General features: G+C 47.3%; 1 protein-coding gene across 1 annotated transcript; it reads left to right on the forward strand.

The window, feature by feature from the left end:
- Positions 1–31,258: 31,258 nt before the first annotated feature.
- On the forward strand, positions 31,259–47,385 carry LOC141161215 (uncharacterized). The gene is made up of 4 exons (XM_073646000.1): positions 31,259–31,577; positions 36,637–36,760; positions 40,633–40,706; positions 46,640–47,385. The coding sequence occupies exons 1-4, from the start codon at positions 31,268–31,270 to the stop codon at positions 46,981–46,983; spliced, it is 852 nt and encodes a 283-aa protein (XP_073502101.1). The 5' UTR covers positions 31,259–31,267; the 3' UTR covers positions 46,984–47,385.
- The last annotated feature ends 24,704 nt before the right edge of the window (positions 47,386–72,089 follow it).

Here is a 72,089-nt window from a genome sequence, read left to right on the forward strand (position 1 = left end):
ACTACACCACACGGGACACATCCTCTATATACTACACCACACAGAACACATCCTCTATATACTACACCACACAGAACACATCCTCTATATACTACACCACACGGGACACATATTCTATATACTACACCACACAGAACACATGCTCTATATACTACACCACACGGGACACAGCCTCTATACACTACACCACACGGGACACATCTTCTATATACTACACCACACAGAACACATCCTCTATATACTACACCACACTGGACACATCCTCTATATACTACACCACACAGGACACATCCTCTATATACTACACCACACGGGACACATCCTCTATATACTACTCCACACAGAACACATCCTTTAATAATAGTTTATTTTTATAGCGCCAACATATTCCGCAGCACTTTACAAATTTTAGGGGGGACTTATACAGACAATACAGAATAAGCATATCTCACGGAGTGAGGGCCCTGCTCGCGAGCTTACAGTCTATGAGGAAGTGGGGGAGACACAAAAGGTAAAAAGTACATATATTGTATAATGCAGCCTTGATATACTGAATAGGATAAATAATAATACATGGACTGGTCGCCAGCCAGTATGTGTACAGTCCTGACAGAGGCTTTTATGTGCATGGTTGGTTTGAACCCGAAGTTGAAGAAGATTTTAATATGGGGGAAAGCTGGGATGGACAGAGTGTGTTTAGGTGATACGCCAGTCTAAAGAAATGTGTTTTTAGGGTTCGCTTGAAACTGTGGGTATTGGGAATTAATCGAACTGTCCTGGGTAGTGCATTCCAGAGAATTGGCGCAGCACGCGAGAAATCTTGGAGACGGGAGTGGGAAGTTCGGATTATGGAGGATTTTAGTTTCAAGTCATTTGCAGAACGGAGGGCACGTGTAGGGTGGTAGACTGAGACAAGGGAGGAGATGTAGGGGGGTGCTGAAGCATGGAGCGCTTTGTGGGTAAGCGTGATAAGTTTAAAACGAACTCTATATTGGATGGGCAACCAATGCAATGACTGGCACAGGGAAGAGGCATCGGTGTAGCGGTTGGCGAGGAATATGATCCTGGCTGCTGCGTTCAGGACGGATTGGAGAGGGGAGAGTTTAGTAAGAGGGAGACCGATTAGTAGAGCGTTGCAATAGTCAAGACGAGAATGAATAAGAGCGACAGTAAGAGTTTTTGCCGAGTCAAAGGTGAGAAAAGTCCTGATTCTTGAGATGTTTTTGAGGTGTAGATGACATGAACGAGCGAGTGATTTGATGTGAGGAGCGAAAGAAAGATCTGAATCAAAAATGACCCCAAGACAGCGGGCTTGTAGCTGGGGAGTAATGGTTGAGCCACAAACGGAGATGGCAATATCGGGCACAGGTAGATTAATGGAGGGAGGAAAGACGAGTAGTTCAGTTTTTGACAGATTCAGTTTTAGGTAGAGGGAGGACATAATGTTAGACACAGCAGAAAGACAATCACTGGTCTTTTGTAGTAATGCAGGGGTGATGTCCGGAGCACAGGTGTATAATTGGGTGTCATCAGCATAGAGATGGTACACCACACGGGACACATCTTCTATATACTACACCACACAGAACACATCCTCTATATACTACACCACACGGGACACATCCTCTATATACTACACCACACAGAACACATCCTCTATATACTACACCACACGGGACACATATTCTATATACTACACCACACAGAACACATGCTCTATATACTACACCACACGGGACACAGCCTCTATACACTACACCACACGGGACACATCTTCTATATACTACACCACACAGAACACATCCTCTATATACTACACCACACAGGACACATCCTCTATATACTACACCACACAGGACACATCCTCTATATACTACTCCACACAGAACACATCCTTTATATACTACACCACACAGAACACATCCTCTATATACTACACCACACGGGACACATCCTCTATATACTACACCACACAGGACACATCCTCTATATACTACACCACACAGAACACATCCTCTATATACTACACCACACGGGACACATCCTCTATATACTACACCACACGGGACACATCCTCTATATACTACACCACACGGGACACATCCTCTATATACTACACCACACGGGACACATCCTCTATATACTACACCACACGGGACACATCCTCTATATACTACACCACACGGGACACATCTTCTATATACTACACCACACAGAACACATCCTCTATATACTACACCACACGGGACACATCCTCTATATACTACACCACACGGGACACATCCTCTATATACTACACCACACGGGACACATCCTCTATATACTACACCACACGGGACACATCCTCTATATACTACACCACACGGTACACATCCTCTATATACTACACCACACGGGACACATCCTCTATATACTACACCACACGGGACACATCCTCTATATATTACACCACACAGAACACATCCTCTATATACTACACCACACGGGACACATCCTCTATATACTACACCACACGGAACACATCCTCTATATACTACACCACACGGGACACATCCTCTATATACTACACCACACGGGACACATCCTCTATACACTACACCACACGGGACACATCCTCTATATACTACACCACACGGTACACATCCTCTATATACTACACCCCACGGTACACATCCTCTATATACTACACCACACGGGACACATCCCCTGTATACTACACCACACGGGACACATCCTCTATATACTACACCACACGGGACACATCCCCTGTATACTACACCACACAGGACACATCCTCTATATACTACACCACACGGGACACCTCCTCTATATACTACACCACACGGGACACATCCTCTATATACTACACCACACGGGACACATCCTCTATATACTACACCACACGGGACACATCCTCTATATACTACACCACACGGTACACATCCTCTATATACTACACCCCACGGAACACATCCTCTATATACTACACCACACGGAACACATCCTCTATATACTACACCACACGGGACACATCCTCTATATACTACACCACACGGGACACATCCTCTATACACTACACCACACGGGACACATCCTCTATATACTACACCACACGGTACACATCCTCTATATACTACACCACACGGGACACATCCCCTGTATACTACACCACACGGGACACATCCTCTATATACTACACCACACGGGACACATCCCCTGTATACTACACCACACAGGACACATCCTCTATATACTACACCACACGGGACACCTCCTCTATATACTACACCACACGGGACACATCCTCTATATACTACACCACACGGGACACATCCTCTATATACTGCACCACATGGGACACATCCCCTGTATACTACACCACACGAGACACATCCTCTATATACTGCACCACACAGGACACATCCTCTATATACTGCACCACATGGGACACATCCCCTGTATACTACACCACACGGGACACATCCTCTATATACTACACCACACGGGACACATCTTCTATATCCTACACCACACGAGACACATCCTCTATATACTACACCACACGGGACACATCCTCTATATACTACACCACACGGGACACATCTTCTATATACTACACCACACAGAACACATCCCCTGTATACTACACCACACAGGACACATCCTCTATATACTACACCACACGGGACACATCCCCTGTATACTACACCACACAGGACACATCCTCTATATACTACACCACACGGGACACCTCCTCTATATACTACACCACACGGGACACATCCTCTATATACTACACCACACGGGACACATCCTCTATATACTACACCACACGAGACACATCCTCTATATACTACACCACACAGGACACATCCTCTATATACTACACCACACGGGACACATCCTCTATATACTACACCGCACGGTACACATCCTCTATATACTACACCACACGGGACACATCCCCTGTATACTACACCGCACGGGACACATCCTCTATATACTACACCACACGGGACACATCTTCTATATACTACACCACACAGAACACATCTTCTATATACTACACAACACGGGACACATCCTCTATATACTACACAACACGGGACACATCCTCTATGTACTACACTGCACGGGACACATCCTCTATATACTACACCACATGGGACACATCCTCTATATACTACACCACACGGGACACATCCTCTATATACTACACCACACGGGACACATCCTCTATACACTGCACCACACGGGACACATCCTCTATATACTACACCACACGGGACACATCCTCTATATACTACACCACACGGGACACATCCTCTATATACTACACCACACGGGACACATCCTCTATATACTGCACCACACAGAACACATCCTCTATATACTACACAACACGGGACACATCCTCTATATACTACACTGCACGGGACACATCCTCTATATACTACACCACACGGGACACATCCTCTATATACTGCACCACACAGAACACATCCTCTATATACTACACAACACGGGACACATCCTCTATATACTACACTGCACGGGACACATCCTCTATATACTACACCACACGGGACACATCCTCTATATACTACACCACACGGGACACATCCTCTATACACTGCACCACACGGGACACATCCTCTATATACTACACCACACGGGACACATCCTCTATATACTACACCACACGGGACACATCCTCTATATACTACACCACACAGAACACATCCTCTATATACTACACCACACAGAACACATCCTCTATATACTACACCACACGGGACACATCCTCTATAAACTACACCACACGGGACACATCCTCTATATACTACACCACACGGTACACATCCTCTATATACTACACCGCACGGGACACATCCTCTATATACTACACCACACGGGACACATCCTCTATATACTACACCACACGGTACACATCCTCTATATACTACACCACACGGGATACATCCTCTATATACTACACCACACGGGACACATCCTCTATATACTACACCACACGGGATACATCCTCTATATACTACACCACACAGGACACATCCTCTATATACTACACCACACGGGATACATCCTCTATATACTACACCACACAGGACACATCCTCTATATACTACACCACACGGTACACATCCTCTATAAACTACACCGCACGGGACACATCCTCTATATACTACACCACACGGGACACATCCTCTATATACTACACCACACGGTACACATCCTCTATATACTACACCACACAGAACACATCCTCTATATACTACACCACACGGAACACATCCTCTATATACTACACCACACGGTACACATCCTCTATATACTACACCACACAGAACACATCCTCTATATACTACACCACACAGAACACATCCTCTATATATTACACCACACAGAACACATCCTCTATATACTACACCACACGGGACACATCTTCTATATACTACACCACACGGAACACATCCTCTATATACTACACCACACGGAACACATCCTCTATATACTACACCACACGGGACACATCCTCTATATACTACACCACACAGAACACATCCTCTATATACTACACCACACAGAACACATCCTCTATATACTACACCACACGGGACACATCTTCTATATACTACACCACACAGAACACATGCTCTATATACTACACCACACGGGACACAGCCTCTATATACTACACCACACGGGACACATCCTCTATATACTACACCACACAGAACACATCCTCTATATACTACACCACACAGAACACATCCTCTATATACTACACCACACGGGACACATCCTCTATATACTACACCACACAGAACACATCCTCTATATACTACACCACACAGAACACATCCTCTATATACTACACCACACGGGACACATCTTCTATATACTACACCACACAGAACACATGCTCTATATACTACACCACACGGGACACAGCCTCTATACACTACACCACACGGGACACATCTTCTATATACTACACCACACAGAACACATCCTCTATATACTACACCACACAGGACACATCCTCTATATACTACACCACACAGGACACATCCTCTATATACTACTCCACACAGAACACATCCTTTATATACTACACCACACAGAACACATCCTCTATATACTACACCACACAGGACACATCCTCTATATACTACACCACACGGGACACATCCTCTATATACTACACCACACGGGACACATCTTCTATATACTACACCACACAGAACACATCCTCTATATACTACACCACACGGGACACATCCTCTATATACTACACCACACGGGACACATCCTCTATATACTACACCACACGGGACACCTCCTCTATATACTACACCACACGGGACACATCCTCTATATACTACACCACACAGAACACATCCTCTATATACTACACCACACAGAACACATCCTCTATATACTACACCACACAGAACACATCCTCTATATACTACATCACACGGGACACATCCTCTATATACTACACCACACGGGACACATCCTCTATATACTACACCACACGGGACACATCCTCTATACACTACACCACACAGAACACATCCTCTATATACTACACCACACAGAACACATCCTCTATACACTACACCACACAGAACACATCCTCTATATACTACACCACACGGGACACATCCTCTATATACTACACCACACGGGACACCTCCTCTATATACTACACCACACGGGACACATCCTCTATATATTACACCACACAGAACACATCCTCTATATACTACACCACACAGAACACATCCTCTATATACTACACCACACAGAACACATCCTCTATATACTACATCACACGGGACACATCCTCTATATACTACATCACACGGGACACATCCTCTATATACTACACCACACGGGACACATCCTCTATACACTACACCACACTGAACACATCCTCTATACACTACACCACACAGAACACATCCTCTATACACTACACCACACAGAACACATCCTCTATACACTACACCACACGGGACACATCCTCTATATACTACACCACACGGGACACATCCTCTATATACTACACCACACGGGACACATCCTCTATACACTACACCACACTGAACACATCCTCTATATACTACACCACACAGAACACATCCTCTATACACTACACCACACAGAACACATCCTCTATACACTACACCACACTGGACACATCCTCTATACACTACACCACACAGGACACATCCTCTATATACTACACCACACGGGACACATCCTCTATATACTGCCCCACACGGGACACATCCTCTATATACTACGCCACACGGGACACATCCTCTATATACTACACCACACGGGACACATCCTCTATATACTACACCACACGGGACACATCCTCTATATACTACACCACACGGGACACATCCTCTATATACTACACCACACGGGACACATCCTCTACATACTACACCACACGGGACACATCCTCTATATACTACACCACACGGGACACATCCTCTATATACTACACCACACGGGACAGATCATCTATATACTACACCACACGGGACACATCCTCTATATACTACACCACACGGGACACATCCTCTATAAACTACACCACACGGGACACATCCTCTACATACTACACCACACGGGACACATCCTCTATATACTACACCACACGGGACACATCCTCTATATACTACACCACACGGGACAGATCATCTATATACTACACCACACGGGACACATCCTCTATATACTACACCACACGGGACACATCCTCTATAAACTACACCACACGGGACACATCCTCTATATACTACACCGCACGGGACACATCCCCTGTATACTACACCACACGGGACACATCCTCTATATACTACACCGCACGGGACACATCCTCTATATACTACACCACACGGGACACATCCTCTATATACTACACCACACGGGACACATCCTCTATATACTACACCACACGGGACACATCCTCTATATACTACACCGTACGGGACACATCCTCTACATACTACACCACACGGGACACATCCTCTACATACTGCACCACACGGGACACATCCTCTATATACTACACCACACAGGACACATCCTCTATATACTACACCACACATCGTCTATATACTACACCACACGGGACACATCCTCTATATACTACACCACACGGGACACATCCTCTATATACTACACCACACGGGACACATCCTATATATACTACACCACACGGGACACATCCTATATATACTACACCACACGGGACACATCCTCTATATACTACACCACACGAGACACATCCTCTATATACTACACCACACGAGACACATCCTCTATATACTACACCACACGGGACACATCCTCTATATACTACACCACACGGGACACATACTCTATATACTACACTACACGGGACACATCCTCTATATACTACACCACACAGGACACATCCTCTATATACTACACCACATGGGACCCATCCTCTATATACTACACCACACGGGACACATCCTCTATATACTACACCACACAGGACCCATCCTCTATATACTACACCACACGGGACACATCCTCTATATACTACACCACACAGGACACATCCTCTATATACTACACCACACAGGACCCATCCTCTATATACTACACCACACGGGACACATCCTCTATATACTACACCACACGGGACACATCCTCTATATACTACACCACACGGGACACATCCTCTATATACTACACCACACGGGACACATCCTCTATATACTACACCACACGGGACACATCCTCTATATACTACACCACACGCGACACATCCTCTATATACTTCACCAAACGGGACACATCCTCTATATACTACACCACACATCCTCTATATACTACACCACACGGGACACATCCTCTATATACTACACCACACATCCTCTATATACTACACCACACAGGACCCATCCTCTATATACTACACCACACGGGACACATCCTCTATATACTACACCACACATCCTCTATATACTACACCACACAGGACCCATCCTCTATATACTACACCACACAGGACCCATCCTCTATATACTACACCACACGGGACACATCCTCTATATACTACACCACACAGGACCCATCCTCTATATACTACACCACACGGGACACATCCTCTATATACTACACCACACAGGACACATCCTCTATATACTACACCACACAGGACCCATCCTCTATATACTACACCACACGGGACACATCCTCTATATACTACACCACACGGGACACATCCTCTATATACTACACCACACGGGACACATCCTCTATATATTACACCACACTGGACACATCCTCTATATACTGCACCACACAGGACACATCCTCTATATACTACACCACACGGGACACATCCTCTATATACTACACCACACGGGACACATCCTCTATATACTACACCACACGGGACACATCCTCTATATACTACACCACACGGGACACATCCTCTATATACTGCACCACACGGGACACATCCTCTATATACTGCACCACACGGGACACATCCTCTATATACTGCACCACACGGGACACATCCTCTATATACTGCACCACACGCGACACATCCTCTATATACTACACCACACGGGACACATACTCTATATACTGCACCACACGGGACACATCCTCTATATACTAAACCACACGGGACACATCCTCTATATACTACACCACACGGGACACATCCTCTATATACTACACCACACGGGACACATCCTCTACATACTACACCACACGGGACACATCCTCTATATACTACACCACACGGGACACATCCTCTATATACTACACCACACGGGACACATCCTCTATATACTTCACCCACGGGACACATCCTCTATATACTACACCACACATCCTCTATATACTACACCACACGGGACACATCCTCTATATACTGCACCACACGGGACACATCCTCTATATACTACACCACACGGGACACATCCTCTATATACTACACCACACGGGACACATCCTCTATATACTGCACCACACGGGACACATCCTCTATATACTACACCACACGGGACACATCCTCTATATACTACACCACACGGGACACATCCTCTATATACTACACCACACGGGACACATCCTCTATATACTACACCACACGGGACACATCCTCTATATACTACACCACACGGGACACATCCTCTATATACTACACCGTACGGGACACATCCTCTACATACTACACCACACGGGACACATCCTCTACATACTACACCACACGGGACACATCCTCTATATACTACACCACACAGGACACATCCTCTATATACTACACCACACATCGTCTATATACTACACCACACGGGACACATCCTCTATATACTACACCACACGGGACACATCCTCTATATACTACACCACACGGGACACATCCTCTATATACTACACCACACGGGACACATCCTCTATATACTACACCACACGGGACACATCCTCTATATACTACACCACACGGGACACATCCTCTATATACTACACCACACAGGACACATCCTCTATATACTACACCACACATCGTCTATATATTACACCACACGGGACACATCCTCTATATACTACACCACACGGGACACATCCTCTATATACTACACCACACGGGACACATCCTCTATATACTACACCACACGGGACACATCCTATATATACTACACCACACGGGACACATCCTCTATATACTACACCACACGGGACACATCCTATATATACTACACCACACGGGACACAAGCTCTATATACTACACCACACGGGACACATCCTCTATATACTACACCACACGGGACACATCCTATATATACTACACCACACGGGACACATCCTCTATATACTACACCACACGGGACACATCCTATATATACTACACCACACGGGACACATCCTCTATATACTACACCACACGGGACACATCCTCTATATACTACACCACACGGGACACATCCTCTATATACTACACCACACGGGACACAAGCTCTATATACTACACCACACGGGACATATCCTCTATATACTACACCACACGGGACACATCCTCTATATACTACACCACACGGGACACATCCTCTACATACTACACCACACGGGACACATCCTCTATATACTACACCACACGGGACACATCCTCTATATACTACACCACACGGGACACATCCTCTATATACTACACCACACGGGACACATCCTCTATATACTACACCATACGGGACACATCCTCTATATACTACACCACACGGGACACATCCTCTATATACTACACCACACGGGACACATCCTCTATATACTACACCACACGGGACACATCCTCTATATACTACACCACACGCGACACATCCTCTATATACTTCACCACACGGGACACATCCTCTATATACTACACCACACATCCTCTATCTACTACACCACACGGGACACATCCTCTATATACTACACCACACATCCTCTATATACTACACCACACGGGACACATCCTCTATATACTACACCACACGGGACACATCCTTTATATACTACACCACACGGGACACATCCTCTATATACTACACCACACGGGACACATCCTCTATATACTACACCACACGGGAAACATCCTCTATATACTACACCACACGGGACACATCCTCTATATACTACACCACACGGGACACATCCTCTATATACTGCACCACACGGGACACATCCTCTATATACTGCACCACACGGGACACATCCTCTATATACTGCACCACACGCGACACATCCTCTATATACTACACCACACGGGACACATCCTCTATATACTACACCACACGGGACACATCCTCTATATACTGCACCACACGGACACATCCTCTATATACTACACCACACGGGACACATCCTCTATATACTACACCACACGAGACACATCCTCTATATACTACACCACACGGGACACATCCTCTATATACTACACCACACGGGACACATCCTCTATATACTACACCACACGGGACACATCCTCTATATACTACACCACACGAGACACATCCTCTATATACTACACCGTACGGGACACATCCTCTACATACTACACCACACGGGACACATCCTCTACATACTACACCACACGGGACACATCCTCTATATACTACACCACACGGGACACATCCTCTATATACTACACCACACGGGACACATCCTCTATATACTACACCACACGGGACACATCCTCTATATACTACACCACACGGGACACATCCTCTATATACTACACCACACGGGACACATCCTCTATATACTTCACCACACGGGACACATCCTCTATATACTACACCACACGGGACACATCCTCTATATGCTACACCACACGGGGCACATCTTCTATATACTACACCACACAGGACACATCCTCTATATACTACACCACACGGGACACATCCTCTATATACTACACCACACGGGACACATCCTCTATATACTACACCACACGGGACACATCCTCTATATACTACACCACACGGGACACATCCTCTATATACTACACCACACGGGACACATCCTCTATATACTACACCACACGGGACACATCCTCTATATACTACACCACACGGGACACATCCTCTATATACTACACCACACGGGACACATCCTCTATATACTACACCACACGGGACACATCCTCTATATACTACACCACACGGGACACATCCTCTATATACTACACCACACGAGACACATCCTCTATATACTACACCACACGGGACACATCCTCTATATACTACACCACACGGGACACATCCTCTATATACTACACCACACGGGACACATCCTCTATATACTACACCACACGAGACACATCCTCTATATACTACACCGTACGGGACACATCCTCTACATACTACACCACACGGGACACATCCTCTACATACTACACCACACGGGACACATCCTCTATATACTACACCACACGGGACACATCCTCTATATACTACACCACACGGGACACATCCTCTATATACTACACCACACGGGACACATCCTCTATATACTACACCACACGGGACACATCCTCTATATACTACACCACACGGGACACATCCTCTATATACTTCACCACACGGGACACATCCTCTATATACTACACCACACGGGACACATCCTCTATATGCTACACCACACGGGGCACATCTTCTATATACTACACCACACAGGACACATCCTCTATATACTACACCACACGGGACACATCCTCTATATACTACACCACACGGGACACATCCTCTATATACTACACCACACGGGACACATCCTCTATATACTACACCACACGGGACACATCCTCTATATACTACACCACACGGGACACATCCTCTATATACTACACCACACGGGACACATCCTCTATATAGTACACCACACGGGACACATCCTCTATATACTACACCACACGGGACACATCCTCTATATACTACACCACACGGGACACATCCTCTATATACTACACCACACGGGACACATCCCCTGTATACTACACCACACGGGACACATCCTCTATATACTACACCACACAGGACACATCCTTTATATACTACACCACACCGGACACATCCTCTATATACTACACCACACGGGACACATCCTCTACATACTACACCACACGGGACACATCCTCTATATACTACACCACACGGGACACATCCTCTATATACTACACCACACGGGACACATCCTCTATATACTACACCACACGGGACACATCCTCTATATACTACACCACAAGGGACCCATCCTCTATATACTACACCACACGGGACACATCCTCTATATACTGCACCACACGGGACACATCCTCTATATACTACACCACACGGGACACATCCTCTATATACTGCACCACACGAGACACATCCTCTATATACTACACCACACATCCTCTACATACTACACCACACGGGACACATCCTCTATACACTACACCACACATCCTCTACATACTACACCACACGGGACACATCCTCTATATACTACACCACACGGGACCCATCCTCTATATACTACACCACACGGGACACATCCTCTATACATTACACCACACAGGACACATCCTCTATATACTACACCACACATACTCTACATACTACACCACACGGGACACATCCTCTATATACTACACCACACGAGACCCATCCTCTATATACTACACCACACGGGACACATCCTCTATACACTACACCACACAGGACACATCCTCTATACATTACACCACACAGGACACATCCTCTATATACTACACCACACATCCTCTACATACTACACCACACGGGACCCATCCTCTATATACTACACCACACGGGACACATCCTCTATACACTACACCACACGGGACACATCCTCTATATACTACACCACACGGGACACATCCTCTATATACTACACCACACGGGACACATCCTCTATATACTACATCACACGGGACACATCCTCTATATACTACACCGCATGGGACACATCCCCTGTATACTACACCGCACGGGACACATCCTCTACATACTACACCACACGGGACGCATCCTCTATATACTACACCACACAGGACACATCCTCTATATACTACACCACACGGGACACATCCTCTATATACTACATCACACGGGACACATCCTCTGTATACTACACCGCATGGGACACATCCTCTGTATACTACACCGCATGGGACACATCCCCTGTATACTACACCGCACGGGACACATCCTCTATATACTACAGCGCACGGGACACATCCTCTATATACTACACCACACGGGACACATCCTCTATATACTACACCACACGGGACACATCCTTTATATACTACACCACACGGGACACATCCTCTATATACTACACCACACGGGACACATCCTCTATATACTACACCACACGGGACACATCCTCTATATACTACACCACACGGGACACATCCTCTATATACTACACCACACGGGACACATCCTCTATATACTGCACCACACGGGACACATCCTCTATATACTACACCACACGGGACACATCCTCTATATACTACACCACACGGGACACATCCTCTATATACTACACCACATGGGACACATCCTCTATATACTACACTACACGGGACACATCCTCTATATACTACACCACACGGGACACATCCTCTATATACTACACCACACGGGACACATCCTCTATATACTACACCACACGGGACACATCCTCTATATACTACACCACACGGGACACATCCTCTATATACTACACCACATGGGACACATCCTCTATATACTACACTACACGGGACACATCCTCTATATACTACACCACACGGGACACATCCTTTATATACTACACCACACGGGACACATCCTCTATATACTACACCACACGGGACACATCCTCTATATACTACACCACACGGGACACATCCTCTATATACTACACCACACGGGACACATCCTCTATATACTACACCACACGGGACACATCCTCTATATACTGCACCACACGGGACACATCCTCTATATACTACACCACACGGGACACATCCTCTATATACTGCACCACACGAGACACATCCTCTATATACTACACCACACATCCTCTACATACTACACCACACGGGACACATCCTCTATACACTACACCACACATCCTCTACATACTACACCACACGGGACACATCCTCTATATACTACACCACACGGGACCCATCCTCTATATACTACACCACACGGGACACATCCTCTATACATTACACCACACAGGACACATCCTCTATATACTACACCACACATACTCTACATACTACACCACACGGGACACATCCTCTATATACTACACCACACGAGACCCATCCTCTATATACTACACCACACGGGACACATCCTCTATACACTACACCACACAGGACACATCCTCTATACATTACACCACACAGGACACATCCTCTATATACTACACCACACATCCTCTACATACTACACCACACGGGACCCATCCTCTATATACTTCACCACACGGGACACATCCTCTATACACTACACCACACGGGACACATCCTCTATATACTACACCACACGGGACACATCCTCTATATACTACACCACACGGGACACATCCTCTATATACTACATCACACGGGACACATCCTCTATATACTACACCGCATGGGACACATCCCCTGTATACTACACCGCACGGGACACATCCTCTACATACTACACCACACGGGACGCATCCTCTATATACTACACCACACAGGACACATCCTCTATATACTACACCACACGGGACACATCCTCTATATACAACATCACACGGGACACATCCTCTGTATACTACACCGCATGGGACACATCCTCTGTATACTACACCGCATGGGACACATCCCCTGTATACCACACCGCACGGGACACATCCTCTATATACTACAGCGCACGGGACACATCCTCTATATACTACACCACACGGGACACATCCTCTATATACTACACCACACGGGACACATCCTTTATATACTACACCACACGGGACACATCCTCTATATACTACACCACACGGGACACATCCTCTATATACTACACCACACGGGACACATCCTCTATATACTACACCACACGGGACACCTCCTCTATATACTACACCACACGGGACACATCCTCTATATACTGCACCACACGGGACACATCCTCTATATACTACACCACACGGGACACATCCTCTATATACTACACCACACGGGACACATCCTCTATATACTACACCACATGGGACACATCCTCTATATACTACACTACACGGGACACATCCTCTATATACTACACCACACGGGACACATCCTCTATATACTACACCACACGGGACACATCCTCTATATACTACACCACACGGGACACATCCTCTATATACTACACCACACGGGACACATCCTCTATATACTACACCACATGGGACACATCCTCTATATACTACACTACACGGGACACATCCTCTATATACTACACCACACGGGACACATCCTTTATATACTACACCACACGGGACACATCCTCTATATACTACACCACACGGGACACATCCTCTATATACTACACCACACGGGACACATCCTCTATATACTACACCACACGGGACACATCCTCTATATACTACACCACACGGGACACATCCTCTATATACTGCACCACACGGGACACATCCTCTATATACTACACCACACGGGACACATCCTCTATGTACTACACCACACGGGACACATCCTCTATATACTACACCACACGGGACACATCCTCTAAATACTACACCACACGGGACACATCCTCTATATACTACACCACACGGGACACATCCTCTATATACTACACCACACGGGACACATCCTCTATATACTACACCACACGGGACATATCCTCTATATACTACACCACACGGGACACATCCTCTATATATTACACCACACGGGACTCATCCTCTATATATTACACCACATGGGACACATCCTCTATATACTACACCACACGGGACACATCCTCTATATACTACACCACACGGGACACATCCTCTATATATTACACCACACTGGACACATCCTCTATATACTACACCGCACGGGACACATCCTCTATATACTACACCGCACGGGACACATCTCCTATATACTGCACCACACGGGACACATCATCTATATACTACACCACACGGGACACATCCTCTATATACTACACCACACGGGACACATCCTCTATATACTACACCACACGGGACACATCGTCTATATACTACATCACACGGGACACATCCTCTATATACTACACCACACGGGACATATCCTCTATATACTACACCACACAGGACACATCCCCTGTATACTACACCACACAGGACACATCCTCTATATACTACACCACACGGGACACATCCTCTATATATTACACCACACTGGACACATCCTCTATATATTACACCACACTGGACACATCCTCTATATATTACACCACACGGGACACATCCTCTATATATTACACCACACGGGACACATCCTCTATATATTACACCACACTGGACACATCCTCTATATACTACACCACACAGGACACATCCTCTATATACTACACCACACAGGACACATCCTCTATACACTACACCACACAGGACACATCCTCTATATATTACACCACACTGGACACATCCTCTATATACTACACCACACTGGACACATCCTCTATATACTACACCACACAGGACACATCCTCTATATACTACACCACACTGGACACATCCTCTATATACTACACCACACTGGACACATCCTCTATATACTACACCACACTGGACACATCCTCTATATACTACACCACACGGGACACATCCTCTATATACTACACCACACAGGACACATCCTCTATATCCTACACCACACAGGACACATCCTCTATATACTACACCACACTGGACACATCCTCTATATACTACACCACACAGGACACATCCTCTATATATTACACCACACTGGACACATCCTCTATATACTACACCACACAGGACACATCCTCTATATACTACACCACACGGGACACATCCTCTATATATTACAGCACATTGGACACATCCTCTATATACTACACCACACGGGACACATCCTCTATATACTACACCACACGGGACACATCCTCTATATACTACACCACACGGGACACATCCTCTATATACTACACCACACGGGACACATCCTCTTTATACTACAACACACGGGACACATCCTCTATATACTACACCACACGGGACACATCCTCTATATATTACACCACACTGGACACATCCTCTATATACTACACCACACAGGACACATCCTCTATATATTACAGCACACTGGACACATCCTCTATATACTACACCACACGGGACACATCCTCTATATACTACACCACACGGGACACATCCTCTATATACTACACCACACGGGACACATCCTCTATATACTACACCACACGGGACACATTCTCTATATACTACACCACACGGGACATATCCTCTTTATACTACAACACACGGGACACATCCTCTATACACTACACCACACGGGACACATCCTCTGTATACTACACTACACGGGACACATCCTCTATATACTACACCACACGGGACACATCCTCTATATACTACACCACACGGGACACATCCTCTATATACTACACCACACGGGACACATCCTCTATATACTACACCACACGGGACACATCCTCTATATACTACACCACACGGGACACATCCTCTATATACTACACCACACGGGACACATCCTCTATATATTACACCACACTGGACACATCCTCTATATACTACACCACACGGGACACATCCTCTATATACTACACCACACGGGACACATCCTCTATATACTACACCACACAGGACACATCCTCTATATACTGCACCACACGGGACACATCCTCTGTATACTACACCACACGGGACACATCCTCTATATACTACACCACACGGGACACATCCTCTATATACTACACCACACGAGACACATCCTCTATATATTACACCACACTGGACACATCCTCTATATACTACACCACACGGGACACATCCTCTATATACTACACCACACGGGACACATCCTCTATATACTACACCACACAGGACACATCCTCTATATACTGCACCACACGGGACACATCCTCTATATACTACACCACACGGGACACATCCTCTATATACTACACCACACGGGACACATCCTCTATATACTACACCACACGTGACACATCCTCTCTATACTACACCACACGGGACACATCCTCTATATACTACACCACACGGGACACATCCTCTATACACTACACCACACGGGACACATCCTCTATATACTACACCACACGGGACACATCCTCTATATACTACACCACACGAGACACATCCTCTATATACTACACCACACAGAACACATCCTCTATATACTACACCACACGGGACACATCCTCTATATACTACACCACACGGGACACATCCTCTATATACTACACCACACGGGACACATCCTCTATATACTACACCACACGGGACACATCCTCTATATACTACACCACACGGGACACATCCTCTATATACTACACCACACGGGACACATCCTCTATATACTGCACCACACGGACACATCCTCTATATACTACACCACACGGGACACATCCTCTATATACTACACCACACGGGACACATCCTCTATATACTACACCACACGGGACACATCCTCTATATACTACACCACACTGGACACATCCTCTATATACTACACCGTACGGGACACATCCTCTACATACTACACCACACGGGACACATCCTGTACATACTACACCACACGGGACACATCCTCTATATACTACACCACACGGGACACATCCTCTATATACTACACCACACGGGACACATCCTCTATATACTTCACCACACGGGACACATTCTCTATATACTACACCACACGGGACACATCCTCTATATACTACACCACACATCCTCTATATACTACACCACAGGGGACACATCCTCTATATACTACACCACACGGGACACATCCTCTATATACTACACCACACGGGACACATCCTCTATATACTACACCACACGGGACACATCCTCTATATACTACACCACACGGGACACATCCTCTATATACTACACCACACGGGACACATCCTCTATATACTACACCACACGGGACACATCCTCTATAGACTACACCACACGGGACACATCCTCTATATACTACACCACACGGGACACATCCTCTATATACTACACCATACGGGACACATCCTCTATATACTACACCACACATCCTCTATATACTACACCACAGGGGACACATCCTCTATATACTACACCACACGGGACACATCCTCTATATACTACACCACACGGGACACATCCTCTATATACTACACCACACGGGACACATCCTCTATATACTACACCACACGGGACACATCCTCTATATACTACACCACACGGGACACATCCTCTATATACTACACCACACGGGACACATCCTCTATATACTACACCACACGGGACACATCCTCTATATACTACACCACACGGGACACATCCTCTATATACTACACCACACGGGACACATCCTCTATATACTGCACCACACGGGACACATCCTCTATATACTACACCACACGGGACACATCCTCTATATACTACACCACACGGGACACATCCTCTATATACTACACCACACGGGACACATCCTCTATATGCTACACCACACGGGACACATCCTCTATATACTACACCACACGGGACACATCCTCTATATACTACACCACACGGGACACATCCCCTGTATACTACACCACACGGGACACATCCTCTATATACTACACCACACAGGACACATCCTTTATATACTACACCACACCGGACACATCCTCTATATACTACACCACACGGGACACATCCTCTATACATTACACCACACGGGACACATCCTCTATACACTACACCACACATCCTCTACATACTACACCACACGGGACACATCCTCTATATACTACACCACACGGGACACATCCTCTATACATTACACCACACAAGACACATCCTCTATATACTACACCACACATCCTCTACATACTACACCACACGGGACACATCCTCTATATACTACACCACACGAGACCCATCCTCTATATACTACACCACACGGGACACATCCTCTATACACTACACCACACAGGACACATCCTCTATACATTACACCACACAGGACACATCCTCTATATACTACACCACACATCCTCTACATACTACACCACACGGGACCCATCCTCTATATACTACACCACACGGGACACATCCTCTATACACTACACCACACGGGACACATCCTCTATATACTACACCACACGGGACACATCCTCTATATACTACACCACACGGGACACATCCTCTATATACTACATCACACGGGACACATCCTCTATATACTACACCGCATGGGACACATCCCCTGTATACTACACCGCACGGGACACATCCTCTACATACTACACCACACGGGACGCATCCTCTATATACTACACCACACAGGACACATCCTCTATATACTACACCACACGGGACACATCCTCTATATACTACATCACACGGGACACATCCTCTGTATACTACACCGCATGGGACACATCCTCTGTATACTACACCGCATGGGACACATCCCCTGTATACTACACCGCACGGTACACATCCTCTATATACTACAGCGCACGGGACACATCCTCTATATACTACACCACACGGGACACATCCTCTATATACTACACCACACGGGACACATCCTTTATATACTACACCACACGGGACACATCCTCTATATACTACACCACACGGGACACATCCTCTATATACTACACCACACGGGACACATCCTCTATATACTACACCACACGGGACACATCCTCTATATACTACACCACACGGGACACATCCTCTATATACTGCACCACACGGGACACATCCTCTATATACTACACCACACGGGACACATCCTCTATATACTACACCACACGGGACACATCCTCTATATACTACACCACATGGGACACATCCTCTATATACTACACTACACGGGACACATCCTCTATATACTACACCACACGGGACACATCCTCTATATACTACACCACACGGGACACATCCTCTATATACTACACCACACGGGACACATCCTCTATATACTACACCACACAGAACACATCCTCTATATACTACACCACACAGGAGAGCTGACACATCCTCTATATACTACACCACACGGGACACATCCTCTATATACTACACCACATGGGACACATCCTCTATATACTACACTACACGGGACACATCCTCTATATACTACACCACACGGGACACAACCTTTATATACTACACCACACGGGACACATCCTCTATATACTACACCACACGGGACACATCCTCTATATACTACACCACACGGGACACATCCTCTATATACTACACCACACGGGACACATCCTCTATATACTACACCACACGGGACACATCCTCTATATACTGCACCACACGGGACACATCCTCTATATACTACACCACACGGGACACAACCTTTATATACTACACCACACGGGACACATCCTCTATATACTACACCACACGGGACACATCCTCTATATACTACACCACACGGGACACATCCTCTATATACTACACCACACGGGACACATCCTCTATATACTACACCACACGGGACACATCCTCTATATACTGCACCACACGGGACACATCCTCTATATACTACACCACACGGGACACATCCTCTATATACTACACCACACGGGACACATCCTCTATATACTGCACCACACGGGACACATCCTCTATATACTACACCACACGGGACACATCCTCTATATACTACACCACACGGGACACATCCTCTATATACTACACCGCACGGTACACATCCTCTATATACTACACCACACGGTACACATCCTCTATATACTACACCACACGGGACACATCCTCTATATACTACACCACACGGGACACATCCTCTATATACTACACCACACGGGACACATCCTCTATATACTACACCACACGGGACACATCCTCTATATACTACACCACACGGGACATATCCTCTATATACTACACCACACGGGACACATCCTCTATATATTACACCACACGGGACTCATCCTCTATATATTACACCACATGGGACACATCCTCTATATACTACACCACACGGGACACATCCTCTATATACTACACCACACGGGACACATCCTCTATATATTACACCACACTGGACACATCCTCTATATACTACACCGCACGGGACACATCCTCTATATACTACACCGCACGGGACACATCTCCTATATACTGCACCACACGGGACACATCATCTATATACTACACCACACGGGACACATCCTCTATATACTACACCACACGGGACACATCCTCTATATACTACACCACACGGGACACATCGTCTATATACTACATCACACGGGACACATCCTCTATATACTACACCACACGGGACATATCCTCTATATACTACACCACACAGGACACATCCCCTGTATACTACACCACACAGGACACATCCTCTATATACTACACCACACGGGACACATCCTCTATATATTACACCACACTGGACACATCCTCTATATACTACACCACACATCCTCTATATACTACACCACACTGGACACATGCTCTATATACTACACCACACGGGACACATCCTCTATATACTACACCACACGGGACACATCCTCTATATACTACACCACACAGGACACATCCTCTATATACTACACCACACTGGACACATCCTCTATATACTACACCACACTGGACACATCCTCTATATACTACACCACACGGGACACATCCTCTATATACTACACCACACGGGACACATCCTCTATATATTACACCACACGGGACACATCCTCTATATATTACACCACACGGGACACATCCTCTATATATTACACCACACTGGACACATCCTCTATATACTACACCACACAGGACACATCCTCTATATACTACACCACACAGGACACATCCTCTATACACTACACCACACAGGACACATCCTCTATATATTACACCACACTGGACACATCCTCTATATACTACACCACACTGGACACATCCTCTATATACTACACCACACAGGACACATCCTCTATATACTACACCACACTGGACACATCCTCTATATACTACACCACACTGGACACATCCTCTATATACTGCACCACACAGGACACATCCTCTATATACTACACCACACAGGACACATCCTCTATATACTACACCACACGTGACACATCCTCTATATACTACACCACACTGGACACATCCTCTATATACTACACCACACTGGACACATCCTCTATATACTACACCACACAGGACACATCCTCTATATACTACACCACACTGGACACATCCTCTATATACTACACCACACAGGACACATCCTCTATATACTACACCACACTGGACACATCCTCTATATACTACACCACACAGGACACATCCTCTATATACTACACCACACTGGACACATCCTCTATATACTACACCACACAGGACACATCCTCTATATACTACACCACACTGGACACATCCTCTATATACTACACCACACTGGACACATCCTCTATATACTACACCACACGGGACACAGCCTCTATATACTACACCATACAGGACACATCCTCTATACACTACACCACACAGGACACATCCTCTATATACTACACCACACGGGACACATCCTCTATATACTACACCACACGGGACACATCCTCTATATACTACACCACACAGGACACATCCTCTATATACTACACCACACGGGACACATCCTCTATATACTACACCACACAGGACACATCCTCTATATATTACAGCACACTGGACACATCCTCTATATACTACACCACACGGGACACATCCTCTATATACTACACCACACGGGACACATCCTCTATATACTACACCACACGGGACACATCCTCTATATACTACACCACACGGGACACATCCTCTATATACTACACCACACAGGACACATCCTCTATATACTACATCACACGGGACACATCCTCTATATACTACACCACACGGGACACATCCTCTATATATACTGCACCGCACGGGACACATCCTCTATATATACTGCACCGCACGGGTCACATCCTCTATATACTACACCGCACGGGACACATCCTCTATATACTACACCACACAGAACACATCCTCTATATACTACACCACACGGGACACATCCTCTATATATACTGCACCGCACGGGACACATCCTCTATATATACTGCACCGCACGGGACACATCCTCTATATACTACACCGCACGGGACACATCCTCTATATACTACACCACACGGGACACATCCTCTATATACTACACCACACGGGACACATCCTCTATATACTACACCACACGGGACACATCCTCTTTATACTACAACACACGGGACACATCCTCTATATACTACACCACACGGGACACATCCTCTGTATACTACACTACACGGGACACATCCTCTATATACTACACCACACAGGACACATCCTCTATATACTACACCACACGGGACACATCCTCTGTATACTACACTACACGGGACACATCCTCTTTATACTACAACACACGGGACACATCCTCTATATACTACACCACACGGGACACATCCTCTGTATACTACACTACACGGGACACATCCTCTATACACTACACCACACGGGACACATCCTCTGTATACTACACTACACGGGACACATCCTCTATATACTACACCACACGGGACACATCCTCTATATACTACACCACACGGGACACATCCTCTATATACTACACCACACGGGACACATCCTCTATATACTACACCACACGGGACACATCCTCTATATACTACACCACACGGGACACATCCTCTATATATTACACCACACTGGACACATCCTCTATATACTACACCACACAGGACACATCCTCTATATACTACACCACACGGGACACATCCTCTATATACTACACCACACGGGACACATCCTCTATATATTACACCACACTGGACACATCCTCTATATACTACACCACACGGGACACGTCCTCTATATACTACACCACACGGGACACATCCTCTATATACTACACCACACAGGACACATCCTCTATATACTGCACCACACGGGACACATCCTCTATATACTACACCACACGGGACACATCCTCTATATACTACACCACACGGGACACATCCTCTATATACTACACCACACGTGACACATCCTCTATATACTACACCACACGGGACACATCCTCTATATACTACACCACACGGGACACATCCTCTATATACTACACCACACGGAACACATCCTCTATATACTACACCACACGGAACACATCCTCTATATACTACACCACACAGAACACATCCTCTATATACTACACCACACAGGACACATCCTCTATATACTACACCACACAGAACACATCCTCTATATACTACACCACACGGAACACATCCTCTATATACTACACCACACAGAACACATGCTTGGTTTAAAAGAATTTTTGTGATATGTGGCAAAAGTAACTCGTTTGAAGATGTTGATAAATGTATAAATCAAAGTTTAATTTTTATTATTTTTTTATACATGATTGTTTATACTAAGGTTAAATATCTGTTTTATTTTATTGCATAAATATACATGTATAAAATGCATTGATGTGAATAAAACTATTATCTCTTCTTTACCAATGCTACTATTTCAGTGGTGATTTTTGATTAAAGAAATTCTTTGACAAAGGTTCTCAAAGGTCTCATCCACATTTCCGTATACACTGACGAGCAAAAGGGTAACAATGTTTTGACCTTTTGACTTTCAGGCTTCATATCTCACCATCCACTTCTGCTTTGAACGTGAGACAACCATCATTTTATAGACAATCATCTTGGCTATGTCATACATAGATTCGACTTGCAAGTATTTACCTTATGATTAGTTCTGCATTGTTACTGTTTTGCTCCTAAAAATCTAAATTTAAATTTTTATTATTTTGTCTTTTTTTTTTTTTTTTTTTTTTTTTTAATCCATCTTTGGCTTTCAACACTGCCTGAATCCTTCTTGATCTCGATCAGATTCAAACATGTCTCGACTGGAATCTGATCCCAGGTCTCTTCTACACGTTCCCAAAGTTGGTGCATACTGGTCGCCTCACTTGGGTATGTATACAGCTTTTTCTTCAACTCTACCCACAAGTGTTCAATTGTGTTGAGGTCTGGGGACTGTGAGGGTCAATCCAGCACCTCTACTTCACAGTCATTGAACCATTCCTTCGCCAATATCGACATGTGCTTCGGGTCGTTGTCCTGCTGGAGCACAATGTTGTCCTTTTCATACCCATAGTACAAAGTAACTCATCATGTAGGATACTCACATCTAGGTCAGCATTGAGACCACCAACGATCCTGTTCAAGTATCCAACACCTTTGGCTGTGAAACAACCCGTATAATCGGGCTTTCTCCGCCAAACTTCACAGTTCATTCAATTTCTCCATCCATTAGCCTCTTTTCCCTTGTTTCTTCCAGACCCATATGCAAACATCAGAGCCTCGTCTATTGACTTTCATCTCATCGCTCCAAATCATCCGTTTCCAATCTTCTACTGTCCACTTTTTGTACTTTTTTGCAAACTCGAGTTGATGCTTCTTATGATGATGTTGAAGTCGAGTCGAGGCTTCTTCACCTTTCTTTGAGTCACAATTCCAGACTTGTGTAACGTGCGTTGCGCATTGCTTGTCTGGATGTCTGTGATCTCACTATTACGAAGCATCTCCACTGCTGTGTTTGTCGCCCCAAAACTGATAGACCTTGAGATGAGCAGTCTTGTTGACTCCGATATTTTGCCTGGACGTCCACCTCTTGGCTTTTGAATGGAAGGAAGGACTTCATTTCGTATTCTTCCAGCTGTCATGGCGCTCACATGATGCGGTTTGGAGATTTTCTTGGCCGAGAGACCGCTATCGATGAGCTGAATGATGCGGTTTCTCTTTTGTTGGGAAATCTTCTTCGTGGCTGCTCCTCGATTCAAACCAGTGACCTTTCGCTTGGGAATCAACCTCATAACACACTGAGCTATTAGGGAATGTGAGGACAGGTTGTAATTTGTAGTATACAGGAACCACCAGGAGCAAAACAGTAACAATGCAGTGACATGACAAGAATCTGCATAAGTAATCATATGCTAAATAGTTACAAGTCAAATTTATATATGAGATAGCCAAGATGATTGTCTATAAAATGATGGTAGTCACACGTTTGAAGTAATAGTGGATGGTGAGATATGGGGCCTGAAAGTCAAGAGTTCAAAACATTGTTACTAGTGTTGGGAGAACGGGCTCGCGTAATGTGCTATCCAAGCATGCTCGGTCTTATCCGAGTATTTTTGGCGGTAGACAAACGCAACACATGTGTGAATTGCCTGTTGTTTGGAATCCCCGCATGTGTTGCGGCTGTCTACCGCCGGTAGTATCGGTCCTAGCACAGATCCCTGCGGTCCCCACTGCTGACTATGTCCCATTTAGAGAACGTTCCAATAACGACGAGTCGCTGTGTCCTGTCATTTAGCCAATTCCTTACCCATCTGCATATAGTTTCCCCCAGTCCCGACTTCTGTAGCTTCAGTATAAGGCTGTTTTGTGGTACAGTATCAAATGCCTTAGTAAAGTTCCGATAAATCACATCAGTCGCATTACCAACATCCAGATTTGCACTTACCTCCTCATAGACACCCAGCATGTTGGTTAGACACTACTTATCTTTCATGAATCCGTGCTGATTGTCATTTATTATATTATTCTCGGCAATATATCTCTGCAAGTCATCTCTTATGATGCCCTCAAAAACTTTGCACACTACCGATGTCAGACTTACCGGAGGGTAGTTACCTGGATCTACCTGGATAACACAATGCAGACCTTTCTGGTTCCTAGGGGGCGTGTGTTTTCATTTGATTGGACTGGATATCCATTAACGAGTCTGCAGGGGTGGAGCAATTGTTTTTTTGTTTCCTTCAAAAGAATAAGAAATCTGGAAGGGGGCAAAGACTTTTTCACACCACTGTATGTATACCAGGATGAAGGACAAATATACCAGGATGGGGGACATATAGACTAGGAAGGGCCCAGGATGTGGGATATATATACCAGGAAGGAGCCCAAGATGGGGGACATTGCTACATATTGTGGAAGGGGGTGCAACTTGTATGTCCTTATAGGATTTAGAATGCTACAAGGACCCATACATCTGACCAAAATGCATGGGGAGGCAGGTCAAAATTTTGCACCGGGGCCCATTGGACTCTAGCTACGCCAATGAGAGCCTCGACTATTATATTCACTCCAGGCTTGGACTTCCAGATCAGTGGCGTAACATGGGTTACCAGGGTCTGGAGCAATGTGAGTATTGCACCCTATAACCAAAAATACTGCCCCATTTAGAAAGTAACTGTTCCCCCTGAGTTATACCCCGCACACACAAATAATACAGATTATACTCACTGATTCTGAGAGTATGAGTCCTCTTCTCCCCTGAACATAGAGTGTGCCGGGTCAGGCGGCACAATCCAGCGAGAACATTTTGCACTGATGACTGATGCTGTCCCTTACTAGCTCAGTAATCAGCAGTGTCACCCTGTGGCATTAGGGTTCTGGATTTCAGAGTCGGACATACACTATGTGCAACCTGCGCAGCTGCATAAGGACCCTGTAAAGAAGAGGAGCCAATAACACCTTAGTAAGTTAAAGGGGTTTTCCAGTGTCAGAATTTTATTTTATTTTTTTTTAACTCTGTTCTTTACTCACCCTTCCTAGGTCCAGTACTTAGTCTTCGCTTATGCTCCTGGTGACTGATTGTCTGCAGCGCTGATGTCATGTTAACAGCGCTGCAGCCAATCAGTAAGCTCAGTGGCTTTGTATGAGCTGCTCAGAACAGCTGAGCTCACGTGACATCAGCGCTGCAGGCAATCACAGTCACCGGCAGCAAGTGCAATAGAAAATTAAAACAAACTTCTGCTGAGGAATTGTCTTTTTTTTTTCCGAAACTGGAAAACCTCTTGACCAAGAACAGTTATCACTGTTGGATAGACACAAGACCCCATATTATAGAATTTTTTTTTTATTTTTTACCATTGTAATATGACTACTTGTTACAGTCAATGCAAACATTGTTTGCATCCCAAAAAGTGAAACCCTTTCCAGACTGAGTCCTGCTGTCAGAGCTGCGGTTTTGTTACACTGTTAACGGTCTACGTAAGCGCTTGCTATAGAACATCTTCTAATCTGATTTTCTCCCTCTGAGCCCTCCATCCATTCATAAACAGGATGCAGGGATCTTGAAAATAGTGGGAAATTGATTTTAAAATTGTTATAAAAAGTTGCAGAACTTTTTATTACGCAATGACAACTTTACGGACTCTGGGCAGGAAGAGTCCTTTACTTTTCACTTTCTATCTCGCAGAGATACTCTTCCCTGTTTGTTGCTTCTTTCTTTTCATTCTCTTACCAGTCAAGCTGCCATCAATTTCGACATTATAATACACCGAAGATGGCTGAGCAACCTCCAGACCTCCGGCAGAGGATTAACCAGTTCACCCTTGGTAATGTGCCCGGGTATCAGCGGGTAGCTCTGCAGCTCTTTGTGATGTTGGGACACGGGAAATCATCCCTGATAAACTCATGTGTGTGTGTGGTGAGGAATGGGGAGTATCACAATGTGGCTGGAGCTGGGACTTCAGAAGGAGGACTGACAATCATCAGGAGCGAGTATGTGCTGACGGATGAGCTGGTCATGGTGGATAATCGAGGATTCAAAAAACTAGAGAGGGAGGAAATCCTGGAGGCCTGCGCCCAGCTCCGTAAGTTGTAGGGAATAATAGAATTGGTAATATCAGACTCTCAGTTATTAAAATTCTGATATACTCTAGTGCTGACCAGCTGAATCTAACCCTATCATGTGTGATACTATCTGCTGTATCTAACCCTATCATGTGTGATACTATCAGCTGAATCTAACCCTCTCATGTGTGATACTATCTGCTGTATCTAACCCTATCATGTGTGATACTATCAGCTGAATCTAACCCTCTCATGTGTGATACTATCTGCTGTATCTAACCCTATCACGTGTGATACTATCTGCTGTATCTAACCCTATCACGTGTGATACTATCTGCTGTATCTAACCCTATCACGTGTGATACTATCTGCTGAATCTAACCCTATCACGTGTGATACTATCAGCTGAATCTAACCCTCTCATGTGTGATACTATCTGCTGTATCTAACCCTATCACGTGTGATACTATCAGCTGAATCTAACCCTCTCATGTGTGATACTATCTGCTGTATCTAACCCTATCACGTGTGATACTATCTGCTGTATCTAACCCTATCACGTGTGATACTATCTGCTGTATCTAACCCTATCACGTGTGATACTATCAGCTGAATCTAACCCTCTCATGTGTGATACTATCTGCTGTATCTAACCCTATCACGTGTGATACTATCTGCTGTATCTAACCCTATCACGTGTGATACTATCTGCTGTATCTAACCCTATCACGTGTGATACTATCTGCTGTATCTAACCCTATCATGTGTGATACTATCTGCTGTATCTAACCCTATCACGTGTGATACTATCTGCTGAATCTAACCCTATCACGTGTGATACTATCAGCTGAATCTAACCCTCTCATGTGTGATACTATCTGCTGAATCTAACCCTATCACGTGTGATACTATCTGCTGTATCTAACCCTATCATGCGTGATACTATCTGCTGTATCTAACCCTATCATGCGTGATACTATCTGCTGTATCTAACCCTATCATGTGTGATACTATCTGCTGTATCTAACCCTATCACGTGTGATACTATCTGCTGAATCTAATCCTATCATGTGTGATACTATCTGCTGTATCTAACCCTATCACGTGTGATACTATCTGCTGTATCTAACCCTATCACGTGTGATACTATCTGCTGTATCTAACCCTATCACTTGTGATACTATCTGCTGTATCTAACCCTATCACGTGTGATACTATCTGCTGAATCTAACCCTATCACTTGTGATACTATCTGCTGTATCTAACCCTATCATGTGTGATACTATCTGCTGTATCTAACCCTATCACGTGTGATACTATCTGCTGTATCTAACCCTATCATGCGTGATACTATCTGCTGTATCTAACCCTATCATGCGTGATACTATCTGCTGTATCTAACCCTATCATGTGTGATACTATCTGCTGTATCTAACCCTATCATGTGTGATACTATCTGCTGTATCTAACCCTATCACGTGTGATACTATCTGCTGTATCTAACCCTATCACGTGTGATACTATCTGCTGAATCTAACCCTATCACGTGTGATACTATCAGCTGAATCTAACCCTCTCATGTGTGATACTATCTGCTGTATCTAACCCTATCACGTGTGATACTATCTGCTGTATCTAACCCTATCATGTGTGATACTATCAGCTGAATCTAACCCTATCATGTGTGATACTATCTGCTGTATCTAACCCTATCACGTGTGATACTATCTGCTGTATCTAACCCTATCACGTGTGATACTATCTGCTGTATCTAACCCTATCACGTGTGATACTATCAGCTGAATCTAACCCTATCACGTGTGATACTATCTGCTGTATCTAACCCTATCACGTGTGATACTATCTGCTGTATCTAACCCTATCACGTGTGATACTATCAGCTGAATCTAACCCTATCACGTGTGATACTATCTGCTGTATCTAACCCTATCATGTGTGATACTATCTGCTGTATCTAACCCTATCATGTGTGATACTATCAGCTGAATCTAACCCTATCACGTGTGATACTATCTGCTGTATCTAACCCTATCATGTGTGATACTATCTGCTGTATCTAACCCTATCACGTGTGATACTATCAGCTGAATCTAACCCTATCACGTGTGATACTATCAGCTGAATCTAACCCTATCATGTGTGATACTATCAGCTGAATCTAACCCTATCACGTGTGATACTATCAGCTGAATCTAACCCTATCACGTGTGATACTATCAGCTGAATCTAACCCTATCATGTGTGATACTATCTGCTGAATCTAACCCTATCATGTGTGATACTATCTGCTGTATCTAACCCTATCATGTGTGATACTATCAGCTGAATCTAACCCTATCATGTGTGATACTATCAGCTGAATCTAACCCTCTCATGTGTGATACTATCTGCTGAATCTAACCCTATCACGTGTGATACTATCTGCTGTATCTAACCCTATCATGCGTGATACTATCTGCTGTATCTAACCCTATCATGCGTGATACTATCTGCTGTATCTAACCCTATCATGTGTGATACTATCTGCTGTATCTAACCCTATCACGTGTGATACTATCTGCTGAATCTAATCCTATCATGTGTGATACTATCTGCTGTATCTAACCCTATCACGTGTGATACTATCTGCTGTATCTAACCCTATCACGTGTGATACTATCTGCTGTATCTAACCCTATCACTTGTGATACTATCTGCTGTATCTAACCCTATCACGTGTGATACTATCTGCTGAATCTAACCCTATCACTTGTGATACTATCTGCTGTATCTAACCCTATCATGTGTGATACTATCTGCTGTATCTAACCCTATCACGTGTGATACTATCTGCTGTATCTAACCCTATCATGCGTGATACTATCTGCTGTATCTAACCCTATCATGCGTGATACTATCTGCTGTATCTAACCCTATCATGTGTGATACTATCTGCTGTATCTAACCCTATCATGTGTGATACTATCTGCTGTATCTAACCCTATCACGTGTGATACTATCTGCTGTATCTAACCCTATCACGTGTGATACTATCTGCTGTATCTAACCCTATCACGTGTGATACTATCAGCTGAATCTAACCCTATCACGTGTGATACTATCTGCTGTATCTAACCCTATCACGTGTGATACTATCTGCTGTATCTAACCCTATCACGTGTGATACTATCAGCTGAATCTAACCCTATCACGTGTGATACTATCTGCTGTATCTAACCCTATCATGTGTGATACTATCTGCTGTATCTAACCCTATCATGTGTGATACTATCAGCTGAATCTAACCCTATCACGTGTGATACTATCTGCTGTATCTAACCCTATCATGTGTGATACTATCTGCTGTATCTAACCCTATCATGTGTGATACTATCAGCTGAATCTAACCCTCTCATGTGTGATACTATCTGCTGTATCTAACCCTATCACGTGTGATACTATCTGCTGTATCTAACCCTATCATGTGTGATACTATCAGCTGAATCTAACCCTATCATGTGTGATACTATCTGCTGTATCTAACCCTATCACGTGTGATACTATCTGCTGTATCTAACCCTATCACGTGTGATACTATCTGCTGTATCTAACCCTATCACGTGTGATACTATCAGCTGAATCTAACCCTATCACGTGTGATACTATCTGCTGTATCTAACCCTATCACGTGTGATACTATCTGCTGTATCTAACCCTATCACGTGTGATACTATCAGCTGAATCTAACCCTATCACGTGTGATACTATCTGCTGTATCTAACCCTATCATGTGTGATACTATCTGCTGTATCTAACCCTATCATGTGTGATACTATCAGCTGAATCTAACCCTATCACGTGTGATACTATCTGCTGTATCTAACCCTATCATGTGTGATACTATCTGCTGTATCTAACCCTATCACGTGTGATACTATCAGCTGAATCTAACCCTATCACGTGTGATACTATCAGCTGAATCTAACCCTATCATGTGTGATACTATCAGCTGAATCTAACCCTATCACGTGTGATACTATCAGCTGAATCTAACCCTATCACGTGTGATACTATCAGCTGAATCTAACCCTATCATGTGTGATACTATCTGCTGAATCTAACCCTATCATGTGTGATACTATCTGCTGTATCTAACCCTATCATGTGTGATACTATCAGCTGAATCTAACCCTATCATGTGTGATACTATCTGCTGTATCTAACCCTATCACGTGTGATACTATCTGCTGTATCTAACCCTATCATGTGTGATACTATCAGCTGAATCTAACCCTATCATGTGTGATACTATCTGCTGTATCTAACCCTATCACGTGTGATACTATCAGCTGAATCTAACCCTCTCATGTGTGATACTATCAGCTGAATCTAACCCTCTCATGTGTGATACTATCAGCTGAATCTAACCCTCTCATGTGTGATACTATCAGCTGAATCTAACCCTATCATGTGTGATACTATCCGCTGTATCTAGCCCTATCACGTGTAATATTATCTGCTGAGCCATGTTCCTAATACTGGAAAAAATGGAAACGGGCACGTTTGGGCGGTCTGAAGAGCCTTGGGATTCCAAATCAGTTTTTATTAATATCAATGTGTTTTATGCGCCAGTTTGGCGTCTTCCTCAAGGTATAAAAGTCAAGTTTCAGTTGAAAGGCAGAAACGCTTTTTTATTAATAAAACCGATTTGGAATCCCAATTGTTCTTCATCCCCGCAGAGCAGTCCGTCAACCAGTTTCCATTTTTGCCATTATACATCTGGAAGAACCATGGGGCAGCAGCGACGGCTTTCTACGCTTTTATAGGTGTTGCGCCTGCACACGACACTTTCAGGTGAGCGGTACCATCAATTATACTTATCCTTTACCTGACAGTATTGTCCTTTTTTGTGTGCACTTCTGTCCCTCTCCAGAGCTTCTCAATGTATCTAATCCATATGTGATACCATCAGCTGAGCTACGCATCTAATCCTATCAGAAGTGACCGTGATAGTGTTTGTTGAGCTGCTACATCTAAGCTGCAGATAAAACAAGATGGGTCTGCTTTTTTTTTTTGTAGGCGCCTTACGAGACATTGGGGAGGTAACCTGGAAGAAAGACAATCTGGAAGTGACCTTAGACAGATTTCCACACAAGTACACAGATCGTCCTGCAGATTTCATTTTGCCGGTGTTGGTTTTCAGGTATTTCACATAATTCTGCATCTGCTTGAGGATTCGGCACTGCGACAGTAATCAGCTTGTGAATTCCTATAGTACCACGGTGGTCATAATCCTACTGAGAATGGGGGATCTAAAATCACTGAATTGTGACCTGAATTGGGTTAATTTAACAGTATCCTGCATAAAACACCAATAAAAGCAGCAGCTAAGACGTCATTCACACCTGAGTCTGAGTGACTCCACCAAGGCTACCGCCTTTATACCAGTAAACTGCGCAGCTCTTTGTTATTTTTTCCATTGATATCATGGGCACCTGAGCAAAATCCAAACAGAAACTATTTAGGGGAGCAGGGTTTATGTAAATGTTGCCCAACAGTGGGGTTTCTCAGGATATTTGGGGTCGTTTCTGAAAAGATGGGTCAGGGCTTAAACACCCTAGAAATATTGGAATATACTTTTCAGAAACACATTCACCTGCATGGGCGAGTTTGGTCCCAAAATCAAGCGTCACGTCATCGATGTGCAACATAAAAACACCCCGAATAAAATGTGTCTGTGTTAAAAAATGGATATCAATGCATGGCAAAAAGAAACGAGTGAAGCAGGCCGAAGACTTGGGTGTCTAAAATGACAAACGAACAAGTTCGCAAATATTCCTCTTAATTTATTTTAAAGCTCAGGGGCCGGTAACCAAGACACAATTCGGCATATTTATGGACAAAAATGCACCAGGTTCTTTGGCGCAAAGTGCATCAAAAACTGGCGCAGATAAGGCATAATTATAAACTATGTACGCCAGAAAGAACAGTAGTTTTCAACATGCTCCACACTAAAAGCTCGAAAGTGGACATGGCTTAGCATTGTCTAAGTATTAGACACATTTCAATGCGTTTTTCACCTTTAATGTCGCCCGTAGTCTGTGCAATTCAATTAAAAAATAAACTGAAATCTTTTCAAGTGGAAAAAGAAAAATAAAGTAGTAAAATAATATGGTTGCATAAATCTGCACACCCTTAGGCTATGTGCCCACGATGCAGAAATGCTCCGGATTTTTTCCTGAGCGTTTCTGCATCTCCCTGGCAGAAAAAAACGCATGCGGATTGTACATGTGGATTGTACATGCGGATTGTACATGTGGATTGTGCGTGCGGATTGTGCGTGCGGATTGTGCGTGCGGATTGTGCGTGCGGATTGTACGTGTGGATTGTGCGTGCGGATTGTGCGTGCGGATTGTGCGTGCGGATTGTACGTGCGGATTGTGCGTGCGGATTGTACGTGCGGATTGTGCGTGCGGATTGTGCGTGCGGATTGTGCGTGCGGATTGTACGTGCGGATTGTGCGTGCGGATTGTGCGTGCGGATTGTGCGTGCGGATTGTACGTGCGGATTGTGCGTGCGGATTGTGCGTGCGGATTGTGCGTGCGGATTGTACGTGCGGATTGTGCGTGCGGATTGTGCGTGCGGATTGTGCGTGCGGATTGTGCATGCGGATTGTACATGCGAATTGTACATGCGTTTTTCCTGCCAGGGACAAGCGGATGTGAAGCGTTTTTCACATGCATTTCCGCATGCGGGTTGACAAGCGCTTTCCAAGCGATTTTAGCATCACTTGGAAAGTGCTAGACAACTTGGTCACACTATATAAATCCATACAACCAGCAACCGGCATGGATTTATATAGTGTGACCGAAAGAATGGTAAAAAATAAAAAATAAATATTATACTTACCTTCTGATGGCCCCCGGTGTCCTTGTCTTGGCTTGCTGGCAGCTCACGGTAAACTAAAGGACCTGCCGAAGTCGGCGGTCGCGTGACCCGTCATATGACTAAATGAGGTCCTTGAGTCCACCGCGAGCTGCTGGCAAGCCAAGACGCATCGCTAAGGACACCAGGGGCCATCAGAAAGTAAGTATGATGTATATTTTTTTATTTTATTCTTTTTTTTACAGGTACTATGGTACCCGGGTCCGGAGGAGAGTCTCCTCTTCTCCAAACCCGGGTACCATCCGCACATTGAAACGCCTGGATTCGGCATGTACAGATGTAGTGATGCGGAATCCATGCGTTCCAATGCAAGTCAATGGCGGCGAAAACGCCGCGATTCTGCAAAATAATTGGTAGTGCTGTGTTTTTTTCCGCAATGATAATCCGCAGCGGAAATTTCAGCAGCATGTACACAGCACATGCGGATTATCATTGGGGAACATGGCAGACCTTCAACAATGCGTTTTTTAAGCGTTTCTGCAGCGGAATTGCCGCTGCGGAAACACTTAAAAAATGCATAGTGGGCACACAGCCTAACACTAATTTGTTGAAGTTCCCTTTGAATTTCAGACAGCATTCAATATGATGTATACAACGCCTTCTTCAGGTCACCACAGATTTTCCACATGGGCCATTCCAAAACATTCATCTTCTTCTGGAGAAGCCGTTCTTTTGTTGATTTGGAGGTCGCTTAGTATCATTGTCATGCTGAAATGCGAAACTGCTCTTCATATTTTTAGCAGAGGCCTGAAGGTTTTATTGGAAAATTGACTGATATTTGGAACTGTTCATAATTCCCACAAGCTTGAGTAAAGCTCCATTTCCAGTTGCTGAAAAATAACCCTAAAACCTAATTCTGCTTCCACCATGCCCCACTTTGGGGCGGGTGATCTACTTGTAATGTACATAATGGAATTATGGGCAAAAAGTTCCACCTTGGTCTCATCAGACATAACACGTTTCCCACATGCTTTTCGCAGACTTGATGTAGGTTTTGACAAAACATAGCAGGGCTTGAATGTTTTTCTTTGTAAGAAAAGGTTTCCATATTGCCACCCCACAGGCCAAACATATAAAGAGCATGGGAGAATGTTGTCACATGCAGAACATAACCAGTAATTGCCAGAAATTCCTGCAGCTCCTTTAATATTGCTGTCAGCCTCTCGGACCAATTTTCTTCTTGACTTTTCATTAATTTTTGAGGGACGTCCAGCTCCAGGTGATGTCACTGTTGTGACAAAAGTAAGTAAACCACTTCTTGATGACATCTTCACCCATGTCCATGGTAGATCCAATGCCTTGGAAAAAAATTTGTGGCCTTCTCCTGAGTGATAACTTTCGACAATGAGATACCTTTGCTGTGTTGTCAGCGGTTTTCTGACCATGGCTTTTCCTGCAAAAGGCAAGTAAGAAAATGCCAGGAAAATCTTTCTAGAACAGCGAAACATTCTATGGGGTTAATCAGAATCGCTGTAAATGATGGAGGCTGTGTACTGACTACTATGTAACATGAGGTCATGTGCAGAGATGAATGCATCAATTCGTGGGACTCTGGTCCAGTGTCCAGGGCAACGGTACCTGGTTGCTAGATGAGAGGCCTGCAAATCTCTTGCCTTCCAGCACCCCCGGTGCGGCTTTTATTTGTCAGGGCTGGCACAACGTTATCTGCACGACGTAACGCACAGATGACATCGTGCCAGTCCTGGCTAATCAAAGTAGCACAGGGTGTTCTGGAAGGTAAGACATTCGCAAGCCTCCCATCTAGCAGCCAGGTACCACTGCCCTGGGTGCTGGGCCGGAGTCCAGCATATTGATCTGTTCATCTCTAGTCACATGTGATTGGCTAATTCTGAACACAACCACATCCCCAATTATAAGAGGGTGTTCACACTTATGCAACCACATTTTTTCCCCTCATATGATTTCAGTTTATGGGAGTCATTACATTTAGAAAAAGTTCTGAAAGGATTCTTCCTGGTAGGATTTTTTTTGCATGACAAAAACCTGGCACTTTTACAGGGACAGGGGTGTGTAGACTTTTTATGTCCACCGTGTATCTGTATGTATATATATATATATGAAAAGAGAGCTGCTATATGAATATGTTCTGTTTTCTTTTTTTTTCTTTAGCACCACCCAAATACTGACCAACGAAAATATTTGTGACTTTGAAAAACTGATCACAGATTCCTTCAGAATTACAGGTTTGTCCCAGTGACGTCACTAATTGACTCCAATATATTAAATAATACTGTGAGTTTAGCTATGTCAGTAATCCAATGCCTTGGAAAAATTTGTGGCCTTCTCCTGAGAGATAACTTTCCACAATGAGATGCCTTTGCTGTGTTGTCAGCTGTTTTCTGACCATGGCTTTTCCTGCAAAAGGCAACTAAGAATATGCCAGGAAAATCTTTCTAGAACAGCGAAACATTCTATGAGGTTAATCAGAATCGCTGTAAATGAAACAGCTACTGATATAAGGATGATTTCACACGAGCAGAACATAGTTATAAGTCCCTGCAGTACTTAAGATACTAAAGTCAATTTACCATTAAAGAAGCACGCCAACATTTTTGCACATGTAATGTTTACTCACCATCAATATTTTCACTTATTCCTCCCCCACTTGATTACAAGTCCTCCCCCTTTTTATTATAGGAAGTCAAGTCATGTGATCCCTAGTCTGATTGGCAGCTTTCTGCCTATGCGCAGTGTACACAGAAATCTGTCAATCAGTGATGTAGACGGGGTTACAGAGAACTCAGCATCTGCAACAGATAAAACAGTGATTTTATCAAAACTTTAGCAAGCAGCCCTGTAAGTGATACATCATCATGCTAATCCCAAATTGAGTGAACAAAAACTCCCTTTTAAGAAACTATCTAAAAGGAAAACTGCCTTTGCTTTCCATACCAACCAATTATACGGCACAGAAAAATACACTGAGACTCTACTGTATATACATCACATAGGATACACTGAGATTGCGGTTAACATCACATAAGATACACAGACTGCAGTATACATCACATAGGATACACTAAGACTGCTGTATATAAGTCTCATAGGATACACTGAGACTGCTGCATATACATCACATAGAATACACGGATACTGCTATACACATTACACAGTATATATATATAGTGCTATATACATTACATAGGACATACAGAGAATGCTATATACATTACATAGGATACACAGACTGCTACATATGTCACCTAGAATACACAGATACTGCTATATACATTACACAGGACACACGGATACTGCTATATACATTACATAGGATACACTGATACTGCTATATACATTACATAAGATACACTGATACTGCTATATACATTACATAGGGTACACTGAGATTGCTATATACATCATATAGGATACACGGATACTGCTATATACATCACATAGCATACAAGGAGACTGTTATATACATCACATAGGATACAAAGAGACTGCTGTATATACATCACACAAGAGATACTGAGTCTGCTGTGTATACATCACATAGAATACATTGAGACTTATAAATATATATACACTACATAGGAAACACAGAGACTGCTCTATACATCAAATATGATACACAGAGACTGCTATATAGAATCATAGAATCATAGAATGGTAGAGTTGGAAGGGACCTCCTGGGTCATCTGGTCCAACCCCCTGCTCAAAGCAGGATTCACTAGATCATCTCAGACAGATGTCTGTCCAGCCTCTGTTTGAAGACGTCCATTGAAGGGGAACTCACCACCTCTCGTGGCAGCCTGTTCCATTCATTGATCACCCTAACTGTCAAAAAGTTTTTTCTAATATCTAATCTGTGTCTCCTCCCATTTAGTTTCATCCCATTGCTTCTAGTCTTTCCTTGTGCAAATGAGAATAAAGATGATCCTTCTACAATGTGACAGCCCTTGACATATTTGTAGACAGCTATTAAGTCTCCTCTCAGTCTTCTTTTTTGCAAGCTAAACATTCCCAAATCCTGCAACCGTTCCTCATAGGACATGGTTTGCAGACCAGTCACCATTCTGGTCGCTCTTCTCTGAACTTGCTCCAGTTTGTCTATGTCTTTTTTAAAATGTGGTGCCCAAAACTGTACACAGTATTCCAGATGAGGTCTGACCAAAGAGGAGTAAAGACCGATAATGACTTCACGTGATCTAGACTGTATGCTTCTGTTAATACATCCCAGAATTGTATTTGCCTTTTTTGCTGCTGCATCACACTGTTGACTCATGTTCAGTCTATGATCTATTAGTATACCTAAGTCTTTTTCACATGTACTGTTGCTTAGCTCTATTCCTCCCATTCTGTATATGCTTTTTTCATTTTTATTGCCCAGATGTAGTACTTTGCATTTTTCCCTGTTAAAAACCATTGTGTTAGTTACTGCCCACTGCTCCAGTTTATTTAGGTCTTTTTGAATCCTCTCTCTCTCTTCTCTAGTATTAGCTATCCCTCCTAGCTTTGTGTCATCAGCAAATTTAATCAGTTTACCCTCAATTCCTTCATCCAAATCATTGATAAAGATGTTGAACAATACAGGTCCCAGGACGGAGCCCTGTGGTACCCCACTTGAGACATTCATCCAGCTGGATGTGAAGCCATTTACAACCACCCTTTGAGTCCGATCACTAAGCCAGTTATGAATCCACCTAACAGTTGCCTGGTCCATTGCATACTTGGTCATTTTTTCAATAAGGATGGTGTGAGATACTTTGTCAAATGCTTTGCTGAAGTCAAGATATACTATATCTACAGCATTTCCCTGATCCACCCAGTCAGTGATTCTGTCATAGAAGGAAATTAAGTTAGTCTGACATGACTTGTTAGTTACAAACCCATGCTGACTCTGGTTAATCACTTCATTCTTATCCATGTACTTACATACATGTTGTTTAATAATTTGTTCAAAGATCTTTCCTGGTATAGAAGTCAGACTCACCGGCCTATAGTTCCCTGGGTCCACCTTCTTCCCCTTTTTGAAGATAGGAACAACATTTGCTCTTCTCCAGTCTTCTGGGACTTCTCCTGTTCTCCAAGAATTTTCAAAGATTATGGAGAGTGGTTCTAAAATTTCTTCTACGATCTCCTTCAGTACTCTGGGGTGTAATTCATCTGGACCTGGAGACTTGAACTCATTTATGTTAGCTAAATATTCCCTCACAATCTTTCTGTTTACAGATAACTTGGATTCCTCTATTCCTTTAAAAGGACAGTGAAGATCAGTTGATGTTACATTTTCTTTCTGAGAGAAAACAGATGCAAAATAGGAATTAAAAAGTTCAGCCTTCTCAACATCCTCTCTTACCATTTCTCCATTTTCATCCTGTAAAAATCCTTTAGCATCTTTGACTTTTCTTTTACTTTTGACATACCCCCAAAATCCTTTTTTATTGCTTTTGACATCTCTTGCAAGCCTTAATTCATTGTCAGCTTTAGCTAACCTGATATGTGCCCTACAGGATCTGCAGACTGCATTATAATCTTCTTTAGATATGCCTCCCTCTTTCCATTTAATAAACATTTCTTTCTTTCTTTTTAGCATGTGTTTAAGTTCTGTGTTCATCCATCCTGGTTTCCTTAAATGCTTCCCATTCTTCCTACTTTTCGGGATTGTTAACGATTGTGCTTTGAGAATCTCATTTTTAAAAATTTCCCATCCTTCCTGGACATTTTTGTCCTTAAGGACATCCAGCCATTGGATCCCTCCTATTCTCTTTCTGAGTCTCTTAAAATCTGCCTTTCTAAAATCTAACCTTGAAGTTTGAGTCTTCACATGTCTTCCTCCTCTAGTTATCCAAAATTCTATAATAGCATGATCGCTGCCTCCTAGGGTCCCAGCCACCTTTACCTCCTCAACCATTTCCTCCCTGTTTATAAGGATTAGATACAAAGTAGCAGATCCCCTTGTTTTCTCCCCTACCTTTTGGAAGATAAAGTTGTCAGCAAGAGAGGATAAGAATTAGCTTGACCTGTTAGTTTTACTTGAGAGAGATTCCCAACAAATGTCTGGATAGTTGAAATCTCCCATGACCACTACGTCATATTTTTTGGAGAACTTGGTCATTTGATACATAAAGAGTTTATCCATATCTTCAGCTTGCCCAGGTGGCCTGTAGTAAATGCCTTGTAAATGTTCTCTCCTTGTATTCTTACCCAAACAGTTTCCACAGAACTCCCATTCTCTGAAGCTTCAATCTCTGTGCAGATATACGCTTTTCTAACATACAATGCAACACCTCCTCCTCGTTTATCAAGTCTGTTTCTTGCAAATAAGTTGTATCCTTTTAGCCTTTTATTCCAATCATGTGTATCGTCCCACCAAGTTTCAGTGATTCCAATGACATCATATTCCTTTTCCTGCATTAGTAGTTCCAATTCTCCTTGTTTGTTGCCCATGCTTTGTGCATTTATATAAAAACATTTTAGTTTGTGATTGGTTTCTCTTCCTCCCATATTTTTATTATTTAAATTGTTTTGTCTTTGTTCTTCCTTTCCACTTCCAGTAGCAGAGATCTCAATAGTATTTGTCAGCTGTATGGCTTTTTCTGGCCTTTTGCTTCCCTTCCCACATTGTTCTAGTTTAAAGCTCTTCTGATGAGTGTAGCAAGGCGACTTCCAAATACATGTTTTCCATATAAATCAGATAGGATTTACTGAGGCTGCTATATGCATCACATAGGAAACACTGAGATTACTATGTACATAATATAGGATACAGATACTGCTATATACATTAAATAGGACACACAGAGACTGCTATATACATCACATAGGATACACAGAGACTGCTATATATCACATAGGAATCACTGAGACGGCTATATGCATCACAAAGGAAACACTGAGATTGCTATATACATCATATAGGATACACAGATACAAATATACACATTAAATAGGATACACAGAGACTGCTGTATACATTCCATAGGATACAAGGAGACTGCTATATACATCATGTAGGATACTCAGAGACTGCTATATTCATCACATAGGATACACAAAGACTGCTGTTTTCATCACATAAGAGACACATACTGCTGTATATAACACATAGGATACACTGAGACTGCTGTGCTTTATACATCACATAAGAGACACCGACTGCTGCATACATCACATAAGAGACACATACTGCTGTATAAGTTACATAAGAGACACAGACTGCTGTATACATCACATAGGATACACTGAGACTGCTGTATACATCACATAGGAGACACAGACTGTTGTATACATCACAAAAGAGACACAAACTGCTGTATACATCACATAGAATACACTGAGACTGCTGTATACATCACATAAGGGACACCGACAGCTGTATATATCACATAAGAGACACATACTGCTGTATAAGTTGCATAAGAGACACAGACTGTTGTATATATCACATAGGATACACTGAGACTGCTGTGTTCATCACATAAGAGACACAGACTGTTGTATACATCACATAAGAGACACATACTGCTGCATACATTACATAAAAGATACAGACTGCTGTAAACATCACATAGGAAACTCTGAAACTGCTGTATACATCACATAGGATACTCTGACATTGCTGTATACATCACAGGATACAGTGAGACTGCTGTATACATCACATATGAGACACTGCGACTGCAGTATCCATTATAAAGGAGACACTGAGACTTCTGTATATACATAAATCACATAGGATACGAGACACTGCTGTACTGTCCACATTGGTGGACAGAAGCTTTATGCCACTGACCTATCTTTGGCTGACATTAGATAGGAGCAAGAGCATTAACATGAGACTGTGGCATTATGGGATAAAAATCTGCATTATTGGAAACATATCAGACAAAAAGAAGGATTGACGTTGGCTGACAGCCCTGACATGTAACAGACTAAAACAGGTATATAGAAGTCTTTAAATAGGAGTGTCCTATGGAGGACAATAAAGGTAAACACATTTCTGGAGGGCTTCTTTAAAAATGCAAAGAAAACAATCTTTTCGAGTATCTGTACTTTCGGTCATGTACTCACAATTTGGAGCTTTTTAAAACAGTTCTGCTAAGTCTAAGGGCTTAACAATGAAGTAGGATGCTAGAATCAATGACTATAAATATATTCTATTACACCACAGGTGTCCACCCCATTGTCGTGATCACCAACTGCACTAGGAACAACAGTGAGGAAATCAGGAGGAAGTTTGGAACACTCGGTGTTACGAAGAGAATCTGTGTAGAGAACTACACTGAGAACAGTTGTGAACGTACCGAGGAAAAAGACCAAAGGATTCTGCAATTTATCAACATGTGCATTCAGGAGGCAGAACGTGGCCTGAGGATGAGGCAGAACGAGGACCCTCAGACGAGATTCGTCACTCAGGGTATTAAGCAAATAAAAGTTGAGTATACATTTTCGAAGGAAAAAATCCAAACAGAATCTCCTAAAAATTCTGCAGGAAAGTCATGCACACTGTCTTGAAAGGAGCTTTGTAAATTACACACTCCTCAACATTACAACACAAGAAGACAAGTGGTTAAATGACGGAAATCACCGGATTGATAGACATGTTAATGTGGCACCCCAGGGGTCTGGTTTCCACAGTAATAGCAATATTACGTCTGTGAGCAGGTGGGAGGTCTCCTGGGCAGGAATCCTAAGCATGCCACACCTCCTGCCCAGTCCTGGGAGGGGAAGAACTTCCCCTACAAAAACTGGGGCTGAGGCAGGGTTAGAGAAGAGGAGTTCCAGACAGAGACGGAGTCTGGTCTGGACACGCAGAAACAGGGACAGATAGACATCAGGAGCTCTGTAGGAGCCAAGGAGAAGCGCCAGGGGCTGGAGCTGTGCAGAGCTCGCCCTGGTAGAAGGTACTAAAACCGGACACAGGAGTCCGAGGCTGTGGGGACTAAGATATACCCAGCAGCAGAATCCATCCGGCAGGGGATTCCAGGTCCTCTGGCCATAAAAGCCCGGAGGCTCAGTCACAACGAAGGGACCAGCACCGCCATCCCAGAGCGGAGGCTAACAGGAGGCCCCAGGTCACCAGCCATACGGGTGAGCACCACACGGTATACCCAGGGACGTGGGCTACTTGTAACCGCCGAAAGCAGGGTAGCCAGGAAGGGTACAGACTAACGGGAAGGCCTACAACTCCACCTGGCCAGGGGAACTCCGGCTTACTCGCAGACTAACCAGGCCCCAACTACTAGCCAGTACTCCCGGGGGAATTTGCCTTGTACCATCAGTAAAGACCCTGAACTGTACCCTCGCGTCTCCGTGCTTCCTTGTCGCACCATTAGTGCTGGGACATCCACACCATCACTCCCAACATCAACCTCATCCTCTGCCCTGAGGCCATACCCCTCCCGTTGGGGGTTATACCATCCACGCTGCACATCCGTACCACCGGCCTCAGCGGACTGCCCTGCAGCGGCGGCTTCATAGCCGCATTCAACGGGTGGCGTAGTCGGACACTAATACCATCATACCAGTAACTGCCACTTAGTTTGACCACCCTGGGCACGGACCGGGTCACCGCCACCCGAAGACTACTACCCCCATTGGATCCGGCTCCGGGTATCCCCCGCGCGCACGCGCGCCGCACTACAGCACTGGCCCAGGGGGGCGCGTCGATTTTGGCGTAGTCGGCAGGATTACGTGCCCGCAACCACCGGGTACTGCGTGCCTGAAAAAAAGAGACTTTTATACTTACCTGTGGTGAAGTTTCCCGCCGTCCGGAGTCGTTTCCCGCCATCTGGAGCCGATTCCCGCCATCCGACGCCATCTTCTGCCTTCTTCCCGCCATCCGTGGAGTTTTCCCGCCATTGGACGCCATCTTGAGGGCGCCGCGCGGGAAGAAGAGGGGCGTGGACTCCGAAAGCACGCGAGAACTGAAGCCCCGCCTCACGTCCGGACGTTGCGTAAGGTCCTGGAAGGAACCCAGCAGACGCCGACGTCACAGGAGCGCGACGGAAGGTCCTCAACCCTGACGATCCACTGCGGAGCCGCGGCCTACGGAAGAGGATCATCGCAAGGTAGGCCACGGTCCACTAGGGGGTAGGAGGATGTCGGATACGGAGGAGAGCTTCACTGCCACAGCCACCGCCAGCACCACCGCTGCGGCGGTCATGCCTTTCACCATGCCCTATATCCCGGGGGCAGCCTGGCTACCCCAGTACTCAGGGGAGTCACATACCCTAAATGACTTCAGAGAAAGGCTGGATAGCCTCTTCCAGGTGTACCCCCTCACAGAAGAGCAAAAAGTGAGCATCCTGGTGGCTCAATTAACAGGGGCAGCCCAAAGGGAGGTAAAGTCCTGGCCACTTGGGAGGAAGAGGACTGTCAGAGACATACTAACCCGGCTGAAAGACACATTTGATACCCATACCTCAGCCGAGATCAAGCTTAGATTCTACGGGTGCAAGCAGCGAGCACATGAGAATATAAGGGACTATGCACTAAACCTACAAGAGGCCCTGAGAGCCATTAAGCAGGCCGACCCTGACGGCGTGGGAAACGAAGACAAGCTGTTGACTGAACAATTTATAGAGGGTCTACATTGCAATGCCCACTGAACCCAGTTGCGGGCAATGGCCTTACAGGACCCTCATCTGGACTTTGCACAGTTCAAGGACAGAGCCATCCGGGTGCTCCGAGAACCGGCACCAGGTGGCGCTGTGACCCACAAACGCCCTGCTACCACTTACCACCAGGAGACGGCGCCCTTGTCGGCAGGGCCTGTGGGAGCTGATGCGCAGGCTTTAAACAATGACCCGGCTACAGACCTGCACCATCAGGTCCAAGAGCTAACTAAAAGCGTTGCCGCGCTAACCCGAACTGTGCAGTCTTTACAGGTTTCTACTCCAGGGAAGATCCAGCTGGCATCCGGACCGGAGGATATCCCGTGGCGCCGACCAAGGAGGACCCCACCGGCCAGAGGAAGACCCAGCGATCGATACAACGAGGACGGATGACCTATTTGCCGCCGCTGCAATCAACCCGGACATGTGGCAAGGTACTGTCATTTAAACGGGCACAACCTGGGGTAGAGGGCCAACCCTCAGGCATAAGACCATCAGGCCCATCAAACTGGCGTGATAAATACGTAGGGGGACGTCCAATCTTGCCTGTGGTACTGGATGGCATTCCTATGAGTGCCCTACTAGACACTGGGTCACAGGTCACCACCATCCCGTACGTGCTCTTCAAGCAGTACTGGAATGATTCGGACATAACCCGCTACCCAGACGACGACCTGAGTATCATCGCCAGCAATGGTCAGCCCGTGCCGCAGGTGGGATTCAAGGAGGTGACCATTAAAATCGGTAAAGTCGAACTGGCGGCACAAGGACTGATTATAGTGGACATAGACCGTCATGAGAGTCACCCTAGAATCACCCTGGGAACCAATGTAATTGAAAATTATCTTGCAGAGGTGATTCTCATTTTACAGCAGGTTGCCAAGAACGCCAGTTCCGGCCAGCAGCGTGTGCTCCAAAAAGAGATCCGGGCACTGATGAAGCGGCAACAGGTGGAACTATCTGGTAGTGAGATAGGTAGCGTGAGAATGTGTGACCCGTTCCCTATTGCCATGCCCCCAAAAAGTGAGATGATGATTTGGTGCCGGGCAGCTATTGGTCTAAGAGGTAGAGACTACCAAGCAATGGTAGAACCCGTCTACTCAGACAGTAGGCCCACTATTTTGACAGCACGGGGGGTGGTCGATGTACGCCATGGGAGGGTGCCCGTTCGCATCATAAATATCAGTGAGAGAGAAGTACACGTGCCCCGGTATGCCACGCTAGCTAAATTGTTCACCATAAACCAGAATTCTGTACAGGCCGTGGAACCCTTGCCTCCATCTCAACCAGAGGAAGGTAACGGCTCTAAGAAACCAATGGAGGACTGGTGTCAGCAACTGCATTTGGGTACTGACTCCACTCCCTCACACCAGAAACAGGGAGTCTATCGGGTGGTTCGAGAGTACGAGAGAGTGTTTAGTAAACACCCGCTAGACTTCGGGCGAGTAAAGGGGGTAGAACACCACATCCCCACGGGAGACCATCCTCCCATAAAGGAGAGATACCGACCCGTACCCCCTGCACACTACCAACACGCCAAGGGGATGCTTAGAGACATGAAGGAGGCTGGGGTAATCAGAGACAGCTGTAGCCCCTGGGCAGCTCCACTAGTCTTAGTGAAAAAGAAGGACAACACTATGAGAATGTGTGTAGACTACAGGAAGGTCAACCGTATCACACACAAAGATGCGTACCCGTTACCAAGGATAGAAGAGTCCTTAGCTGCATTAAAATCTGCTAACTTCTTCTCTACTTTGGATCTCACTAGCGGGTACTGGCAGGTTCCTGTAGCAGAGGCAGACCGGGAGAAGACCGCATTCACCACCCCGATGGGTCTCAGCGAATTTAACTGCATGCCGTTCGGGCTCTGCAACGCACCAGGAACCTTCCAACGGTTGATGGAATGCTGTCTGGGACACCGGAACTTCGAGACGGTCCTGTTATACCTGGACGATGTCATCGTCTATTCCAAGACCTACGAGGACCACCTGAAACACCTGGCAGAAGTGTTCGAAGCTCTGGCAAACTACGGCCTAAAGGTGAAACCCTCCAAGTGTCATCTCCTGAAACCAAAGGTGCAATACCTGGGACACGTGGTGAGTGCTGACGGAGTGGCTCCCGACCCTGATAAGATCACCGTAATTAAGGACTGGCCAAGACCCTCCAGCATAAAGGAAGTGCGGCAGTTCCTCGGGTTGGTAGGCTACTACCGAAGATTCATTCCCGGTTTCACCAAAATGGCAGCCCCTATGCAGGACCTCCTGATAGGTCAATCTCGGAAAGCCAAAAACCAGAAGCCGCCCTTCAGGTGGGAAAAGCTGGAAGAGGAGTCCTTCTGCCAGCTGAAGATGGCCCTCACGGGGGATGAAATCCTGGCATATCCAGACTACAGCCAGCCCTTTATCCTCCACACGGACGCAAGCAACATCGGGCTAGGAGCCGTACTGTCCCAGATCCAGCAAGGAAAAGAACGGGTAATCGCTTACGCCAGCCGAAAGCTACGACCCACCGAGAGGAACCCTGAGAATTATAGCTCATTCAAGCTGGAGTTCCTGGCAGTAGTGTGGGCAGTGACCGAACGTTTCAAGCATTACCTTGCCTCCTCCAAATTCATCGTGTACACGGATAACAACCCGTTGACACACCTGGACACTGCAAGGCTCGGTGCTCTGGAACAGAGATGGATGGCTCGCCTGTCCAACTTTGAATTCACCATCAAATACCGGGCAGGACGCTCCAATGCCAACGCGGATGCCCTGTCTAGAATGCCGAACTTACCGGACGTAGGGGAAGATCCAGAAGATCTGGAAGAAGTTGAGCTCCCTGCGTTCCACCGTCATGGGATTACCCTGTATTCCCACCGTGTGAAGGGCAGGCGCTCCGCGACGTTCAATCCCTTGCCCCACTACAACTGGGCGGAGACGCAAGACAGTGATCCCGCAGTCCGTCTGGTGAAGGAAATGCTGACCCAAGCCGATGCCAGTCTGGACCCAGACGCCCCAGAGGAGACTAAGCAACTGTGGAAGGAGAAAAGTAGGCTGTTCCTCTACAGGGAGAAGTTGTGCCGGAGAATGGTTAACTCTCGAACACATGAGTTGACCTGGCAGGTAGTGGTCCCCAGACGAGACGCGGCTATGATTCTGGAGGCGTACCACAACCGAGCAGGACATTTCGGGTGGAAGAAGATGGAGTTCTTGTTGCGTGAACGGTTCTACTGGGTAGGCATGAGAGGAGCCATCGAGAGGTGGTGCAGAGACTGTGGACCGTGCCACCTAAGAAGGAAGGACCGTGCCAGCCAGAAGACTCCCTTGCAGCCCATCATCACCCGACAGCCACTGGAACTGGTAGCCCTGGACCATGTGAAACTGGCTCCAAGCAGATCTGGGTATGTCTACGCCCTCACAATCGTAGATCATTACTCCCGGTTCCTGGTGGTGGTCCCGGTCAAGGACTTAACGGCTCAAACAGCAGCTAGAGCCTTCCAGCAGCACTTCTGCCGTCCACACGGGTACCCGGACCAAGTGCTGACAGACCAAGGGCCAGCCTTCGAAGCGGAAGTCTTCCAGGAGTTCTGCAACCTGTATGGCTGCACGAAGATAAGAACAACGCCCTATCACCCTCAAACCAATGGACTCTGCGAGAAGATGAACCAGGTGGTGATAGACCTCCTGAAAACATTGCCCCTGGAAGAACGCAGTATGTGGCCTGAGAAGCTGCCTGATCTGGTGGACCTATACAACCACATCCCTGTAGGTTCTACCAACTGTACCCCGGCTTACCTAATGAGAGCGAGACCTGGTAAGCTGCCTATCGACCTGGATATGGGAGTCCTGACGCCCGAGGACACCTCGCCAGAGGCAGACTGGGATACAGAACGGCAGCAGCAGTATCGGAAAGTACAGGAGAGCGTCGAGCGAAGTCTGTCTCAAGCTAGAGAAAGGCAAGAGAGGGCTTATAATCAGTATGCTCCCGCTGTTCCCCTGGTACCTGGAGAGCAGGTTTTGAAGAGGAAAAGACGGCTCCACAAGTTGGACGACCAGTGGGAGAAGGACCCGTACACCGTACTGCCATCAAGCCATGAGAACCCAAAGATTTGCGTGATCAGTAAGGATGGAGGAGAAACCACAGCCGTTGTCTCCAGAGACCACCTGAAGAAGTGTCCCGAGCAGCAAAACCCTGAAGAAGAAGATCAAGAAAACCCTCGACCCGCAGAGGAAAGGGAAGAAATGATCAGGACTGTACTCGGAGACTTCCCCCCGGTCTTGGACACAAGTAAACGGTGCTGTCGTGGTACCCGTCCTCACCTTTCTCCAGCCAGCCCCGCAAGTGCCTACAGAAGAACCAGTAGAGCTGGAAGAGCAGCCGGCCCAAGAGGCAGAAGAGTCCACACCAGCAGTACAGGAGGATCAACCCTCTGCTAGTAGTGAGCCTGCCGTGCCCCTAGTGAGCCAAAGAGTGCGCAGAAAGCTGCCCAGCCTGCCCATAACACCTCCTACACCCTGTAGTGCAGGACCAGTGAGTGAGCTCCGTAGGTCCACTAGGGTTACCAGAGGCCAGATGCCCGTACGTTGGAGAATCTAAGTTGGCTAATTGCTTTAACTATTTTATGTTTACCTGTTTTGTTGTAGCCGTTGCTAATTATGTTTTTCAGTTGCAGATTTCTTTATATGGACTGACAGGTTATGGACAGTGAGTAACCGGAACTCTGTTGTAAATATGTTTGGAGCGTAACCCAGGAATGAACTACAGACTGTTAAAGACTCGGGGCAGGACAGACCCCTACCTGGTTACGGCTCCCTGTTCTTTGGTGAAATGGACATCCTTATTGCTTCCCGGTTACGGACACGCCGTGACCATCTCATGTATTTAATTGTTATTGTTTATACCCTGTTATGTTTTTTAAAAAAAAATATATATATATATGTTTAGTCGGGGAGTACTAAATTTCACTAGGGGGGAATGTGGCACCCCAGGGGTCTGGTTTCCACAGTAATAGCAATATTACGTCTGTGAGCAGGTGGGAGGTCTCCTGGGCAGGAATCCTAAGCATGCCACACCTCCTGCCCAGTCCTGGGAGGGGAAGAACTTCCCCTACAAAAACTGGGGCTGAGGCAGGGTTAGAGAAGAGGAGTTCCAGACAGAGACGAAGTCTGGTCTGGACACGCAGAAACAGGGACAGATAGACATCAGGAGCTCTGTAGGAGCCAAGGAGAAGTGCCAGGGGCTGGAGCTGTGCAGAGCTCGCCCTGGGAGAAGGTACTAAAACCGGACACAGGAGTCCGAGGCTGTGGGGACTAAGATATACCCAGCATCAGAATCCATCCGGCAGGGGATTCCAGGTCCTCTGGCCATAAAAGCCCGGAGGCTCAGTCACAACGAAGGGACCAGCACCGCCATCCCAGAGCGGAGGCTAACAGGAGGCCCCAGGTCACCAGCCATACGGGTGAGCACCACACGGTATACCCAGGGACGTGGGCTACTTGTAACCGCCGAAAGCAGGGTAGCCAGGAAGGGTACAGACTAACGGGAAGGCCTACAACTCCACCTGGCCAGGGGAACTCCGGCTTACTCGCAGACTAACCAGGCCCCAACTACTAGCCAGTACTCCCGGGGGAATTTGCCTTGTACCATCAGTAAAGACCCTGAACTGTACCCTCGCGTCTCCGTGCTTCCTTGTCGCACCATTAGTGCTGGGACATCCACACCATCACTCCCAACATCAACCTCATCCTCTGCCCTGAGGCCATACCCCTCCCGTTGGGGGTTATACCATCCACGCTGCACATCCGTACCACCGGCCTCAGCGGACTGCCCTGCAGCGGCGGCTTCATAGCCGCATTCAACGGGTGGCGTAGTCGGACACTAATACCATCATACCAGTAACTGCCACTTAGTTTGACCACCCTGGGCACGGACCGGGTCACCGCCACCCGAAGACTACTACCCCCATCGGATCCGGCTCCGGGTATCCCCCGCGCGCACGCGCGCCGCACTACAGCACTGGCCCAGGGGGCGCGTCATTAATGATCTGCAAATGAAGGAAAAATCATAAGAAAAGCTTGTATGGCTACACACAGAGGTATTCACTGCAACATGCATCCATGGATATTACTACTATTCATGTTAAAAAAATTAATAATCTGTGTGCTCATATAATATCAGAGGCAATGAATATACTGCATGGACTCATATCTATAAGGAAAATATGTTTGTTTTTCCCCTCCCCCATGACAGCACACCTTGAGAGAGAGGATCCGCCCCACCAAGGACAGGAAACCGTCTGAAATAAAAGGGCGGTACCTCTCCCTCGCTTCAGTTGGTTTCCTGTCCTTGATGGGGAACCTGTCTGGAAGAAAGAAGACTTACCTGGGGCTGTCCCGGTGTGGAAGAGCGGGCACTGGCCTGTGCACCGGGTTCAGTATCCCAGAAGCACCGTCCGCAGCTTCCCCTGGGGTCTCTGCGCCGAGCGGGGCGCACGCGGTGAGGCAGGCTCTGTCCTCCCGGAGACCGCGGCGCCGTCCTCCCCCTGCAGTGTGGAACGCTTCCGGGTGTGACGCGCCTGATCAAAGATGACGGCGCCCATCGGAGCGTCCCAGGCCGTTTTTTTTTTTTTTTTTTTCCAACGGAGCTCCGGCCTGAGGAAGGGGGAGGGCCCACAGACCGGAGGAGGCTGGATGGCCCTATATTTAAGGGGGGGAGCTATCCTGGAAGCGTGGTGCGCTTCTGAGACATGGCTGATCCAGATAGCCAGGAGCAGCAGCAGCTTACCCCCCCACCTCAGCAACAGAAAAAGCAGAGGGATGCATCGTATACAGACAGCCGCTCGAGTAATCGTAGTGGCAGCTGCAGGAGTAAGGCTTCGAGTGCCTCGGGACCATCCAGAATGGAATCATCGGTTCCGCGACAGCCTCCGAATCCGGTACCCGTTTGTGACCTCCGAGGGTGAGTGAGCTTCGTGAATGTCACTGGTTAATAACGGGAAGTCTCTTATGTGCTTCCTTTTTTTAGGAGCCTAAGAAGAGTAGTGCCAAGCAAAAGCATAGAATGTGTGCCCTTTGCCAAGCTTCTCTCTCAGTAGAGTGGCAGAAACCACTTTGCCAGGGCTGTGTGACCAAAACCATAGCTGAGAATTCCCGGGATTTTGCTGCAGATTTAAAGTCCATAGTACATGCAGAAGTTCAGGGGTCCCTGAAAGGGTTCCTTAGAGGGAAGAAAAGGCCCCGTAGAGAGGTTTCCCCCGTCTCTGATTCCTCCCAGTCCGAGGAGCAGTGGGATTCATCGTCCTCTTCCTCATCGGGGGGCGGTAGACCCTGCTTCCCCATTGAGAATACAGACAGACTGGTTAGGGCAGTAAGATCAACCATGGGTCTGGAGGAAGAGAGAGCATCTAAATCCCGGGAGGACATTATGTTTGCGGGCTTGGGAGAGAAGAAGAGACGCTCATTTCCGGTTAACAGTAAGATTCAGGGCCTCATTGACCGGGAGTGGAGGAGACCTGAGAGATCAGGGGCTTTACCCTCCTTCTCCAAAAGAAGGTACCCCTTCGAAGAGAAGGATGCGGAACCTTGGGATAAGATCCCCAAGGTGGATGGGACTGTGGCAAGGTCGTCGAAAAGATCTTCCCTGCCCTTGGAGGACTCTGGCGTCCTAAAAGATGCCCTGGATAAAAGAGATGACTCCTTCCTGCGCCACACGTGGGAGGCGGCGGCAGGTGGCCTAAAACCAGCGGTGGCTAGCACCTGTGTGGCGAGGTCCTTGATGGTGTGGCTCCAACAGCTGGAAGACCAGCTTAAAGATAAAAAGGTCTCCAGACAGGCAATACTTGCAGAGCTACCTCTAATACAAACAGCATCGGCCTTCCTGGCCGACTCTTCAGCTGACTCGGTCAGACTGTCAGCTAGGGCAGCGGGACTATCCAACGCAGCCAGGCGGGCCTTGTGGCTCAAAGGTTGCCCAGGCGACCTACCTTCGAAACAGAAACTGTGCTCCCTCCCATGTGATGGTAGACTCCTGTTTGACCTTTCTGGGTCTAATCCTAGACTCTCGTCGCCAAACCTGCTTCCTCCCAGAGGACAAAATCTGCAGGTTGATTGCATTAGTCTCGAAGGCCATTCAAGCTCCAGAGATGTCTCTGAGAGAGGCAATGTCCCTCCTGGGTTCTATGACGGCCTGTCTCCCAGCAGTAATGTGGGCCCAGGGGCATATGAGGCGGCTTCAGTGGGAGGTCCTGTCAGCACAGAGGTCCTGCAACGGGCATTTAGAAGGCAGGCTCTCTCTCTCCCCACAAGTAGTAGATTCCCTTTCGTGGTGGACAGTCAGGGGAAATCTAACCGCAGGCGTTCAATGGTCCAGACCAGTAGATCGGGTAATTACGACCGACGCAAGCAGTTCCGGATGGGGGGGTCATCTGGCAGAACTCGCAATACAGGGTCACTGGGCTTACCACGAGGGGGGAGCATCCTCAAACTTAAAGGAGCTTTGGGCCGTAGAAAGATCCCTCAGGGGCTTCCTCCCTCACATCCAAAATCACCATGTCCAGGTCTGGTCCGACAACCGGACAGCAGTAGCCTATGTGAATCACCAAGGAGGGACAAGGTCACGCCCTCTGATGGTGGTGGCAGACAGGATCCTTGGTCTAGCAGAGCGAAACCTCCTATCCCTCAGCGCCCTTCACATAAAGGGGATAGAAAACGTGAAAGCAGATTTTCTAAGCCGCCATACCCTAAGACAGGGGGAGTGGGGGTTGAACCCGGAGGTCTTCCATCAGATTGTCCAGTTATGGGGGCAGCCAGACATAGACCTGTTCGCCACAAGGGCAAACAGAAAGGTGCAGAGATTTTGCTCCCTAAATCCGGCAGAAAATCCCCATGCCGTAGATGCCCTCCAGATTCCTTGAGGGTTCAGGAAGGCCTATGCCTTTCCGCCATTAGTGATGATTCCAGTAGTGGTGAGGAAGATCCGGGAGGAAGGCGCCAGGGTGATTTTGATAGCCCCTTTTTGGCCCAAGAGGCCTTGGTTCTCTCTGCTTCGGCTAATGTCGGTGTCAGATCCCTGGATTCTACCAGAGAGGCCGGACCTTCTCATGCAGGGACCAGTATTCCATGCCCAGGCCAGGGGGTTCCATCTTTCGGCATGGAATTTGAGAGGTCGCTATTGAGTAGCAAGGGGTTTTCACCAGGCTTAGTTTCTACTTTATTGGGGAGCAGAAAACCAATTACAACTAAGATTTATAGCAGGGTTTGGGGTAAATTCCTAGAGTTTATAGATATCCCGCTATCGAGCAAACCTCCGATCAGAGGGATCCTGGAATTTCTGCAAAAGGGGCGGGACCTGGGTCTAGCTACAGGGACCCTTAAGGTTCAAGTTTCAGCTTTGGGAGCACTCTACAATTGTAATCTGGCTGGGAATAGGTGGATCTCGAGGTTTATCAAGTCCTGTGCCAGAGCAGGACCGGTTAGATCCTTGGGTGTTCCTCCTTGGGACCTGAACTTAGTCTTGAATGCTCTTACTAGTGAACCATTTGAACCTCTACACAAGGTTTCTCCAAAAATTCTCACCCTTAAGACCATCCTCCTAGTGGCCTTAACGTCAGCCCGTAGGGTGGGTGATCTGCAGGCCCTTTCGGTTAATCCTCATTACACACAAATCTTTGAGGATAGGGTCACCTTGCGGCCAGATCCAGCATAACTTCCCAAGGTGGTATCTAGATTTCACCGTAGTCAGGAGATTGTGCTACCCTCGTTCTGCAGCAATCCCAAGAACCCAGGGGAAGTCAGGTTCCATAGCCTAGATGTTAGGAGGTCCCTGCTACAGTACATTCACATGACTAGTCTGTGGAGGAAAGACGGTTCTCTGTTCCTGGCCTTTCAAGGGTGTAGGAAAGGTCACGGGGTGTCCAAGGGTACCATCTCTAGGTGGCTCAGGGAGGCCATTTGCTTAGCCTATACGTCCACAGGGGTTCCAGCCCCGGACAATGTGAGGGCTCATTCCACCAGAGCCGTTGCAACCTCCTGGGCAGAGAGAGCAGACGTCTCGATCGAGCAGATATGTAGGGCTGCTACTTGGTCTACACCATCCACCTTCTTTAAGCACTATCGGTTGGATCTATCCTCTTCTGATCTCACCTTTGGGAGAACGGTACTTCAGGCGGTGGTCCCTCCCTAGGGTGCTCATAAATTCTCCAAAATTCTCTCAAGGTGTGCTGTCATGGGGGAGGGGAAAACACCAAGGTTACTTACCGGTAGCCGGTTTTTCCTGAGCCCATGACAGCACCCGTAGTTTCCCCCCCTTATTTTTTCTATGTTTCTCACACCCTGGTGTGCACTGTTTGGGGTGGTGTGTATATGTATATTGTGGTGCTGGTTATGTGCCTAACCTGTTTAGGGAGGTCCTCTCAATGCTCTGTAAACAACTGAAGCGAGGGAGAGGTACCGCCCTTTTATTTCAGACGGTTTCCTGTCCTTGGTGGGGCGGATCCTCTCTCTCAAGGTGTGCTGTCATGGGCTCAGGAAAAACCGGCTACCGGTAAGTAACCTTGGTGTTTTTTCATTCTGTTCTATCTGTAAAAATAAGTTGTTGTATTCCCCATTATTGTTCTATTCTCCTGTCTTTATCTCTGAATAAACTGATGAAATATAATATGCAACTCAATAGACTGCACTAAATTCGCACAAAACGTTCTCATATCTAGAGTTCCACCTAACATTACTAGTTAAACATATATACTGAAAGAGGACCTGTCACTTAGTTAACTATCTTGTAAAAGTCTGTGAGCTCTCGGTCCTGACGCTCTTTTCCGTTTTGAGCTGCGTCGCTCCATTGCAGAGATATTCACAATTGTTTCCTCGGAAGTGCAGTATGTGAAATCTCTGAAGTGCAACTGGACGTTTCTTCAGAGTCTTCTTTGGGGCCATGCGCTTTCATCCCTCCTTCCCAGATGCTGCCAATCACAGCTCGGCAGTGTCTGAAAAGGCTAGATCACTACTAAGTAATTGGCCGGACCGTGAGGGAGGAATGAAAGCGTAAGCCCCCAGAGAAAACTCTGAAAAAACGCCCAGCTGGACTAGAACCAGAGATTTCACATAGGTGCGCCCCCAAAAGCAACAAATGTGAATATCTCTGCAATGGAGAGACGCAGCACAAAAAAAGAAAAAGAGAAAAAAGAGGAAAAATCAGGGAAGCTCAGGGACTTTTATAAAGTGATTAACTCAATTTTTTGGAGCATGTGACAGGTCTTCTTTAGGTTCCAGTTTACCATCAGGTGCAGACGAGCATATTTTTGGTCCAAGTGTGATCCGACAAAACAGCAGATCACACTCAGACCAATATTAGCTTATGGGGCTCTGCACATTTCACATTTTTTCCTTGGACCGTACTCAGACTTTACTTGGTAAACCATAAGGCTGCGTTCACAGTTTGTGGCTGTGGTGTTTTTTTTTTTCTGCAACTGAGACCAATAATGCAGCATTTGCCACAATTTTCCAAAAATGTTTCAGGGAAAAAAAAAGCACCATGGCCACAATATGTGAACGCAGCCCAAGGGAAAGGCTGTCTGTAGCTTGATGGACACGAGTCTTTTTTCAACCTAATCAGCGTCAGGGACCTGAATTGACAACATGGATCCCTACAATACTGCCAACCCAAACCATCAGACTATGGTCAGATGGAGCAGAAACACGTCTACACAGTACATAGTACAGATCCAAACACCGATGCACTACCGTACAGTGACCACCACCAGACAGCAGCAATATAAAGCCATCCGTACAACTGGGTCCCTTTGCATTTAATTAGCAGGAAACAGCAAAAGGATTTTCACTAACATTACTGTGTGTGGAGACTGAACAGGGTTTGTGGCCCCGAGCTGAGGGGTCGTATGGTACATTTAAATGTGTCGACTTTGGCCGATCGACGCACCATTAATGAGTGCTGATGGACTATATACAAGTCGTTCGGCACTTGTGTAACAATCTGTTTAGAATGATGGAGACAGAACGATCATTAATATGATCCTTTTGTCCATATATGAGCATCACCCCTATTTACATGGTGATAATTTTTGTGCCTGACAAAAAATTATCACTTGATCAACGAGCGTATTTTCATTCGTCGGGTGGACGCCAGCATGTTCACACTGGTGGATAATCAGGAACAAGTGTTTGTATGAACACACATTTGGCAATTATATAAAGGTCTATGTGCATTAATAACCTGGCATGGGTGCTATCAGTCTGCTGGGTTTGCCACTATTGGTGATTTAGCCGCCTTGTACCAAGCATTAGAGTAGGAACCCACTTTAAAAAGGTCATGAGGAAAAAATTTAATGAAATACATTGCACCAAGGAGGCGAAACAAGACTTTGCCTCACTGAGCGGTGAAATACGGAAGACTTCTAGTGAATTTTAGGTATCTTGAGACCTGAAATTAAATACTATTAAATACTAAATAATATTCCAAAATTGTATAAACTGTAAAAAGCAGTTTATTTTGTTTGTATCGCATATTAAAATTATTAAAGATCAAAAAAAAAAAAAGATTAGAGTGGCAAGGGTTCTTATACACTGCTGCATTGCAGCGCTTGGGTCCTGGGTTCAAATCCTACGGAGTTTGTGTGTTCTCCACGTGTTTGTGTGGGTTTCTTCCAGGTTCTCAGGTTTCTTCTCATATTGCAAAGACATATGATGCGCCCCCTGGGCCGCGTGGGGAACCCGGAACCGGGCCTTTTGTGGGATGCTGGGGTTTGTAGTCACCATGGCGGCGACCCGGTCCCGTGGCTCAGGGTGGTCAAACCAGTGGCAGTCTATTTATGTGGTTTTTATGATTAAATGTCCGACTACGCCACCCGTGGATTGCGGCTATTATGAACCGCCGCTGCAAGGCAGTCCACTGAGGCTGATGGTGTGTGCAGCTGAGGTAGTATAACTCCCCACGGGATGAGTGTAGCCCCAGGGCAGTATAGTAGATGGTGGTTGTGGTGCGGGGCGTCCCAGTACTAGTAGTGCAGGTTCTTTATTCACAGTTCTCATCCAGGTCACTTGTGCACAGATAGGACCGCCTGAGCCGTGCTGCGTCCACCAGGCAGGGGGCTCGATCAACCCCCAGGCAATTCCGGAGTGTGGCACAGGACCCCCTTCTATCCTTTTGTCAGCCGTGCCCCACCAGTGACACTACTTCTGTCCAGCTGCCTCGGGTCTTCTCCTGGGAGGACTGGGTGTCCACTTCCCTGACCCTATGTGGTGTGCCTTCCTAGTAGGTGTAGTGAGGGGTCGCACCAGTAAATGATCACGACCACCGGTTCTTGGTTAAGGATTAGTCACCTCCACCAACTTGGGATCCGGTACCCTGTCCTGCCAACCCGTCACCCGTAATCTCCTGGGTCCTTAGGGTTCCTTCTGCTTTCGTGTCTCTGGGCCTCTCTTGGTGTTCTGTTCCTTCTTACTTTCCTTTCTGTTCTCCTCTCTTCTCTCGGGCCCCGGCCTCTACTCTAGGCCTGGCCCTGGAGCAGAGCTCCTGCAGAGCCTCTCCTCACAGACTGCACTTCTTCTCTGCACGACTGAACTCTCCCTAAGATGGTGCCCACCTCTTATACCTCCCTCTCTGTGTATGAGCCCAGGTGACTTGCAACCAATGGGCTCCTACCTATGCCCAGAAACCGTCCCCTCCTGCTCCTACATCACTGGGTTTTCCTCCCCCTCCCCACTCCAGCCAGGGACATGATCTGTCGTGCCTGCATTACTGTACTAATGGGAGCACCGTTGAGCTGTCCCCCGGAAATGGGGTGTGTGTGATGCATGCAGCTAACTGAGTCCCGGTCCACACACCATCCTTACCCGGGAGTGGGATATCACACTTCTGGGTGAGGTGCAATACCTCTGTAGCGACCGAACCCTCGGGGCGCTACATTCCCCCCTGGTAAACCACAGCACGTCCTCGGGCTGGAAAAGAGTAAAGACAATTAATTTACAAGACATGCTAAACTTTTTCAAAACTTTTTACATTAGAAAACGGACGACATTGTTCAATTCCCTTTATGGGAAACACTTTCCTCTTTTTCAACACTTTTCTTTCATTAGATATTGTCAATACTACCGGAACTCTTTTGTCATATAAAACATCATATAGCAGCATATAAAACTTTTTCATATAAAACATTTTTAAGTAAACATATTCTTAGATCCTGGCCGCGGTGCAACTTGCGACCAGGTGTTCATTCTTCTTTTAAGTGCAAAAACTTCAGCAAACTTTTAAACGTGAGGGACTCTCTGTCCCGAGGTAGACGTTGCAGTCTTTTTATAAAACCAGTAGGGGGCGCTTTAGGAAGCGCAACTATCTACAGGGGCGGCCGCTCTCAGTCCTCGACCAGTTTGGGAAGGGGATGGCTGTTCTCAGTCCCCAGCCAGATAAGGAATATAGGGGGCAACTTTTTAAACAGTCAACATCAGTTCTTATACCCTGACGGGTAACTATTTACATAGGCACATTTTCTCCTCCTTACTACTGACGGTATCCTCCGTATGCGCCTTGTTCCTCCGGGTAATCTTCAGGCCCGTCCGGACCCTCTTGACTCTCTCCGTAGTGGTATTGCAGCTCCTCCTCCGTGAGCCGGTGGACGCGGAGGGCGTACAATCCCTTTGCGCCCTTGTGCCGGGTGTAGGTGACCACGTCACCAGGGTATAGATCTCGTCCGCGATGTCCCTCTGGCAGGTGGCTCTCGACGTCCCTACGGGTCACAAAGACGTCGTCTGTGGTCTCAGGATCTTTAATGAAGCCCCAGCCGTGCTCCATCTAGAATTTCACCACGGTCCCGGTGGCTCGAGGACCGCGGCCGGCTTGGGGATCCTGTCGGGCTCTCCTCTTTTGCTCCGCACTCCGTGCTTGGAGCCGCTCCTCCCTGATACGCCGTTCCCGTCGCTCCCTTTGAAATGTCGCCAACTGCTGGCGGCAGGACTCTAGTCGACGGGCTGCGTCTGCCCGGGATTCGTGGGTGAACCCCATCAGGTTTTCTCCAATGGGGTACCACTCAAACTGGGCGTCCTCCAGTGAGGGATGGATTATCTCTCTGGGCTCCGGAGCCGGTATCAGGGGTTCACGCGGGGGCTGGTCCCTCCATGGGCGGCTGCTGGTCAGGTCGGCCGGCCATACTAGGGGCAGTCCATCCAGGCCGGTGTGCTGGGCGAATAGATCCGCACCCAGGGGCAGTATGGCAGGGGGCCCCGGTTGGGGAGCAGCGCCCGGGGGCACTCGGCCTCGCGACCAGGCCGGTGGTCTTCCGATCGTGCCCGGGAGTGGCGCAGTCGAGGAAGGGGGCGCTGGTGAGGCAGTGGCGCCCGGGTGCACGAGGCCTTGCGACCAGGCCTGTGACGTCTGTCTTTCGACCACGCCCGAGGTTAAAGGGCACGGCGCGGGGCGGGGCGTAGCCGCGGCTCTTGCCGCCTGAGGCCTAGCCGGGAGTAGAGGAGGCGCGGTGGCAGGTACGGTTCCCGGGGCTTCGAGTCCCGCAACGGGAGGAGGGGGCAGGCTTGTGGCCTCAGGGCTTGGGGTGATGATGTCCCCTTTACCTGCCTCGGTCTTTATGGCCTCCTCCGCGGCGTCGTCCTCGGCCACCGGTCCACCTTCACCGCCCTCGGAGGCAGGCACGCTGCTCGGCCCTGGTGACGCCTCCTGCTGGTGGGCTGCAGGCTGCCGGGCCAACTCCTCCTTCCATCCGGCAAACACATCCCGCTGCGCCCGGACCATCCTCCGGTCCAGATCCTCCAGCGCAGCTCGCGCACACTCCAGGTCCCTGGGGAGCTGTGCCAGCAATTCGGTTAGGCTGCAGGGCGGTTCAGCCTGCAACAGGCTACGGGCCAAGGTGCTGGTGGTGTTTGGTGTTCCTTCCATTCCCGGGTGCGGTCTGTCCAGACTGATCCAGACTGCACCCTGCCCCACAGTTTTCTTTCCTGTCCGCCCCCATTGGGGGTGGTCTTGGGGCCATCTGCTGACAGTCACTTTCAGGGGCAGCCCCCCCACGTTGATGGACATCTCTACAACCGCACTCATGGCTGTTGGGGGCGGGCTCCTTCTTTGGCGCTATTCTGGGACCTGGCCCACGATGGGAGGTGGCTTCCTGCTGTCTTTTGGCTCGCACATTATGGCGTCCGTTCTGCTGGGGCGGGCGCCATTTTCAACACAGTCAACTTTCAATAAAACAGTCTCTTTCTCTTCAGGCGCGCAATACCCGTTTGTGGCGGGTTGGTCGCAATCCTGCCGACTACGCCAAAGTTGACGCGCCCCCTGGGCCGCGTGGGGAACCCGGAACCGGGCCTTTTGTGGGATGCTGGGGTTTGTAGTCACCGTGGCGGCGACCCGGTCCCGTGGCTCAGGGTGGTCAAACCAGTGGCAGTCTATTTATGTGGTTTTTATGATTAAATGTCCGACTACGCCACCCGTGGATTGCGGCTATTATGAACCGCCGCTGCAAGGCAGTCCACTGAGGCTGATGGTGTGTGCAGCTGAGGTAGTATAACTCCCCACGGGAAGAGTGTAGCCCCAGGGCAGTATAGTAGATGGTGGTGCCGTGCGTCCCAGTACTAGTAGTGCTGTACGCGGTGAGAAAGCACAGAGACGAGGTGTTGCAGTTCAGGTTCTTTACTCACAGTTCTCATGCAGGTCACTTGTGCACAGATAGGACCGCCTGAGCCGTGCTGCGTCGACCAGGCAGGGGGCTCGATCAACCCCCAGGCAATTCCGGAGTGTGGCACAGGACTCCCTTCTATCCTTTCGTCAGCCGTGCCCCACCAGTGACACTACTTCTGTCCAGCTGCCTCGGGTCTTCTCCTGGGAGGACTGGGTGTCCACTTCCCTGACCCTATGTGGTGTGCCTTCCTAGTAGGTGTAGTGAGGGGTCGCACCAGTAAATGATCACGACCACCGGTTCTTGGTTAAGGATTAGTCACCTCCACCAACTTGGGATCCGGTACCCTGTCCTGCCAACCCGTCACCCGTAATCTCCTGGGTCCTTAGGGTTCCTTCTGCCTTCGTGTCTCTGGGCCTCTCTTGGTGTTCTGTTCCTTCTTACTTTCCTTTCTGTTCTCCTTTCTTCTCTCGGGCCCCGGCCTCTACTCTAGGCCTGGCCCTGGAGCAGAGCTCCTGCAGAGCCTCTCCTCACAGACTGCACTTCTTCTCTGCACGACTGAACTCTCCCTAAGATGGTACCCACCTCTTATACCTCCCTCTCTGTGTATGAGCCCAGGTGACTTGCAACCAATGGGCTCCTACCTATGCCCAGAAACCGTCCCCTCCTGCTCCTACATCACTGGGTTTTCCTCCCCCCTCCCCACTCCAGCCAGGGACATGGTCAGATGTGCCTGCATTACTGTACTAATGGGAGCACCGTTGAGCTGTCCCCCGGAAATGGGGTGTGTGTGATGCATGCAGCTAACTGAGTCCCGGTCCACACACCATCCTTACCCGGGAGTGGGATATCACACCTCTGGGTGAGGTGCAATACCTCTGTAGCGACCGAACCCTCGGGACGCTACACATACTGATAGGGAAATTAATTTGTGAGCCCCATTGTGGACAGTGATGGTGTCTGTAAAGCGTTGCAGGATATGATGGCTGTAACGGGTCTGGGAGGCGGAACCTCTGAGCAACTATACAAGGGGGCGGTCCTTGTAAGGAAGCGGGTGGCGCCCAGGGAAGACGGGCAGGTAGTCACAGCAAGTGACAGGGACAGTCTCTGGGTAAACGGGCAGGTGGTCACGGCAAGTGACCGGGACAGTCTCTAGGTAAACGGGCAGGTGGTCACGGCAAGTGACCGGGACAGTCTCTGGGTAAACGGGCAGGGAGTCACAGCAAGTGACCGGGACAGTCTCTTGGCAGGCGGGTGGTCACGGCAAGTGACGGCAGAGCCTCCAGGTAGGCTAGCAGGCTGGTAGCAGGTGGACGCTCCCAGGTGAGCGAGCAAGAGTCTCTGGACAGGCAGGTGATCACAGCACGTGACGGCAGAGCCACCAGGTAGGCTAACAGGCAGGTAGCAGATGAGCACTCCCAGGTGAGCGGGCAAGAGTCTCTGGGCAGGCAGGTGGTCACAGAACGTGACGGCGGAGCCTCCAGGTAGGCTAGCAGACAGGTAGCAGGTGAGCGCTCCCAGGTGAGCGGGCAAGAGTCTCTGGACAGGCAGGTGGTCACAGCACGTGACGGCGGAGCCTCCAGGTTGGCTAGCAGGCAGGTAGCAGATGTGCGCTCCCAGGTGAGCGGGCAGAAGGATCCACAGACAGACTGGCAGGGCAGGTAGGCAGACTGTCGGACCGCAGGAATAGTAGCAGGTAGACACGAGACTGGCAGGTATCAGACAGGAAACTGGCAGGTAACTGGCAGGTAACTGGAAACGGGACCTGAAGCAGAGTGATGAACTGTGCTACAACATTGCTCGGGCACCTCCATTTTGGAGGAGGTGCCTTATATATGGTGAAGTCCTCCGGCCATTGGCCGAGGACTCCTTAGGACGTAGCGCGCGGCCCCTTTAAGAGAGGGGGAGCGCGCGCGCCCTAAGCACCGTGGCCGGGAAGGAGCGCGCGCTGCCAGCAGAGCGGGAGGAGGACGCCGGGCACGGAGCGGAGAGGTGAGGGGAACAGCGTCCCTGCCTAGCAGGAGGCAGGGACGCCGACGCTACAGTACCCCCCCCCCTTTTTTAGGCCAGACAGAAATTTAGCAAGGATGAGAGGGGCATGGATGTTCTCCCGGGGCTCCCACGTTCTCTCCTCAGGACCAAACCCCTTCCAATCTACTAGAAAAAAGGTCTTTCCTCTTACCCTTTTGGTGGCCAGAATGTTCTCTACCTCAAACTCGTTTTCAGCGGAAACCGGAGCAGGAGGCGTACCTGTAAACTTGGAAAAAGAGTTAAATACCACGGGTTTGAGGAGAGATACATGGAAGGAGTTAGGGATCCGCAAGTTGGCCGGGAGTTTCAATTTATAGGCCACCGGGTTGATCTGATTGATAACCTCCAGTGGGCCGATGAACCGAGGCCCTAACTTGTAGGAAGGAACCTTGAGCCGGACATACTTGGACGAGAGCCAGACTTTATCTCCAGGACAGAATTGTGGAGGATCCAGGCGTTTTTTGTCAGCGTGTTTTTTCATCCGCTCGGACGACTGAAGGAGTGCGGATCGGGTACTCTCCCAAATGGAGGATAATTCGCTAACGAGAGATTCCGCAGCCGGATTATCCACCGAGGTGGAGACGGGAAATGGGATCCGAGGATGCTGACCGAAGACTACAAAAAACGGGGATTTGGAGGAAGATTCGCTCTCGTGATTGTTGTAAGAGAATTCGGCCCAAGGAGATCCACCCAGTCTGAAAGGTGGGCATTAACGAAGTGCCGGAGGTAACTGGTCAGGATCTGATTGATCCGCTCCACTTGACCATTGGACTATGGATGGTAAGCGGAGGAGAAGTCCAGGGTGACGTCTAGCAGTTTACATGTGGCTCTCCAGAAGCGTGAGGTGAACTGAACCCCACGATCCGACACGATGTGGAGGGGCAGGCCATGAAGACGGAAGATGTGGCGGATAAAGTCTTTAGCCAGCTCGGGTGCAGACGGGAGGCCTGGCAGGGGAATGAAATGGGCCATTTTGGAAAAGCGGTCAGCGACCACCCAAATGACTGTACAACCGGCAGAGACAGGGAGATCAGTTATGAAGTCCATAGCTATATGCTGCCAGGGGGCAGCAGGTACAGGAAGCGGAAGGAGGCGACCGGCTGGCAGGTGTCTCGGAACCTTGTTGCGGGCGCAGGACACACAGGCAGAAACAAAGTCTATTACGTCCTTGTGCAGGGTAGGCCACCAGTAGTGCCGGGTAATAAGCTGGAGGGTCTTTTTCTGACCGGCGTGGCCAGCTAGTTTAGACGAGTGACCCCAGTGTAGGATCTTCTCCCGATCAGGTACCGTTACGAACGTCTTACCGGGAGGGAGACGATTTAGACTCACGGGAGCCACCTGCATTACTCTGGCGGGATCGATGATGTGTTTAGGTTCCTCCTCGAGATCAGACACCAGAAAGGATCGGGACAAGGCGTCCGCTTTGATGTTTTTGTCAGCCGGGCGAAAATGAAGAACAAAATCAAAGCGAGCAAAAAACAAGGACCACCGGGCTTGGCGCGGGTTAAGTCTCTGGGCACTCTGGAGGTAAGCCAAGTTCTTGTGGTCAGTGTAAATTATTACCAGGTGAAGAGCCCCCTCGAGCAGGTAACGCCACTCCTCCAATGCCAGCTTAATGGCCAATAACTCTCGGTCTCCTATAGAATAGTTGCGCTCAGAAGAGGAGAAGAGTTTGGAGAAGAAGCCGCAAGTTATCATTCTCCCGGAAGACAATTTTTGGGTAAGTACCGCTCCGGCTCCAGAGGAGGAGGCATCAACTTCCAGGAAGAACTGCTTGTTGCCGTCCAGGCGATGCAGCACCGGGGCGGAAGAGAAAGCCTGTTTTAAGGAAAGAAAGGCTTCCTCTGCTTCGGGCGGCCATTCTCTGGGATTAGTGCCCTTACGGGTGAGCGCAGAAATTGGGGCAGTCCGGGAAGAGAAGTGCGGTATGAAGAGATGGTAGTAGTTGGCGAAGCCCAGGAACCGCTGAATAGCCTTCAACCCCTCTGGTCGAGGCCACTTCTCGATGGCAGACAGTTTCTCAGGATCCATTCGTAGGCCGGTCTGAGAAATTATGTAGCCCAAAAACGGAAGCGAGGTCTGCTCAAAGAGGCACTTCTCATATTTAGCGTAGAGGTGGTTCTGCCTGAGCCTGAGCAGGACCTGACGAACATCCCTCCGGTGAGTCTGGAGATCCGGAGAGAAGACCAAGATGTCGTCCAGGTACACCACTACGCAGGAGTAGAGAAGGTCCCGGAAGATGTCATTGACCAACTCTTGAAAGACGGCGGGAGCGTTACAGAGACCAAAGGGCATTACCAGATATTCATAGTGGCCGTCCCGGGTGTTGAATGCCGTCTTCCATTCATCCCTCTGACGGATACGGACCAGGTTATACGCCCCACGGAGGTCCAGTTTGGTGAAGATTGTAGCCCCCCTCAGACGGTCAAATAATTCCGGAATGAGAGGAAGGGGGTATTTATTCTTCACCGTGATCTGGTTAAGGCCTCTATAGTCTATACAGGGACGGAGAGAGCCGTCCTTCTTTTTAACAAAGAAGAAGCCTGCTCCTGCCGGGGAGGTAGATTTCTGGATAAATCCCCGGGCCAGATTCTCCTCAATATATTCAGACATAGACCGGGTCTCAGCAGCGGACAATGGGTAAATACGCCCACGGGGAGGAGTAGTACCGGGTAACAGGTCGATTGGGCAGTCGTATGGTCTGTGTGGGGGTAATGTCTCTGCCTCCTTTTTATTAAAGACATCAGCATATGACCAATAAGGAATCGGAAGTCCAGGTAGATTAGCTGGGGTAGGAGAAGGACGGACGGGATGGACGGGAACCAAACAAGTCTTATGGCAGTCCTGTCCCCAGCGAAGGACTTCTCCGGTCTGCCAGTCAAGCACGGGTGCATGTTTCTGGAGCCAAGGTAGGCCTAGCAAGAGGGCGTGAGAGAGTCCAGGCAGAACATGAAAGAAGATGCTCTCAGAGTGCAGCATTCCCACCTGCAGAGTAATGGATTCGGTGATGAGTTGGATGGGACGTGGTAAGAGGCCCCCATCCACGGCAGCGACAGATAAGGGTACAGCCAGAGGTTTGGTGGGAATGCGGTATTTTTCTACCAGGGACTGAGAAATGAGATTCCCGGCAGCTCCAGAGTCAAGTTGGGCTAGTTCAAAATAACGGTTCTCCCCGCAGATGATAGAGACTGACAGCAGCAGAGATGGAGAGGGTTTATTCTTGTCTAGGACGACCTCTCTGAGCGATCCTAGACACAGGCGTTTCCCGACCTCTCCGGGCAGGTACGGATCCGGTGCTCCTTACTGCCACAGTAGAAGCAGCTCCCCTCGGCACGGCGTAAGTCTTGACGGGTTTTGACCATCTTGGTCTGGTCGACCTGCATAGGCTCAGGTGAGTGTGCCTGGGGAGTAACGGGTTTCTGGAAGGTGGGGGCTAGACGTGGAAACCTCCTCTCACGGGTGACCTCTTTGGCGCGCTCCTGGAACCGGATGTCAATCCGGGTGGCAAGTGTTATTAAGTCGTCGAGAGTGGTAGGAATGTCCCGACCGGCGAGTTCATCTTTAATACGGCCGGACAGACCCTCCCAGTAGACAGACACCAGAGCGTCGTTATCCCAGGCCAGCTCCGAAGCAAGGGTACGGAACCGTATGGCATATTGGCCCACGGTGAGATTTCCTTGACGGAGGCGTAGCAGAGACGATGCGGATGAGGTCTTCCGTCCGGGTTCGTCGAAGACTTTCCGGAAAGCCTTGAGAAAGGCTGGCAAGTCGGACACCAGGGGGTCTCCTCTCTCCCATAGAGGATTTAGCCAAGCCAGAGCCTCCCCCGTGAGGTGGGACATGATAAAGGCCACTTTGGACCGGTCGGAGATAAACTGATGGGACAAGAGTTCAAAGTGCAGGGTGCACTGGTTTATGAAGCCCCGAGCTTGAGCGGAGTCACCTCCAAAGCGAGGAGGTGCAGAAAGCCGGGGTCCAGGACTGGATACCATGGTATTGGTGGGCAGCGGCGCAGCCGGATTGCGAGTCATGACACTAGCGGTGGTTGCTGGTGGAGCAGTCAGAGTGTCCAGGCGAGAGTTGACATTCCGCAGGTGACCCAGGATGGACTCCTGTTGGGACCTCTGACGGGACAGTTCATGACATAGGTCCGAGAGCGAGGGAGCTTGGGTGCCACCGGGTTCCATGGCCCGAGCAAACTGTAACGGGTCTGGGAGGCGGAACCTCTGAGCAACTATACAAGGGGGCGGTCCTTGTAAGGAAGCGGGTGGCGCCCAGGGAAGACGGTCACGTAGTCACAGCAAGTGACAGGGACAGTCTCTGGGTAAACGGGCAGGTGGTCACGGCAAGTGACCGGGACA

This window comes from Phyllobates terribilis, unplaced genomic scaffold (assembly GCF_046119375.1).
Source record: "Phyllobates terribilis strain yellow unplaced genomic scaffold, ASM4611937v1 Scaffold_9__5_contigs__length_417890890, whole genome shotgun sequence".
Lineage (NCBI taxonomy): Eukaryota > Metazoa > Chordata > Amphibia > Anura > Dendrobatidae > Phyllobates > Phyllobates terribilis.

Coding starts and splice junctions, on each gene's coding strand:
- LOC141161215 (XM_073646000.1), top strand. CDS start 31,268: ATGGCTGAGCAACCTCCAGACCTCCGGCAGAGGATTAACCAGTTCACC. Junction 31,578..36,636: donor GGAGGCCTGCGCCCAGCTCC/GTAAGTTGTAGG, acceptor TTTTTTTTGTAG/GCGCCTTACGAGACATTGGG. Junction 36,761..40,632: donor TTGCCGGTGTTGGTTTTCAG/GTATTTCACATA, acceptor TTTTTTCTTTAG/CACCACCCAAATACTGACCA.